Genomic DNA, 72089 nt, shown 5'->3' with positions numbered 1-72089 from the left:
TGTCGTCCCCTTCTCCTCCTGCCCCCAATCCCTCCCAGCCATCAGAGTCTTTTCCAATGAGTCAACGCTTCGCGTGAGGTGGCCAAAGTACTGGAGTTTCAGCTTTATCATCATTCCTTCCAAAGAAATCCCAGGGCTGATCTCCTTCAGAATGGACTGGTTGGATCTCCTTGCAGTCCAAGGGACTCTCAAGAGTCTTCTCCAACACCACAGTTCAAAAGCATCAATTCTTTGGCACTCAGCCTTCTTCCACAGTCCAACTCTCACATCCATACATGACCACAGAAAAACCATAGCCTTGACTAGACGAACCTTTGTTGGCAAAGTAATGTCTCTGCTTTTGAATATGCTATCTAGGTTGGTCATAACTTTCCTTCCAAGGAGTAAGCGTCTTTTAATTTCATGGCTGCAGTCACCATCTGCAGTGATTTTGGAGCCCCCAAAAAATAAAGTCTGACACTCTTTCCACTGTTTCCCCATCTATTTCCCATGAAGTGATGGGATCGGATGCCATGATCTTAATTTTCTGAATGTTGAGCTTGAAGCCAACTTTTTCACTCTCCTCTTTCACTTTCATCAAGAGGCATTTTAGTTCCTCTTCACTTTCTGCCATAAGGGTGGTGTCATCTGCATATCTGAGGTGATTGATATTTCTCCTGGCAATCTTGATTCCAGCTTGTGTTTCTTCCAGTCCAGCGTTTCTCATGATGTACTCTGCATATAAGTTAAATAAGCAGGGTGATAATATACAGCCTTGACATACTCCTTTTCCTATTTGGAACCAGTCTGTTGTTCCATGTCCAGTTCTAACTGTTGCTTCCTGACCTGCATACAGATTTCTCAAGAGGCAGGTCAGGTGGTCTGGTATTCCCATCTCTTTCAGAATTGTCCTCAGTTTATTGTGATCCACACAGTCAAAGGCTTTGGCATAGTCAATAAAGCAGAAATAGATGTTTTTCTGGAACCCTCTTGCTTTTTTGATGATCCAGCGGATGTTGGCAATTTGATCTCTAGTTCTTCTGCCTTTTCTAAAACCAGCTTGAACATCAGGAAGTTCACGGTTCACATATTGCTGAAGCCTGGCTTGGAAAATTTTGAGCATTACTTTACTAGCGTGTGAGATGAGTGCAGTTGTGCGGTAGTTTGAGCATTCTTTGGCATTGCCTTTCTTTGGGATTGGAATGAAACTGACCTTTTCCAGTCCTGTGGCCACTGCTGAGCTTTACAAATTTGCTGGCATATTGAGTGCAGCACTTTCGCAGCATCATCTTTCAGGATTTGAAATATATATATATATAGGTTTCTCAGGTGAGCTAGTGGTAAAGAACACACCTGCCAATACAGGCGACATAAGGGACATGGGTTAGATCCTTGGATCAGGAAGATTCCCTGGAGGAGGGCATGACAATCTGCTCCAGTATTCTTGCCTGGAGAATCCCATGGAGGGAGGAGCCTGGTGGGCTACAGTTCATAGCATTGCAAAGAGTCAGACAAGCCTGAAGTGACAACACACACACAGCTGGGTTGGGTCTTAGTTGCGGCTCATGAGATCTTCGTTGTGGCCTGCAGGCTCTGTAGTTGAGGTGTGCAGGCTTGGTGGTTGTGGCTTAGTTGCTCCTTAGCATAGGAGATCTTAGTTCTCCAACCAGGGATAAAACCTGTGTCTCCTGCATTGGAAGATGGATTCTTAACCACTGGAGCACCAGGGAAGTCCCATAAATGTGTACTTTAAAGTTCACGTTTTCTAGAATTGACAGCTATTGATCAAGTTCTTTCATGAAATGATGAAAGATGGCTGCTGATCTGACATCATACTGGTTTGCTTCCTGATTATCCTAAAGCCTTTTCTTGGGTTTCTCCTTCCTTCCCTAACCTTTGAAATGTGGGCTGACCCCAGGGCTATGTCTTCTGCTGCCTCCATACAAGGATGTTCCTCTGAATCCACTCTCTCAGCTTCCACTTCTCAGAGAGGTCGTGGTAGTGCCTTCCCAGTGGCTTGTGCACCTCAGGCCCTGTGGCTAGAAGGAAAGAATTACACCGCCCCAAAGTTCATTCTAGTCTTGGTCACGCGGTCACTTTTAGTGGCCTCATCACTCAGGCTTGAAACTGGGTGGTGGCAGGAAGAGCCAGTGTCCTGAGTCCTGATGTTAACCATTCCATTTAAGTCTTTTCATCCTCAAGATGTTCTAGGAGCACGCAATCTGGAAACTGACAAGTCAGCAAGACGATTTTATGAACATGTTTTCGACTTTCTGTGATAATGACTATTTCTTTCTCACTCTCCTCTCGTCCGCATCCAACAGATGCAAGATGTGGTTGTTGCCACCTCCTGGCTCTCCCTCCCAAGGCTGCTGCCCTGGGCTGAACCCTCATTAACTAGGTCTGAGATCTCGAGATTACTCTGCTGAAGACACAGTACAAGACAGAACTCCACTTGCCTAAATCAGCAGTGCGTCCTCAGGGCTTCCTTAAGGAAGCCCACGGTCTTCACCTGGCTTTCAGAGCCCCTTTACAACGTGACCCAGCATGTCCCACACTCTTCATATCACACACAGCAGACTCTCCAGGTAAATGGAAGGGAGTGCGTTTTCCTCTTGCTAGCCTAGCCTGTAACATTTCCTTTAGCAGGAATGTCCTTCCACTATCAATTTCACCTAAATCTAAGTGCTTCCACATGTTTAAGGCTCAGTTCAAGGTCACTTCCCCCAGCAAGTCCTGCTCCCCCAGCCAGTACTTATCTTCCCTCCTCCCCAGCTCTGGGCCACTTTTTCCTCCCCCTTATGGCACACCACAGGTCTTAGTCTGTTCAGGTTGTCATAATAACATATCACAGACTTCGGTGACTTAAACAACAGAAATGTATTTTCTCCCAGTTTGAGTGGCTAGAAGCCCAAGATCAAGGTTCTGGCCAGCGTGGTTTCTCAGGAGGGCCTGCCTTCTGCTTTACAGCTGCTGCGTTCTCATCTGTCCTCGTGTGGCCTTTCCTTGTGGCGTGCGTTAAGAGACAGTGAGGACGAGAGCTCTGTGCCTCCCTTCTTATAAGGACACAAGTCCAGGAGGATCAGAGCCCCTGTCATGACCTCCTTCTAAGTGACTTTGTTAGAGACCCCATCTCTAGATACACCCATGCTGGGGTTAACACTGCAATTTATGAATTTTGAGAGGACACGAACTTTCAGTCCATCAGAGGTAACTCATCTTGGTTATTTGTGTGCGTATCTTATTTCCCTTCCTAAGCCCTACTCTGAGCTTTCCAAGGACAGTCTGTGTCTTGTGTATAAATGGTACTTAATGATGCCATCCATGTATTAGTCGCTTAGCAAATATTTGGTGGATGGATTTGCAAATAAGGTCTCCATCACTTTTCAAGTCAGAACCCAACAGAACCTGGGTGACTCTGGGGCTTTTTATTTCAGTGCCTTTGTCCACATGTTGCCCTCTACCTAGATCTGCCCCCATTTCCTTCCACCTGGGATGCAGGGGCTAGCTCATCCATCACTTCTTTTAGAAACTCTACCTGACTCCACCAAGTACAGGGAAGGTTTCTCATTGACCAGAGGAGTCCTTCCATCTCTGCCTCTATTGCGCAGTGATGGACATTTCCTGGGGCTTCCCAGGTGGCTCAGCGGCAAAGAATCCACCCGCCAATGCAGGAGACACAGGTTCAATCCCTGTGTTGGGAAGATGCCCTGGAGTAGGAAGTGGCAACCCACTCCAGTATTCTTGCCTGGAAGATTCCATAGATAGAAGAGGCTGGCAGGCTAGAGCCCATGGGGTCACAAAGAGTCTGACAGGACTGAGCGACTGAGCATGCACACATGAACATTTCTTATATGCCCGTCTCCCTTGGTGAAATCCTTATGGGCTGGGACTAGGGCTCTTCAGTCTGTGTATCCAGCATCTAGCATGTTGCTTGACTACTAATAATTGCACAATTAAATATCTGTTGAAAGAAGGAATGCATAAAAACAGGAACATTAAGAAAAAATTCCCTATCATTCCTTTCTGAATTTGCCTTTTAAAAACAAATTTATTATAATGTTTCAGACAATTGTTTTACATGACTGTTCACGGGTAGTGTCATTTCAGATCCCATGACAACGAAAAGGAAAAAAAGATTAGTATACAGAGAAAGTAAAAAGGGGAAGTTAGAAATCTATATTACATTTGAGAAGAAAATTCCTCAACAACAGTAGCTCTTTGCCATTCATAGAAACATATTATGAACCATCACAGTCAGTTTCACGTTTTCCAGGACAGCATGCAGTTGCTGTCCAGGAAAAGGGAGGTAAAATGAATGTGAATCCATCAAATCCATGACTGTTATAACAGCAGTAATAATAAATGATAATATTAACACTTGCAGAACCACGTGCTCTGCTAGACTCTCTTAATGCATCCCCATTTAACTATCACAACAGTCATAATAGATCAGAATTACTATTTGCATGTTACAGTTAAAGAAACTGAGGTTCAAAGAGATCAAGTGATTTGCCCAAGGACACAAAATCTATAAGAAGCTGGGGTGCCCAGGATGGGGGCTTTTCAGTGCTAAACTGGGGAGGTCCCAGGCAAACCAGGATGAGTGGATCAGCCTGTAAGTGACAGACATAGGGTTGAAAGCCACTCTCTGATGCCAGAACTTGAGCTACCAAACACATTCAACACTTGCTTGGTAAAGAGTTCAGATACCTTGTTTACACGCCGAGAAGCCATTTTTGCAGCAGTGAGTTCAAGAGAGTTATCAGGCATCACGGATATGCGAGTTTACGTTCCCAGACTGGAGGCTCTCTGAGGGCAGGGGCTCTATTTTCTTTCTCTTCCTTCATCCCAAGGTCCCAAGAGGAGACCTGCACACAGCACGTGTTCAGGAAAAGCTTGTTCCGTGTGCAGCTCTTTTCCCACCACTGAAAGACAAAACATCCCAACTTGATTTGATCCTTGGCTCCTCAAATGCCATCCCCAACTCCAGTCATCCCTTGCTCTTATTTCCTTTTTCTGTCAGTGCAGACTCTCAAATGGCTGCCTGTTTCCTCATTAAGGTCCTGAGCTCCAGGAGAGAACATGTGCCCGGAACATGAGTTTTCACTTGCTTTCCCTTTCTAACATCATCCTATGACTCTCTCTGAAATCCTACAACTTCCCTGTTTGCGTTCCTGGAATGTTTCTACTGGAGAATTATGTCCACCTAGAAAAGTGTGCCCTCCCTGGAGACCAGAAGCCACAACTACCCATTGCAATGTCTCTACTTTCCCCCTAATTTATGGCTTTGTAAAGGGTTGGCCAATGTGGCAGATGAAGTGAACGTGTTAGTCACTCAGTCATGTCTGACTCTTTTCAACTCCATGGACTGTAGCCCACTGGGCTCCTCTGTCCATGGGATTCTCTAGGCAAGAATCCTGGAGTGGGTTGCCATTCCATTCTCCAGGAGATCTACTGGACCAGGGATTGAACCCGGGTCTCCTGCGTTGCAGGCAGATTCTTTACCATCTGAGCCACCAGGGAGGCCCCAAGTGGCAGATATTGTCACCCCATATCCATGTCCCCTTCTCCCATATGAATGAGTGTTTAAGAGGGTGGCTTGCATGGCTGCCCTGAACCAGGATGACACCTCCCAGCCTCTGTTGCACAGCCATGTGGCCAAGTCCTGACCAATGGGACAGCAGCAGCAATGTTGTGTGATAACTTCCAGGATCTTTGCTAAGGAGGAGAGCCAGTGTGCATACTTCATCCCTTCTTCTCCATCATTTTCTCTGTCCTGGAACATAAATGCCACCTTGGACTATCAGGGCAAGGGCCACACTGCAAGGATGGCAAGGTGGAGATCTAGAAGGTTCTTGGGTCTCTGACACAGTGGGGTGCTATATTGGCATGACCTACTTTCACATAAAAAATAAATAAGCTTCTATCTTGTGTAAGTCACTGTTATGCTTTACTTTTTTTTTTTTCAGTTGCAGTTTTAATCCTAAATAAGATAGTTGCCATGAATGAGGTTGTTGCTTGAGATGAAGTATGTATTAACGCTCAATGACACAGACGAAGCGCAGAGACACCGCTCAGCTTTGGTGCTCACTCTACGGAGACAGAAGACAAAAGACCTCACGCAGCCATGGCATTGTCTGCTTCTCATCTTGCTTTGACGTTGTTTTCTCTTCTCTCTACCACTCGCTGTCCTGGAGTCCCTGTTGCTCCATATTGGAGTGGTCGTGGCCAGGCTTTGATTCCAAATGCAGAGGACGTCTTCATTGGTGATCATATACGGTTTACACTTGAGGTGGAAATTCTCCACCAGCTTGGCATCTCTCACTCTGCCTGTCCTCAACCCTCCCGTCAGCATGCTGGCCATCAGATGCTGGGGCAAGTTCCACTGAGCATCCAAGGCGTGACTTCTTTCTCTGAGCACCAATCTGCTTTGCCATTCTCACCATTCCCACTCTATCACAGCTCTGAGCTACATCACAGCAGAAGAAAAGATTTTGGAAACCCCTGATTTCTAATGTTTTAAACGAAGCAACTTCCAGAGTAAATAATGACATGAAAAGGTCTCCCTAAGGTGTTGCAATAAAAAAAAGAAGAAAAAGCACATTCCCCATCACCCAAATCAGGATGGACTGGAAGCTTCCATGCCAAGTTCATGTGTAAGCTCCAGAGGATGCCTGGCCTAGAGCAGCACAGGGAACTCAGCGAAGTGAGCTGATCTGTGTCATGGCTTGGATCCCAAGTGTTATATCTTCTCTCATTTCATCTCTCTTGAGCACATGTTGTCCCTTACCCTTTATAATATAAAGCTTATATTAGCTTTAACCAGTAGTTTGTTATGTAAAATGTTCCACATGACAGCTCAGCTTTGCCCTAATTCTCCCATTTCCTGTAACCTCTTAAAGATCTTTCTTAATGTCCTTGCTCTGTAATCCATTAATTTCTATTTTATGAGTAGAGACTTCCCTTGATATTTCTTTGCTACTAACCTTTTTTTTTTTTTCCTCTTTTTTCTCTGTCTTGTTTCCCTCCTCTTGATATCCTCTCTGGTCAAGCTCTTCTCCACATTTGACACAAACCTTTCCTGTTTTAAGTTGTCTGTTGCCCAATATTTCATCCTCTGCTCAGAGGAAAGACAAATGGCCAAGATGGCCTTTTCAGAAACAAAAGCAAGAAATGTTTTCTCTGTGTATTATAGTTCAGGGCATGACCTAGTTCAAAATGCCCACTCCACCTTCTTGTATCTTTTTTCCTATGAATTCCATTATCTTCTTTGTTCCTCTCTGCAGCACTGATAACGCTTACCTAATATTACAAGCACTCATTTCCACTCCCCTCCTAAGCTCTGAGCACTCAGAAACTAGGGATCATGTTTTTCACCCTTACCCATGGGGCCAAACACTTCTTGGCACATGGTAGGCGCCACATAAATGATTGGATCTTGTAAACCACTCAGCTGTCCTTGTTTGTTTATTTTTGGCCTCACCATGCAGAATGTGAGATCTTAATTCCCTGACCAGGGATCGAACCCTCACTCCCTGAATTGGAAGGATGGATTCTTGACCATTGAACTGCCAGAAAAGTTCCAACTTTCCTTGTTTTAAATGAATAATTTTATGATTATGAAACAAGTTGATAAGCCAGATCTCATCAAAATTAAAAATGTCTGCTTTTCGAAAAGCACTGTCAATAGAATGAAAAGTAAGCCACAGACTGAGAGTATGTAAAGCTTGTGTAGCTGGATATTTAAATAATTTCAGAAATCAGTAATAAGAAAACAACTCAATAAAAAGTGGGCAAAATATCTGAATAGATGCTTTATGAAAGGAGATATATGGATGGAAAATAAGCACATGGCAAGGTGCTCATCTTTGTAAGCCTTGTTGTTATTTAATCACTAAATCGTGTCTGACTCTCTGTGATCCCATGGACTGTAGGCTGCCAGTCTCCTCTGTACATGGGATTTACCAGAAAAGAAGACTGGAATGGGTTGCCATTTCCTTCTCCAGGGGATCTTCCTGACTCAGGGATTGAACCCCGGCAGGCAGAGTCTTTACCACTGAGCCACCAGGGAAGCCTTCAGTTCAGTTCAGTTCAGTCGCTCAGCTGTGTCTGACAGTTTGCAACCCCATGAATCACAGCACACCAGGCCTCCCTGTCCATCACCATCTCCCGGAGTTCACTCAGACTAATGTCCATTAGGTCGGTGATGCCATCTAAGCATCTCATCTTCTGTCGTCCCCTTCTCCTCCTGCCCCTAATCCTTCCCAGCATCAGAGTCTTTTCCAATGAATCAACTCTTTGCATGAGGTGGCCAAAGTATTGGAGTTTCAGCTTTAGCATCAGTCCTTCCAAAGAAATCCCAGGGCTGATCTCCTTCAGAATGGACTGGTTGGATCTCCTTGCAGTCCAAGGGACTCTCAAGAGTCTTCTCCAATACCACAGTTCAAAAGCATCAATTTTTCGGCGCTCAGCTTTTTTCACAGTCCAACTCTCACATCCATACATGACCACAGGAAAAACCATAGCCCTGACTAGACAGACCTTTGTTGGCAAAGTAATGTCTCTGCTTTTCAATATGCTATCTAGGTTGGTCATAACTTTTCTTCCAAGGAGTAAGTGTCTTTTAATTTCATGGCTGAAGTCACCATCTGCAGTGATTTGGGAGCCCCCCAAAATAAAGTCTGACACTGTTTCCACTGTTTCCCCATCTATTTCAAGGAGTGCATTTTCCTTTCCTTTTTCCCCAGTCCTTCTATTGCTAAAACGACCTCCCTGACAGCAGGCCCAGCTCTCAGGGAATGGGTGTGGAAAAAGGTAATAAGAGTGTCCAAGGGGATAACCGTGAGGGGGCCAGACCCAGCCCAGCTAAGGCCTGAGCCCAACAGGAGGCATCCTCCTTCCCCCATCACCTGTTTGGTTTTATTTTCCTCTGGCTCTTTGAATGACTTGCAAATGTATAGACATTTTCCTCACTCTCTTGTAGCTTCCTCTTTCCTGCAGACTTCTACATGGCCTCTGTGCTGATGCTGCCTGTCTCAGAATGATGCTCCCAGGAGCTACGTGTCATGCCCATGGCAGTGTGTATCTGTGCAGGCAAGCACTTAGCTGGGTCCCAGAGACATACGGTCAATCAGAGCCAATCAGACTGGCATGGGGAGGAGGCATAGGAGGGACCACATGAGCCAAGGCCTTTTTCTGTCCCTCCACATGCTTATCTGATCATCCTCTCTCATCCCTATTTTTCTGGAGTATGTGGAAAGTTAATGACATATGGCAATAGTTTCCAACCAGGAGGGGTATTTGGGATAAACGTCTGGAGATGTTTTGGGCTGTCATGATTTGGAGTTAACTACGGGGATCTAGTGGGTAGAGGCCAGAGATGATGCTAAACATCATACCATGCACAGAGCAGTGCCCACAACAAGAAATTCTCCAGCCTTGAATGGCAGCAGTACTAAGGCTGAGAAACCCTGACATACAATGAGGCTCCATTTACCAGAAAGTGAGAAACAGCTGTGATAAAGCCCATTTGTGTGACCTCAGAGAAGAGAAGAGATGCTTCTTCCTTCAGGGAGCCTCAGACACATAATTATTGTGAAATAACAAAAGATAAGAGCCCTGAGGATTTAGCTGAAGTGACAGCTGAGAGCAAAAAAAAAAAAAAAAAAAAAAGGCTGTTTGTAAACAGGACTGAGAAGGAATTAATTGTGGCCAGTGTCTAAGAATAGAATATCTTCTAGAAATAACTAATATGTGTACAGTACTTACTAGTTTTTATGAAGTGCTTAAAATCTTATCAGAAACACTTTTAAACCAAAATAGCAACACCAACAAGACCCACAGGCTCTGGCAGGTAAAAGTTTAGTTAAATTTAGCTGGAACATAACTCAGACAAAGGAGTTGGTGCCAAATATATTTTGGAGGTTTCTGAATCTTTAGGTGATAGAAATGACTATATAAAAATTGTGTTTACCTGAAGATCTTTTATTCGTTTATTGCTTTTTTAGCATATAATCTTTGGTACAAGATTTTCATTGGCACCAGATCTTAATGGCAATATTATATAGTCTGTGCCAGTAAAAGGAAGGCAAACAACATGTAATTCCAATATCTAGTATGCTGTTAACCCTTTAGTTCAGTTCATTTCAGTCACTAAATCGTGTCCAACTCTTGGCGACCCCATGGACTGCAGCATACCAGGCTTCCCTGTCCATCATCAACTCCCGGAGCTTGCTCAAACTCATGTCCATCAAATCGGTGATGCCATCCAACCATCTCATCCTCTGTCATCCCCTTCTCCTCCTGCCTTCAATCTTTCCCAGCATCAGGGTCTTTTCCAGTGAGTCAGTTCTTCACATCAGATGGCCAAAGTAACTGGAGCTTCAGCTTCAGGATCAGTCCTTCCAATGAATATTCAGGACTGATTTCCTTAGGAGGGACTAGTTGGATCTCCTTGCAGTCCAAGGGACTCTCAAGAGTCTTTTCCAACACCACAGTTCAAAAGCATCAATTCTTCAGCACTCAGCTTTCTTTCTGGTTCAACTCTCACATCCATACATGACCACTGGAAAAACTATAGCTTTGATATTACAGACCTTTGTTGGTAAAGTAATGTCTCTGCTTTTTAATATGCTGTCTAGGTTTGTCATAGCTTTTCTTCCAAGGAGCAAGCGTCTTTTAATTTCATGGCTGCAGTCACTCTCTGCAGTGATTTTGGAGCCCAATAACATAGTCTCTCACTCTTTCCATTGCCCCATCTAGTTGCCATGAAGTGATGGGACCAGATGCCATGATCTTAGTTTTTTGAATGTTGAGTTTTAAGCCAGCTTTTTCACTCTTGTCTTTCACTTTAATCAAGAGGCCCTTTAGTTCATCTTCAGTTTCACCATAAGGGTGGCATCATTTGCATATCTGGACCTTACCGAATACAACCTATATCTTTACTATAAATCATTATTACATTATACAAACTACATTATAACTTTTGAAAAATGTGTATATTATGAACATCTTCCCAGTGAAGTATTCATATACAGGACATCAGTTTTGATGGCTGGATGGCTGTGCTACATTTTGTAACCATTTTCATTTTTCAGTCCTGCTGTGAGTCAGGCATTGTTTTTAGTTCATATAAATGTGAGAAACCCCCTGAGGTTTGAGGAACAATTTTTTTCCTTAAAAAAAAAAAATCCCAGCCAAGTAGGACTGCATCCCAAGTCCCTCTTGCATTCTATGTGCCCTGTCCTTGGATGGGAGGCTAGCTGGATGGGATGGTTAGTTTTATGTGTCAACTTGGCTTTATGTGTACCACATAACTTGGTACCCAGTTATGTGGCCAAACATTATTCTGGATGTTTCGGTTGAGGGTGTTTTTGGGTGAGATGTACATTGAAAAAGGCAGACATTGAGTACAGTAGATTCCCCTCATCATGTGGATGGGCCTTGTCCAATCAGGGGAAGGCCTCAATAGAACTAAAAATCCGTCTCCTCTATGTAAGAAGGAATTCTCCGGTGGGCTGCCTTTGGACTTCATCTGCAATACTAGCTCTTCCTAGTTCTTCAAAAGACTGCCTTTGGATCCAAACTACAACTCTCTCCTATGTCGGCAAGCCTCCCCCATCAGATTTTGGACTTGCCAATTCCCTACAATCATATGGGCCAACTCCTTATAATAAATCTATCTTTATTAACATCTATCTACATATCTATCTATCTACTTATCTTCTATCTAAGTTTCCCTGGTGGCTCAGTGATAAAAACTCTGCCTGCTAATATAAGAGACCAAGGTCCAATCTCTGGGTTGGGAAGATCCTCTGGAGGAGGAAATGTTAACCCACTCCAGCACTCTTGCCTAGAAAATCCCATGGACAGAGAGTTCTGGAGGGCTACAGTCCATGGAGTCACAAAAGAGTCATACATAACTTAGCAACTAAACAAAAATCTTTATCTATCTACTTGTCTATCTAATCTTCTCTCTATCTATATCTGTTTTTATATACATCTGTCTCCTATTGGTTCTGTTTCTCTGGAGAACCCTGACTATGACACTTGGCAAAGGCCCTTCCTGTGGATCTTGGCTCACTCAATTGTATCTATCTACAGGATGAATCACAGCTAACCCTTAGAAGGAGCAGATATCAAGACTGATTCCTCCCAGTCCAAGGATGGCCCTTCTTTGTCAATAGCAGTGATGGAACACTGGTATCAATGCACTAGCATTGAGGGTCACAGTGAGGGTCTACACTCAGCCCCATGTCAGTAATCTCACTGGATTTACACGTTTATGCCTCTTACAGCACCCGGACCATCCCATGTTCCAGGAGAGTGGACAGGCCTAAGAGAACAGATGTTGTAAGAGATAGCGTAAGCATCAATCTAGCTGGTCCACTTCTTTGTCTAAGGCTCTAGCTGCCACACCATTCTTGGTTATTGGACCAAGTCTCTTGGACACCAGAGGTTATTTCCTCTTGAAACATCTGTAGAAGGGAACCCAGGGTGTGACAGGCCAGAAAGCTGGCTGTACAAGGACTGTGCAGACAGTACAGAGGGGGACTGGGGCCATTTGCCTTGAAGAAGAGAGTACAGGAGGGCTGTGGTTTGTGTCTTCACCGATGAGCTCGTTATGGAAGCAGGACTTGATTTATGTGATTGTAGGAGCCAGAGTGGGGATCAGTGGGTGGAGGCCGCAGGGAGGCAATATCAAATCGTTGTAAGCTGTTTGGGGCAGGTAATGAACTTCCTTTGATTGGAGGACTGTAAGAGAGATAGGCTGTAGACAAAATATTCAGCCTATATTGTATGGAATGATCTTTCACATCCTTTCCAGCCCTGAATTTTGTAACATCTAACAAGACTCAGCCCAGGCATGAAAAGAGGCCACTGCCCCAGTATCACCCCCTAAGCTGGATAGTGGATAACAAAACAGCCACCACAAAAGAGGCATGAAGTCAAGATGTGTTTCTAGGGCAGGCAGGCCTGCTTCAGCCAGGGCAGTCACTCAGGTTCCTTGCTTTACCAGACCCCTGGAACAGGGCCTTGGACGCGCCCAGGACACTGAAAATCATTTTCTGTAAACAAGGCTGTGCTCCAATTGTGGTCCCAATGGTCTGTGCTCTGCAACGCACCAACCTCCAGGCGCCCAGGGTCTGCACGTGCTCACAGTGCTGCCAGACTCCAGCCAAGTGCCCGAGTACTTGATGATGAAGTCGTGGGTGTCAGAGATTGCACTGAAAAATCTTTGTGAAATTGGTTCCAGCTCATCTCAGCCTACCTCCCTGGCTCCAGCGGGTCCTAAGAGGGTGCTTATCCACCAGTCCAGGGGTGGAGAGACTCTGAGATGAACTGGGTGTTACTGACCTGAGAGAGCCTGGTCTGCCTCCCATTTCTCAGGAACGAGGGGCTCCTAAGAATGAGGGGCTCAGTTTTCACTGCCCGCTGCAGGCCCAGCTTACAAGACTTCCCTGCTTCTGAAAACTCAGGCAGCAAGCACAGTAAAAAGAGCATTGATACCTTTCTTTCAAATGCCTTGAAACACTTGAAAATCCACGGTTTCAGGAGGGTAGGGGCCTGGCGTGGCCCTGTACATGTGAAAATGGCTTGGGCTTGTCCATGGCTGGGTGGGGCTGGGGCCACATCCGTGTCTGTGGCTGCCACTTCTCTCACTTCAGGAACATCAGCAATGTCAGGAGGAGGGCGGTGATGGCCCTGGGCTTCTCTACTTTGATCACAGCTGCCAGTGTGTGTGTTGCTCTGAGCACATGGAGCAAGGGAGGAAGACAGAGCTGCCCCAGGTCAGTGAAGCTGCAGGAATGACAGAAGGCTGGCTGGAATGTTGAACGGGGGCAAGAAGCAGCAGGAGGCAGTGGGGCTAGGAAGTTAAACAAGAAGAAGCAGACTGAGGAGGACGTGAGAGTACAGTTCACACCTCTGAGCAGCTGTTGGGAAGAAAGAAGATGGATCTATCCTGTGTGGTCCTGAGCGTCAACAGGTGGAAGTTAAAAGAGGGACTCTGACTCATGATAGAGACATTCAGCATATTTCTAAGTGTGACACGGGCTGCCACAGGATAGACCGAGTCCCCCGTCCTCACTAGTGTGTAAAATGCAAGAGATGAGAGGTCACATGTTGGATTGGGGATGGTGGGTGAAGTATTGGCAAGATCACCACCAACCCATCCAGAGATGAGGTCTGTTTCTTTCTGAGAGTCTGCTTCAGTTAACTGTGGCCACAATAAATGCAGAGTAACACACAGTCAGAGGGTCTCAGCAGCTGATAACAAAATTCTGATTCAGCTCCTGGGTCTGCAGAGTAGCTGGAAGCAGGTGATCCAGGAGGGGTTGGTTGGGAGGAGCTTATTGTCACTGGATCCTCATCATCTCCTGGGGCCAGTGGGCCACTTGGGCTTATTTGTCTCACTGAGATGGCAGAGGGACCAAAATGCAAGCAGAAGAATGCAAGGCCTCTGGAAGCCCAGGTCCAGCTGCCATCACTCTGCCGCCCAAAGCAAGTCAATGAAGATGATGAGTATGAGTATATCCTGTCTGTGGAAACAGGGAGCAGAGAAGAATTGGGGCCCATAGTGCAGCCTACTGCAGAGGGCATTGTGTTGGTTTGGGTGGAGACAAAGTAGGTGTGCAGATATTAAGTAAATCAGTGAGAGGCTTCCTAGCTTGAAGAGTTGTTCCAAAAGCAGATTCACAAGGAAATCGGTGCTCTAGGCAGAATGCAAAACTTCTTGGTCATGCAAAGCCTTGTGGGCAGAGAGTCAGGCCTTTGGCTTTGATGCTGCACTTAAAAATCTATGACCTGCAATGGAAGGAGACCCAGGAATCATCTAGCCCAAACATCTTACTTCTCAGACCGGAAATCCCAGAGCCAGAAAGGGGAAGTGACTTGCCTAACTCGTCCCACTCAGAGCCAGCTCTGGGTGTAGCTTTCCTCCTCTTCCCCTGCTTTGCCAGGGCTCGGGTGAACTTGCTGTGCTCTGAAGAGGAGCTGCAGGGGCCCAAATGTGAGCACAAATCCAGTGCGGACCCACCACTACAACTGCTCAGAGAATTCAATCAGATGGTAATATTAATCAATAATGTGCCTTAGGCATTCGGAGGCAGGAGGGGAGGCTTGCCAGGGAGACTGAAGTTAGAAAGGCTTTTTCCAGGAGCTGAGATGTGGGCACGCAGTTTCTTCTGACCTCTTTCAGACTCGCCCAAGTTGGATGCACTGGCCAGAACAACATGGTGCTGGAGAAAAGGAGGCAGATCCTTTCCAGGTGCAAGGACTGCCAGCTGAGTGTTGCTAGGTTGCTTGACAGAGAGACCTGCTGGCAAGGAAGGCCCTCTCCATGGCCCTGCTCACCGCTGCTCCCTCCCTAGAGAAGCTAAACCCCCAGGGGCCACATCTGGAGAAGTGGCTGCTGCAAAACCACTTGCTTGCTCACTTCATGTTTCCCAAGCTTTTCCAGTGGTTCCCCAGCACATCTCATGTCCTTAGAATTACACAAGCTGCCATGGGGATAGAGAGGTAGAGATGCCGAGTGACAGAGAGAAAACTGCCAGCAATGAAGTCAAACCAATGCCCACTGGGCTGTGAAGACACAGAAAATGGGCCCATTGATTCCCTCTCCCTGTTTCCTAAGTTCTGTCCTAGCAGGGACCCTGTCTTTCTCTAGTACCTAGAAGACTGTCCGGCATCCAGATGGTGCTAAATAAGTGCTGATGGAATGAATGAGTGTCAGATTAGTCTGAGAGGTTATTAAAGTCTTATTGGTGGAGATGAATGGGAACTGGGCCCTGAAGGATGGATTGGATTAGAATCTATGATAATCAGTTACTCTGAATAGGATTTGCCTCCCCTGCCTACATTGCCTCTGCCAAAATTCCCCTTCAACGACTTACAGAAGGCCTTGTCCTCCATCATGGCATTCTACAGAGTTGTTTCCAGCAAGAAACTCACCTCCAGGCCAAGTGAAGTGCAGCAGAGGGCCTGTGCTCTCGGAATTCACTGGTCTCGTGGTATTCCTCATCTATCTGAAAGCTGCTGCCTTGAAAGAGCTGCAGAATAGTTTGGAAACAATATCTTGCAGGGTGGGGCAGTGCCCTCTGGGTGCTGTCTCTGTTCTAAATCAGCATCCAATAGGCAGTGCTGTTTATCTCACTGCTGGGATTCTAGTCCAGCAGTTGAGGCAAGGAATGGGAAGGGGACCACTCACTACCACAGCTAGTGATTTTCTAGCAAAAATTTTGCTTCCTGATGCCGTGGTATTATCTCCATTGACTTAGAGGTCTTATTTTCAAAAGGAAGAATACTTCCATCAAAAGACAAAATAATAGGGCTTCCCTGGTGGTCCAGAGGATAAGAATCTGCCTGTCAATGCAGGGCACGTGGGTTTGATCCCTTGTCTGGGAAGATCCCACATGTCTTGAAGAAACTAACCCCGAGTGCCACAACTAGTGAAGCCTGAGCGCCCTGGAACCTGTGCTTTGCAACCAGAGAAGCCACTGCAATGAGAAGCCCATAGACTGCAATGAAGAGTAGCCTCTACTCGCACTAGAGAAAGCCCATGCCCAGCAACAAAGACTCAGCACAGCCCCAAATAAATAATAATAAATCTTTAAAAATAAAAGAAAGAGACACAGCAATGATTACATTGAACTGGGAGTGAAGATGGCGAGATCCCAGCCATTTTGGGTTCCTCATGCCTCTGAATCAGCGGGCAAAGAAGGAGTGTATACCCATGCGTGCATGCTAAGTTACTTCAGTAATGTCCGACTCTTTGCAACCCTACGGACTGTAGCCCGCCAGGCTCCTCTGTTCATGGGGATTCTCCAGGCAAGAATACTGGAGTGGGTTGCCATGCCCTCCTCCAGGGGATCTTCCCGACCCAGGGACAGAACCTGTCTTGTGTCTCCTGCATTGGAGGTGGGGTCTTTAGCACTAGAGCCACCTGGGAAGCTCTGGGTAGACCCACATCCGCCACTAATTCTCCGAGTGACCTTTGACTGATGATGTCCCCTCTCTTCATTTCAAAACCTATAAAATGTGGTGGTCACACAAACATCTCTTGGTTTAACTCTGTGTCCAGTTCTAATATCAGAGTCTAGAGTGTGTCAAGCATACATGCTAGGTAGTGTAATATTCCCAATCAGAATTCCTTTCCAACAGCAGGTCACAAAGTTTGGTCTCACTTCAAATGCTCAAGGCATTGGTAGGGGCTGCCTAGGGCTTCTTTGAGAAAGAAACTTAGATTGTACCCAAGTTTAGCAAGAAAGCGTTCCATGGTTGACACCATGGAAGTTAGGAAGTGATGACTTAATGATTTGCCACTGCTGAGGTACCTGCTCCAACCCAGGAGAGGTGTATACAGTGGTATGTAACAAAGATGCTTATGGGCTGCCTGTTTGACAGGTAGGCCTGTGGAATCAGAGCAGAAGCTGTTGGATGTTCCTGGCACTGAGAGCTTTCTGCCAGGCTGCACCAGTGTGTATGCTGCCCAGGAGCAGATCCTCTGATACTTTGAAGCAAAAAGAATGTGCTTCCTTGAGCTTCTTGAAGACATGGAGGAAACAGGCTGTGTACAGGGCTCACATCTGGTCTCCTGTGGCTGCCCACAGAGCCCCCCTGCTACCATTGACTGCTGTGCCTTCCTGAGCCCTGTTACCATGATGTAACGTGGGTGCATGGGCTTCCCAGGTGGCACTAGTGGTAAAGAACCCTCCTGCCAATGCAGGAGACGTGAGAGACATGGATTCAATCCATGGGTTGGGAAGATCCCTGCGGGAGGGCATGGCAACCCACTCCAGTATCCTTGCCTGGAAAACCATAGACAGAGGAGCCTGGCGGGTGTGGGATTGCAGAGTCGGATGTGACTGAAGTGACTTAGCATAAACACACACACACACACACACACACACACACACACACAAGGGCATGGGAGGCATGCACAGCCCTGTCATGGGAGACACCAAGACCCAGCTCCATCCACAGCTCCCTGTGTGGTCTCGTGAGAATTGTCAGGCCTCAAAGTCTCAGGATGCTCATCTCTAGATTGCAATTGTGCAACAGAGGTAAGAGCCAGGAGGGTGCACTTGGACTCCAGGACCCCTTACAGCCTCTATAGATAGATAGGTAGGTAGATACTCAGTTTCTATAGAAAAGGGAGAAGTTTTAGGAGACTGGAAGGTTTGAGTCTAGAGTCTTTGAATAATAAGTGACCAAAAAAACCTAAGCCAAGCTAGGTTACGGGAAAAAGGCATTTTGCTCAAATAACTAAAAGCACAGGGGTAGGATTTGATTGTAGGCTTGGTTGGGTTCAAGGTTCTTGCACCACCATCTAATACTAACACATCCAACACTCCCTGAATGTCTTAAGCCTGTTGTTTCCTATAATGGCTCCACTTCAGGCGGGATTCCTCCATGTGGTAGCTGTTGTCCATTCAGAATCCCTCATCCCTTAGAAACAAAAGATCAGCACAGAAACACAGCTGTTTCCCCTTTCTTCCTTCTAGCAGAAGTTCTAGGATTGTATTTCATTAGCTGGCTCAGGTCCTGGGTCCATCCTTGACTCAATCACTGTGACCGGGGATGGGGCCCCAGTCCTAAACCAGGTTGACCCCCACTTCTAAGTACATGGCAAGATAATGGGAAAGGTTATGAAAAGAGGGGAAATGGATGCTGGACAGACAAAAGCAATAGGTATGCATCATGCCATAGATCAAGGTCTCTGTGTTTATAGTTGACAACTGACCCAGCCAGGACACATTCCTGAGGCTAGGAAAACCAATCAGCAAAAACAAAACAAAACAAAAACAATCCCGTAACTCACTAGCGGGTAGAAAAACACCAGCATACATGTGGGTGACTGTGGGCTCAGCACCATGCTAGGAAACTTTTACAGCAAAAAGGGGTAGATTGTGTGATCCAGGCATTAGAGACATGCAATGTAGACAAAATTTAACATAGAACAGTAAATGAAGGTCTCGGGTATTTGATGTACACAGTCCTCTGGGAAATGAGAGTGTGAGGGAGGGGGTGCGAGTCACCGTGACCAGACAGTGAGGACAAGGGCCCCTGTGGAGAGAGAGCGGATGGATGACTGCAGGAGAAAGACGGGTATTCTGGGTAGGATGGCTTGGGAACCCCGCAGAGGCAGAGTGGACAAGATTGACAGGAAAAGGCAGGATAGGACCCAGACATCAGATAGGGGATGAGATTTACTCTGGTGGCAGCAGGGAGCCATAGGCAGCTTTAGAGCAGGGGCAGGGCTTGCTCTTACCACCAGCTCTGCAAATCTACCTGGCATCGCAAGAGTTCCTGTAGCAAGTCCCCGGGGATGCAAGAATGCTTGTATGAAAAGTGCATATCTTAAAGTGTGTCAATTATAAAGGAAAAAAAATACAACACTGTATATATGGTATGATCCCAATTTGGTGGACCTGTATATATATATATGTATATATATATATATATATATATACAGGCATCATGCTGCCAACTACCAAGAAGTGAATATCTGTACTTACTGAGCACTCCCTGGCTTGGGCAACAGAGCCCTCTCGGTTCATCAGGCCTCATCCTGTGATGTAGGTATTATCTTCCCCTTTCCACAGCTCAAGAAGTAAGTTCCACACAGACTGAGGAAGAGAGTGGCAGACTCGGGGCGTGACACCAGGCATGTCTAAATCCACACCAGCTCCCGTGTTGAAATGTTAACCATGATTATGACTCTGTGGGCAGATTACGAGGGATTTCCATTTTTCTTTTTATACTTTTCTATAGTTTGCAAATTGTCCATGGTGAATGCTGCTAAGTCACTTCCGTCGTGTCCGACTTTGTGCGACCCCATAGACAGCAGCCCACCAGGCTCTGCTGTCCCTGGGATTCTCTAGGCAAGAACACTGGTGAATAGATGTTCCTTTTGTCAGTAGAAAACAAATACATACTTTCAAAAAGTCATCTAGTTCTCATGCCAGGGAACCTCAGCCTTCCAGAGAAATTACTACCAAAACTACCACTTAATTTCCCCGTGCCTCAGTGGTAAGAAAGGCTGCTCACAAGCCAGCAGGGAGAGGTTTTACTTGCAGACTTGCTGTCCCTCATATTGCCACAGAACCCATTTTATTTTTTGTAGCTCCTTCATTTTAAAATTAATTTTCATTATGTAAATGATATCAGACTCCTTGTTCCTTGTAGGAAATTAAAAATATGATAGAGAAGATTAAAATAGCACTTGACATCACCCCTCCTATGCAATGAGAGGTCACTGAGTTTCTTCCTTTTTTCCCTCCTTTCTTTCTGGCTGCCTCAGGTCTTAGTTGTAGGATGTTTGTTGTGTTGTGCAAGTTTATTTGCACCCCCCATCCCATCCCCACCCCCTCATGTGAGATCTTACTTCCCCGACCAGGGATCTAACCCACATCCCCTGCATTGGAAGGCAGATTCTTAACCACTGGACCATCAGGGAAGTTATTATTGGTGGGGTGTGTCCTTCTAGGCTTTTCCTTATGTCTTCCCATATGGAACCAGAAAAAATGTAGTGTGATTGCATGTGTATTTAATATCACATTCTAATTTGTGTACTCCTTGCTACTTGCTTTTCTCACTCATTGGTGGAATAGGGAACTTGGTAAGAGTCAGCCACAGCTGTCTTCCGGAATTGTGAAGAACTGAGGACCATCATTCAAGCAGTGCAAGTGGGTGGGTGCTTAGAGGGAGGAGGCTGTCCACTGTGGACTCCCTTGCCAGTCCTGAGCTCTGGCACTGCCTCTGTAGGAGGAATAGTGTCCGCGCAGGGTCAGCAGCTAGTGTGCACTGAGTTGGGGGAAGTCATTATCCTGGGCCATCATCAGTGATGTGATGTCTTCAGTGACCAAGGAGGGAATCATGTCACCTTCATGAAAACCATAGGCTGTATTCTTCCTTGCTAACCAGGGGCCCAGTTTCAGGGACCTGGCCTAGGAATACAGAATCAGAGATGGAAGGGAAGGCCCTAGGATATCTGTTTCACCGGAAGTCAGGAAACGGAGGGTGTGTGGGGAGGGGGCTGCCAGCAGGTCTAGCCTTTCTGAGAGGACTATGTGGGTGTGGTAGCATCCATCACAGAGATAACAATAAACTCACATGGCCCAGGAGCTGAAACTGTGCCTGTCTATTTTTATTTGCATGGGTGTGAGGATCTAACAGGAATCAGCAGACTGGGGAAAGGCCTCTACCGAATAGAAGACACCAGACTTCTCAACGGCCCCGTGAGGGAGTGCAGACTCCACCTGGATTCATGTGATGGAGAAAAAAAACAGACACACTGTCCTGTGTCCTCAGTGTCATGGCCACGCCCATAATCCCTTTTCACATCCCAGGGAAAGGGTCCAGAAAACCTGAGAAGGTAAAGCGTGAGCAGAGGGAGGCCTGGAGCTGATCCCCAGGCCGAGGCAGTGGAGCCTGAGGGCACCCCATGACACAACCCCCACTCTGAGGGATGCCCCTGCTGGAGAAGACTCGAGAATCCCTTGGACTGCCAGGAGATCCAACCAGTCAATCCTAGAGGAAATCAATCCTGAATATTCATTGGAAGGACTGATGCTAAAGCTGAAGCTCTCATACTTTGGCCACCTGATGCGAAGAGCTGACTCACTGGAAAAGACCCTGATGCTGGGAAAGATGGCAGGAGGAGAAGGAGATGATAGAGGATGAGACGATGCTTGGATGGCACCACCGTCTCAATGGACATGAGTTTGAGCAAAGAGATAGTGAAGGACAGGGAGGCCTGGATTGCTGCAGTCTATGGGGGACACGACTGAGCAACCGAACAACAACCCATGCTTGCATGACCCCCTGGGGGAGGGTCTCCTTCAGGTCTGCACCCTCAGGCCACCACCCCTGCCTCACCTCTGACCAAACTCATGAGTGACATCAGGACATGTACATCCATGGAAGGAAGCCTAGCTGAAGGTTCAAACACACCCAGGCTCAATTTCCAACTCTGGTTCCTCCCAGCTGGTGGCATCAGGGGCCTCTCCTCCCTGAGCTTCAGCTTCCTCTTCTACAGATGGACAGTAATAAATCCAACTCCAGTGCACTGACAAACAGGCCTGACATACGTGCTCCAGGAACAGTTTCCCTTTCACTAAGGTCCCCATTCCCACTTTCCAGTAACAAGAGACCATCAACAGCCCATGCCTGAGGTCCCGAAAGGAGGCACAGGGTCTAGGGGGTTTGAACCAGCCCCCAGGAGCTCTCAGTCTGCCATCTCAGTCCTGGCTGCCGCCCCCACCCCACCCCCAGCCCACTCCCTGCAGTCCTGGACCAGAGACCTCAGGGGGACCAACAGGAGGTGAAAGCTGCTTCCCAAAGGAAGGAAGGAAGGAATCCAAGCATCATCTCATCCTCTATCGTCTCCTTCTCCTCCTGCCATCTCTCTTCGGAACAGCCTTCTTTCCTGCCAATCCGCCCCCACCCTGTCCCCCCCAGCCTGGGCGTGGTTATTTATGGTGCCACTGCATTGAGATGGGGGGTCTGGAGGAGTCACGTAGGGGGCTTCTGTTTACTTGCTCGGTGGATGCTGTTACTGAGCCATGCACCCAGAGGACTGCAGCGCTTTCCCGAGCTACTGGTTGGGGCCATTCTCCCTAGAGGTGGGAGACGTCGCTCAAAGGGACACGTGCCCCTCTGTGGGCCTGCTAGGTTCCCAGAATAACTACTCACACGCAGTCACTCCACCTGAATGTTTATACAGCTGGGGAAGATGAGAGCGTCAGAAAGGAAGATCAGAAACCACAACTGTTGAGAGACTCTCTTGGGAAAGTAGACGGGAAACTCCATTAAACCAAGTACGGGGAATGCGGGATGTGTCTATTACCGACCTCGCTGGGCTGGTGAGAGACACCCATCATTTGGTAGGACACCTTTTCTGAAACCCTTTCCATCACCTCAGAGGGGCCTGTTCCCACAAGGTCCTGGGCTCACTTGGTGGGCATTATCATCCTTGTATCTTACTTTAGTTTTTGGAATACTTCTCCTAGGACACCAGCTTTTAGGGCCTGTAATTAGGTCCACATCTGATTCACATCTTTACCTCGGGTGCCAAGCACAGGGCCTGAAACAGAGTCTATGGTCAGTAACAGGTTGTTGAATTAAAAAAAAAAAAAAAAGTCAGAGAGCCCTGAATAGAATGTTCAACCTGCAGGGCAGCTCACCCAGCTTTGTGTGGACATCAGCAGGGCAACCAGGGGCCAGAGCCATGGTGCCCAGGGACCTGCAGCTTGCTCCCTGCTTCTGCTGAGTTCAGTCCCCTGCTGTCCACCCCATCCCATGGTTACCATTCCTGTGCCATCAGTGTCAATCCAGATCAGAAACACTGACACTCCTTTGACCTCTAAGTAAACATGCTCTCTCACAAGGCGTGCATGTGTGTGTAGCAGTGTCTGCAGAGCATGGGGTGTGTCAACCTCAGATGCTGGTACTACTGGGGCAATGCCCCTCCAGTTGCCCTATCAGAGGCTCCTCCCAGGCCCAGGACCACGGTCCCCTCTCTTGAACTACAAAGGCTCCACATTTCATCTCCTCTCAGATCACCAGACTACATATTCTTATAGCCCTCCCTCTTCAAACTCAAAAAAGCCTCCTCCAGGGACTGGAAAATTCCACCATCATGCTCTAAAACATCAAAAAAAAAAAAAAAAAAAAGAAGAAGAAAAAGAATCCCCTAAGGACAAAGAATGCCAGACTTTGAGGAACACCCTGCTGCTGTTTCCGCCTAGATGAGAACAGAGAAAAGAAGACTCCCTAGCAAGACTGTAATCACCACCAACAAAAAGGAGACACCAAGTATTATACCTTCCTAGTACACTGCTCTGCAAGGAATGTTCAAACACCATTTTTAATAGTACATCAGAGCCAAGCCCTGGTGCAGGAGTTGACCTTTGGATGGTGGTCAGTGGGGGAAGTGCCTGGGGCTCACCTGATCCGGTCAGGGATTGCAAGCTTGTGTGTCACCAAGGAATCAGGAATCCCTTCTGATGCCCACTTACTATCACGATTATTTGTAGAACTTTCTAGGTCTATTACTCGAATAACTTTGTGTTACGGTAACAGCCTTCTTGGCTTGAAGTTGATTAAGGATGATTCTTTGGGAAGAAGTGAGAGAGAAGTCACCGGGTATATTTGGCTGTGGCGGATAGACACTGCAGCTACTTTCAGCCTGGTTAGCTCAGAAAAAGAAGACCCTCCTGTTTCCTCTCCTGGGCACATAGGAAGCCTGCCGGCTCTGCTGTAGAGACTGTGCTCTGCGTGGACCAGAAGCAGCTGCCGGGTACTTCCAGCCAAGGGCAGGCCTGCCCCCTGCTGCCTCTGCAGGCCTGGCGGGGTGGGTGCGATCGGGCGTGCCCTGGCCTCCTCCCTGCACCCTCTGTGCCAAGGGGTGGTGGGAGGGAACAGGGAAGCACGGGTGTTTCCCTCGGACACTTGGGCGTGGGTTGTGTCTTGGCTCCACCAGAAGAGAACCAGAGAGAAGTACGTATCCAAGTTTATGACTTGGTGACAACACAACCCTTGGCCAAGAGTCCAGAGCTTCAGGACTGCAGATGCTGAATGAGATGGACAGGGAGAGTTGGGCCAGACTGGACAGGAGTACTTCAGAGGGCCCAGGACACGTGGCACATGGAGGGCGGAGGGGGAACGGGCAGGAAGAGAAAGGCGTGACACCGTGGGGCATGCGGACCCTGCCCTGAGACTTCACCATGCCCCAGGGAGAAAGGCCAGGGCACCGTGCCATGCTGGACAGAAAACAAGATGGGCTGTTAGGGCTATTTGCCCTGGGATCTTTGGTAAGTCTCCTGTCTTTTCTGAGCCTCAGTTTCCCCATCTATGATATGCTCTTAGGAATCTTTAGGAGGCCTTCTGGAGGAAGGAAGGAAGCAGAGCAGGGAAGCGAGTTGTGAGAAGCTGAGAGCCCCACACCAGCACACCTTGCCTCCTTCTCTAACCTTTGATCCAGGCTGGCAGATGACTGGAAGGCCCCTGCAGGGGTCCCATCACCAGAGCCACCACAGAGCCCCAGGCTTGCAGAGCTGTGAACACTGGGGATGAACGGTCAGGCAGAAGGGTGAGGAGCAGGCTGGCAAACAGATGACCTCCCGAGATGAGCAGCTCAAGTTGATGGTTGTCAGCCCCCAGCCCACAGCTCCCCCCAGGGAAACTCAGGTCCTGCTTGATGACCTGGGGAGTGGGGTTCTGAGCCTGTTCCTGGCTAACCTGGTTATAGCAGCCCCTCTTCTAGAGCATTTAGAGCCCCTTTCTCCTGAGCAGCAGCGCCCCATGGCCTGCAGAGTCATGAGAGCCAGAGTCAGGGGCATTCCTGTAGAGCCCAGCTTCAGCCCCTCATTCAGCCTGCCCGTGGCAGGGTCGCTGCCCAGTACCTCAAGAGTTTGGAGGATGAAGGCCTGATGAAGGCAGACAACAGTATTAAAACACAGCAAAGAATCATTCACCCTTTGACCAAGAAGCTCAGCTTTCTAAATAGGGTCTCCTTCCCAGCCTCTTTCTAGTTAGGGAGGAGGGTGTGATATGGGAATGCACCCACAGGGGGTCTTTAGGATGCTGCCTTGCTGACTCGGAGCTACTCTCATATCAGCTTGAATTTACCACTCCTTTTGGTGATGGACAGGGAGGCCTGGCGTGCTGAGATTCATGGGGTCGCAAAGAGTCGGACGTGACTGAGCGACTGACCTGATCTGATCTGATTCCTCAATATTTAAGTCCTATTCATCCTTTAGGTCAATGTTGCACCTCCTCCAGGAAGCCTTCCTTGTCTACACTAACTCACAGGAGTGTCCCTGACACTCATCATACTCCTGTTACCAAATCTTGCACTTAATTTTTCTCTCATCATCTTACACTTGTTCTGATTTTCTCTGCACCTCACATGGGCTATAACCCAACACTAATTATAGTCCACTATCAATGGGGTTGGTTGAAAGCCACCAACATTTAAGAAGAATCCTGTTTTCCCCATGTTAGCAAAGGCTCACCATTGTCCAACAGCCTCATTTTACAGTTGGAGACACTGAGGCTCAAAGAGAGATGGTGCTCTACCTGAGGTTGCATAGTGAGTCAGTGGTGGGGCTGGCCTTGGAACCCTATCCCTGAAAGTTCAATCTCACAGCCATTTCTGAGTCTTTTCTGGAACCTCCTTGACAGATGGTCTTCCTCTGCATGGATGCCTCTAGTTCCTGGGAGCTCAGCCCTGCATTTCTTCTACCCGGAAAAAATCTGTTTCACTGTAACCTCCTCCCATTGATCCACCTTTGCCACTCATTCATTTGTTTGATCTCTCATCCATTCATTCAAACACTTCCTGATCACTTGTCTTATGCCAGGTGAATTAAACAAGTATGACTTGCCCACCAGAACAGGGGACAGCTGCAGAGAGCATTAAATGCTTGGTATAAAACGCTGAGTTCCAGGAGGGCGGGACAACTATGTGTTCTCTCCCTGGATCTCTGGGGCCAATCACAGTGAGAAGCACTGCAAGGGGTCAATAAGCATTTATGGAATAGAAAAGAAAGGGCGGATGACACTGATATGAAACAGGAAAAGGTCTGTTCAGGGTATGATGGTAACAGAGAGAATCCAGTTCTGCTTGTGTTGGGGGAAGGAACCGTCAAGGTGGGCTTGGCATGAGGCCAGAGAAAGGATGGCACTTCAGCAGACAGGGGACGTGGGGAGGGGCCAGCAGGAACATCTCTGTAGAGTACTGCAAAGAACAGGCTATATCTAGTCCTGTTAAACCTTCTCATGGAGCCATCATAGGGCAGGAATGGGGAGTCGGAAGAACTGGGGCAAATATGGACAGCTGGACCTTGAAGGACCTTGAACCCTAAGTGAAGGGACCTGGACTTGGCCCTGAGGTGAAAGGGAGGCAGCGGTGGTTTCTCCGAGGTGAGGGCCAGCATAGAACCAGTGCTTTGGAAATATCACGCCAGTGACTGACTTCAGGGGACACATCCCCTGGCTCACATGAGGACCCATCGGGAAGCCAGTGCAGTTGTCCAGGTGAGAGATCATTACAGAGCAGCCAAAAGACCCATCAGTTCCCAGCTGAATGGTAATTGGGCATTCCAAACACAATCCCAGGGGTGTCAGTGTCCCCCACCATAATTTCCGCCCCGCGAGGCTGGCTTGCCCTGCGTGAGTAGCTTAAGCAGCTTACAGCTAATCCTCTGTTGGCCCGGCCCTTCCTCACCGCACCACCACAGTCAGCCCCTGGGTGGGCAGAGCTGTGCTTCTGCTTGAGGACTCTCATACATCCTTTCTTTTCTCTTTTCAGGGCCACCATCAGGCTCCCGAGCTTTCTCAACACCAAGATGGCCTCCGCAGCTCTCAGGCCCAAATTGATTAATCATCACTTTATTTCAGCTATCAGCTCTGCGGCAATTGGCATATTTATTCCTAATCAGCTCTTAAAAATGGCATCATTCAAAGGTGCTTAACCACATTACTTAATTCTCAGCCCGTATTGCTATTGATTTCAAATATTCTCTTCAAGATATGGCTCATCATTCAATGCAGAAGTCTGTTTATATAATAATCTTATCTGGTTACTAAAATCTGTGAAATCTCTTCAATTGCCTCTAATGCAAGATCGGAGGCTGGTTGCTAAATGAGTCAATTTTACTTTAATTTGGTTTATTTACAGTACATGTTTTAGTGCTCCGCATTCCCGTCTTTTGCAGCGACGCTGCAAATAAAGGCAAATATAGGCAGAGAGAGAGGTCTGTGCTTTTCGCAGTCTGCGGGAGTCGAGGCAGCCAGACTGAGCACCCTGAGACGGAGCTCTCCGTCTCTGCTTGCCCACGGAGAACCTGCGGTGGTGCTCAAGTGCCAACAGCGGCCGGGCACTGCGAGGCGCTCAACTTGGACTGGATTCAAGCCCCTGCTTTTGATCACTAAAGATCAGCAGGTTGCCTGACATCAGGAAGCGTCAGTTTCCCATCTCTGAAATGGGGATAATGCAACATGTCTCCAGGTGCCCTGGAAGAACCATCAGAAGTTTTTGATGGTTAAATTAAAATTCACACGGGAGGTATTACATGCAGAAGATTTCCCCGTGCGCTCCAGCACCAGTCTCCCATCCCCGTGCATCAGCTCCCTCCCTGTGTTGCTTTGCTCCTGAACCAAATAGTTGCCTTAAGTCTCTATGTCGCAGCTCTTCTCCCTTTCCCTTTGCTTTGTACCCACTACTGGATGACAAGCACTTTCTGGGTCTCTCTGATGAAATGCCAAGGGAGAAAATGCGATTGAGCACTTGCGTCACTAGCTGCTGGCAGCCTGGTCCTGTGGCCGGAGAGCAACAGCTAGGATCGGTGGCAGAGGACCTGGCCATGCCCCCTCTGCAGAGCCTGGAATATGCCAGATGCTTGACTGTGCAGCCCTGGGCCTCCCCACCTTGCTTTAGAGACACAGGCTGAGCAAATGCAGGTGACACAGCACTGCAAGCTGACGCTGTTGGGCTGCAGGGGGAGGCGTGGGATGTTCAACGAACCCAATGCTCTTTTCTATGTTTTTGTTTGCTAAGGATGTGAGAGGAATGGGTGCCCGGGGCCATCCCAGGGCCTCTCCTTCTCCAGGGCAGAGCTCAGGGACCCTCCTGCTTGTAGCAGGTGGTTCCCATTTTGCCCTAGGACGTGGCAGCTCTCTCTTGGTCAGGTGTGAAAGCTGCCATTTCACGCTCATCTTGCCCAATTAACAACAGCTGGTCCCCTATAAAACCAACTGGTGAGGTGGTTTGTTATTGGAAGACAATGCAACATCATTAGGCATTAATGGCTCCAGCCTCGGTTCCTGGCCCAAGTTCACAGGGTTAATGTGGCGAGATGTTGGGACTCACCTGGCAGAGCTACTCACTCCAGTTTGTAGGCATCTTGTTCAAGCTTCCTTTTCAGAATCAGGAACTGGGAGGTGAAGGGCAGGTGGAGGGGCTATATTTTCTGGAAGGGGCACTTTGCAGGAAGTGGTGGATCTGCCACTTACAGGAAAAAGACCCTCAGTGCTCCTGGCTTGAGAATTGAGGGGACTCATGGACTGTGTTCAGACAAGAGCCCTTTCACTGGAAATTTAAAGGCTTGTCTGGGAGAGATGATGTTGGGCAGGCTGGGACTTAGAAATCATGCATCGTGAATAACTTCACTACATGTAATTCAAACCAGCCTCCTATTGTGGAAATGTCATCATGGGCTTGTATATTTCCTGTGACTTAAAACCAAAGCCTTGGTCTACATATCCCCCTCAATCTTACTAATAGTGGCCAACACCGTTTCACAAGGAAATCTCCCTTTCAGTAAGCAAATCACAAATTTCCACAATATTCATTTATTCAATCATTCATTTACTCGACAAATATTAAGTGATCATTTATTTTGTCTATTGATTTTCCAGACTGTGCTGACAAAAACATCTGCCTCTCCCAACAAATGTAGTTTGACCAGATGCATCTCATGGATTTTTGTTAAAAGGAACAATTTTTATTTATCCTTCACTCCTTCCTTCCTTCCACAAAAAATGTCCCAGTTATACTTAACACATACTTAAGATACAGTTTCTATGCTGAAGGACCAAGGAACTTATATGCTCATAGTGACAACATGGGACCCCTACCAAGAGATGACCCAAAGCCCAGTCAAGGAGCCCTTGGTCCTGCCAGCAGCTGGCTATTCCAGCATGAGATTTGGACAGAGCCTTGGGGGTGACCCAACAGCGGTGGGTCGGAGCCTCGGGCTGAGTTCACACATCCCACTCAGTTTATATTTGCCCCTGCGTGTGTCCTCCCCCTTGATGTTCAAACAAATGGATCCTGTCTCAACTCTGCTAAGGGAACCCAGCACGTAGACACGGACTCCATCACCAGACAGAGCTTAATTTGGAGAGCAGCATCCCAATCCAGTATTCTTGCCTGGAGAATTCCATGGACACAGGAGCCTGGTGGGTTACAATCCATAGAGTTGGACACGACTGAAGTGACTTAGCATGCATGTAGCCTTAGGGCCAGCCTAGTGTAGCAACATCACCCCACCCCAAACAGAAGAGAAAACTTGGGGAACCACACCATGGCTATTGGATCCATCTCCTGGAAAGTGCCTGGTGTGAACTCTCAGTCCATCACGATGTTCGGTTAACGAAGGAAAACCGTCTGTGCTCACACACACCCTGGATAAGCAGTAGATTAAAAGGACTCACTGTCTGTTCCATTCCTATGGCACTGAATCACCCAGTGCCCTGATACTCACTTGCCTTTCCTTCTCGTGTCGTTCTCAAACTTTTCTTAGGAAGAAGTTTTAGCCTCTACATACCTGCTGCCAGGGGAAAGATATAGAGACTTATCTATACTCACTTTGTTTTGAAACCAAAATTAGGGCACAAGTTCTGGCAAATGATTATTGCACCCCTTCTGGGAATTTCCTTGCTGGGAAACAATCTGAAAAATTCAGTAGTCTAAATGCCAAAATTTGGGGTATTTAGGAAAGTTGAGTGACTTAATGGTGACTGAGGACATGTTTATCCAGTTTTACTACTTAAGAGCCTACTGTGTGACCATGGGCCAGTCTCCACCCATCTCTGGTCATCGAGTCCAGTCTGTTACGGAGACTAGAAGGCAGATGGTTGCCGGAGTCATAATTCGCTGACCCTTTCCACCTCCAACATCTCACACACAAGGCCAAGCCCAGTAGGCAGCTGGGCACCCAGAGTGCCTCAGCAAGGTGGTCCTGAGTGAACGAAAAACATTTTACGAATGGCAGATGTGCTCTAAACGGGCCACCCCCGGGTTCTCTGCAGTACGACTTATGGAAAAATCTCTCTAGATGCGGCTTTATCTGGATGTTGATTTCCTGCAAACCAGCTGACCTGTATTTGCAGTATCCACGTTTGTTTTGGGAAATATCCAAATGTCCACTTAACTGGGCTGGAGGCCAGCATAATCTGCGTATATTGTTGTAACCACAAGATTAATGGCGGGCCTTGCTCTGAACCTTCTGGTTACATCATTCACCTGGGGCTGTCTCTTCGGTGCAGATAACAATCATGGATTGTTCTTCACTGTGGTCGTCCTCTTGCTGTTTTAGGAGCCTCAGCCTTGCCGGGAGGCAGAATGGGCATCCCTTTGGAGATAGACTGGCATGAGTGCCAAGATGAGCTCTAAACCCTCAATCCCTATCTATCTGTCATGTACCAGCTGCATCCCCTAACCTCTCTGAAACCTTAGTCTCCTCATACCTAAAGGGCATATCGTCTACTTCACACTATTACGGTGAGGGCTAAGCAAAAGAAGTGTTTTCATAAATGTTGGTGTTCTGTCCACCGATACTCACATTCACTCACACAAATTTCTGCTTCCAATGGAAAGACAATTCAGCAGTTCATTTGATGTTGAAATAGAACATAAATTAGAACTCAACAACAGAGTTGAGTTCTAAACAAACCCATTACAGGATAGGCAAAGGAATTGAATAGACATTTCTCCAAAGAAGATGTACATACAAATGGAGAATAAGTATATTAAAAAACCAAACACTTGCCATCACTACTCTTTAGGGAAATGCAAATCAAAAGCACAGTGGGATACCACTTCATACCCATTAGGATGGTGATAATGAAAAACCAAACAGAATAGAAATAATAAGTGTGGGTGAGGATGTGAAGAGATGGGAACCCTAATGGACTGCTTATGGGAATGTAATATGGTGCAGCTGCTTTGAATATGTTGGTTCTTCAAAAAAAAAAAAATATTAACAGAATTACCCTATGATCCAGCAAGTCCATTTATGGGTATTGTTGTTGCTCCGTCACCAAGTCATGCCCAACTATTTGCGACCCCATGAATGGCCTCCCCATCCTTCACTATCTCTGGGAGTTTGCTCAGATTCATGTCCATTGAATCAGTGATACTATGTAACCATCTCATCCTCTGCCACCCCCTTCTCCTTTCACCTTCAATCTTTCTCAGGATCAGGGGCTTTTCCAATGAGCTGGTTCTTCACATCGGTTAGCCAAAGTATTGGAGTTACAGTTTCAGGACTCGTCCTTCCAATGAATATTCTGGGTTGATTTTCTTTAGAATTGCCTGGTTTGGTCTCTTTGCTGTCGATGGGCCTCTCAATAATCTTCTCCAGTACCACAGTTCAAAAGCACCAGTTCTTTGGACTTAGCCTTCTTTATGGTCCAACTTTCAAATCCATACATGATCACTGGAAAAACCGCAGCTTTGACTATGCAGACCTATACACCCAAAATAAGTAAAAGCAGAGATTCTAATTGCTATTCATACACCTATGTTCAAAGCAGCATTATGAAAAATAGCTAAAAGGTAGAAGTAATCCAAGTGTTCATTGACAGATGAATGGATTAAAAAAAATGCAGTACACACATATACTGGCATATCATTCAGGTTTTATAAAAAAGAAAATCCTGAGACATGCCAGCACAGGGATACAACCTAAAGACATTGTGTTCAGTGAAACAAACCGGTAAGAAAAGGATGCTGCATGATCCCGCTTATAGGAAGTACTCAGAGAAGTCAACTTCATAAAGCTGGAAAGTACAGTAGCGATTGTCAGAGGTCAGGGGAAGGGAGAAATACAGCATTAGTGTTTAATTGGGACAGAGTTTCAGTTTGGGAAGATGAAAAAGTTCGGAAAGTGGATGGTAGTGATGGGTGCATGACAGTATGAATGTGCTTAATGCCGGAACTGAACTGCACTCTTAAAAATCATTAAAATGCTAAGTTTTAGGTTAGAAATATTCTACCATGATAGAAAAGTTCTAAAACAAATAGGACATGGGTTATGATGTTATTTCTAGCACAGAAATTAACTTCCTCGGGGGTTTTAATTTCCAACGAGACTCCAACATTCTCTGAATTATCTTCATTATCTGTGATGAATGGTGATGATATTAACCATAACAATTTTTAGTTTTTTTTTGAACCATTAGATCCAACCTCATTTCTTGCTCACAATGGAAACACCCTTATTTTTAATGGATCAGGAACTCAAGCCTTGGAAAGGGCTCACTCCAGAATTAGGACCTCAGGGTCACCCAGCTGGTGGCTTGGCAGAGCCAGAACCATGAGCCCCGCTGGAGGGATGCAGGCTAATAGCCATGTACGTGGGCAGAGCATTCCAGTCCCCTATAATGAAAAGGACATCTTTTTTGGGTGTTAGTTCTAAAAGGTCTTGTAAGTCTTCATAGAACCGTTCAACTTCAGCTTCTTCAGCATTACTGGTTGAGGCATAGACTTGGATTACTGTGATACTGAATGGTTTGCCTTGGAAATGAACAGAGATCATTCTGTCGTTTTTGAGATTGCATCCAAGTACTGCATTTCGGACTCTTTTGTTCACCGTGATGGCTACTGCATTTCTTCTGAGGGATTCCTGCCCGCAGTAGTAGATATAATGGTCATTTGAGTTAAATTCACCCATTCCAGCCCATTTCAGTTCGCTGATTCCTAGAATATCTACATTCACTCTTGCCATCTCTTGTTTGACCACTTCCAATTTGCCTTGATTCATGGACCTGACATTCCAGGTTTCTATGCAATATTGCTCTTTACAGCATCAGATCTTGTTTCTATCACCATCCACAGCTGGGTATTCTTTTTGCTTTGGCTCCATCCCTTCATTCTTTCTGGAGTTATTTCTCCACTGATCTCCAGTAGCATATTGGGCACCTATTGACCTGGGGAGTTTCTCTTTCAGTATCCTATCATTTTGCCTTTTCATACTGTTCATGGGGTTCTCACGGCAAGAATACTGAAGTGGTTTGCCATTCCCTTCTCCAGTGGACCACATTCTGTCAGATCTCTCCACCATGACCCGCCCATCTTGGGTTGCCCCACGGGCATGGCTTAGTTTCATTGAGTTAGACAAGGCTGTGGTCCTAGTGTGATTAGATTGACTAGTTTTCTGTGAGTATGGTTTCAGTGTGTTTGCCCTCTGATGCCCTCTTGCAACACCTACCGTCTTACTTGGGTTTCTCTTACCTTGGCCGTGGGGTATCTCTTCACGGCTGCTCCAGCAAAGCGCAGCCATTGCTCCTTACCTTGGAGGAGGGGTATCTCCTCACCGCCGCCCTTCCTGACCTTCACCGTGGGATAGCTCCTCTAGGCCTCCTGCGCCCGCGCAGCCACGGCTCCTTGGATGTGGGCTTGGTCCTCCCGGCCACCGCCCCTGGCCTTGGATGCGGGGTAGCTCCTCTCTGCCGTTCCTGCGCCGTCCCAGTCTAGTACTCTCAGCCACTGCCCCTGACCTCGGACGTGGGGCAACACCTCTTGGCCGCCGCCCTTTGGGCATGAGGTCCTCCCAGCTTCTGCCCCTGACCTCGGACGTGGGGTGGCTCCTCTCGGCCGCCCTTAGCACGCCCGTCGCAGCCGCAAGCACTTTAGCTCGCCCGTCGCAAGTGGGAAGTCAAGAAACACCTGGAGTAACAGGCAAATTTGGCCTTGGAATACGAAATGAAGCAGGGCAAAGACTAATAGAGTTTTGCCAAGAAAATGCACTGGTCATAGCAAACACCCTCTTCCAACAACACAAGAGAAGACTCTATACATGGACATCACCAGATGGTCAACACTGAAATCAGATTGATTATATTCTTTGCAGCCAAAGATGGAGAAGCTCTATACAGTCAGCAAAAACAAGACCAGGAGCTGACTGTGGCTCAGACCATGAACTGCTTATTGCCAAATCCAGATTTAAATTGAAGAAAGTAGGGAAAACCACTAGACCATTCAGGTATGACCTAAATCAAATCCCTTATGATTCACAGTGGAAGTGAGAAATAGATTTAAGGGCCTAGATCTGATAGGTAGAGTGCCTGATGAACTATGGAATGAGGTTCATGACATTGTACAGGAGATAGGGATCAAGACCATCCCCATAGAAAAGAAATGCAAAAAGGCAAAATGGCTGCCTGGGGAGGCCTTACAAATAGCTGTGAAAAGAAGAGAAGTGAAAAGCAAAGGAGAAAAGGAAAGATATAAACATCTGAATGTAGAGTTCCAAAGAATAGCAAGAAGAGATAAGAAAGCCTTCTTCAGAGATCTATGCAAAGAAAGAGAGGAAAACAACAGAATGGGAAAGACTAGGGATCTCTTCAAGAAAATCAGAGATACCAAAGAAACATTTCAGGCAAAGATGGGCTCAATAAAGGACAGAAATGGTATGGACCTAACAGAAGCAGAAGATATTAAGAAGAGATGGCAAGAATACACAGAAGAACTGTACAAAAAAGATCTTCATGACCCAGATAATCACGATGGTGTGATCACTGACCTAGAGCCAGACATCCTGGAATGTGAAGTCAAGTTGGCCTTAGAAAGCATCACTATGAACAAAGCTAGTGGAGGTGATGGAATTCCAGTTGAGCTATTCCAAATCCTGAAAGATGATGCTGTGAAAGTGCTGCACTCAATATGCCAGCAAATTTGGAAAACTCAGCAGTGGCCACAGGACTGGAAAAGGTCAGTTTCCATTCCAATCCCAAAGAAAGGCAATGCCAAAGAATGCTCAAACTAAGGCACAATTGCACTCATCTCACACGCTAGTAAAGTAATGCTCAAAATTCTCCAAGCCAGGCTTCAGCAATATGTGAACTGTGAACTTCCAGACGTTCAAGCTGGTTTTAGAAAAGGCAGAGGAACCAGAGATCAAATTGCCAACATCCACTGGATCATCAAAAAAGCAAGAGAGTTCCAGAAAAGCATCTATGTCTGCTTTATTGAGTATGCCAAAGCCTTTGGCTGTGTGGATCACAATAAACTGTGGAAAATTCTGAAAGAGATGGGAATACCAGACCACCTGATCTGCCTCTTGAGAAATTTGTATACAGGCCAGGAAGCAACAGTTAGAACTGGACATGAAACACAGACTGATTCCAAATAGGAAAAGGAGTTCATCAAGGCTGTATATTGTCACCCTGTTTATTTAACTTATATGCAGAGTACATCATGAGAAACGCTGGACTGGAAGAAACACAAGCTGGAATCAAGATTGCCAGGAGAAATATCAATCACCTCAGATATGCAGATGACACCACCCTTATGGCAGAAAGTGAAGAGGAACTCAAAAGCCTCTTGATGAAAGTGAAAGTGGAGAGTGAAAAAGTTGGCTTAAAGCTCAACATTCAGAAAACGAAGATCATGCCATCCGGTCCCATCACTTCATTGGAGATAGATGGGGAAACAGTGGAAACAGTGTCAGACTTTATTTTTGGGGGGGCTCCCAAATCACTGCAGATGGTGACTGCAGCCATGCAATAAAAAGACGCTTACTCCTTAGAAGGAAAGTTATGACCAACCTAGATAGCATATTCAAAAGCAGAGACATTACTTTGCCAACAAAAGTTCGTCTAGTCAAGGCTATGGTTTTTCCTGTGGTCATGTATGGATGTGAGAGTTGGACTGTGAAGAAGGCTGAGCACCGAAGAATTGATGCTTTTGAACTGTGGTGTTGGAGAAGACTCTTGAGAGTCCCTTGGACTGCAAGGAGATCCAACCAGTCCATTCTGAAGGAGATCAGCCCTGGGATTTCTTTGGAGGGAATGATGCTAAAGCTGAAACTCCAGTACTTTGGCCACATCATGCGAAGAGCTGACTTATTGGAAAAGACTCTAATGCTGGGAGGGATTGGGGTAAGAGGAGAAGGGGACGACATAAGGATGAGATGGCTGGATGGCATCACTGACTCGGTGGACGTGAGTCTGAGTGAACTCCGGGAGTTGGTGATGGACAGGGAGGCCTGGCGTGCTGTGATTCATGGGGTCGCAAAGAGTCGGACACGACTGAGCAACTGATCTGATCTGATCTGATCTGGGCAGAGCAGGGGAGCAGGAAGAGTCTTGTCCACTCAAGGCAATCTCCTTTATGGAGGGATTGTGCAGGCTCTGCATGAGGCCTGAAGTCAGACGGCTTCTAGTAGACTGGAGGAGCTCCAACCAGAAACACTTGACCTCTGCCAGCCCAGTCCTCTATCAGACATGAGCCAAGGAGGGGTGTGGAGGGGGTGCAGTTTCCCTCAAGGGAGTCATCAGTTCTTTACAGAGGATTGTTCCTAAGTGAACTAGGGAATCTGGGAAATAGCAGTGGCCTGGGCGCCCCAGACCTGGGTTTCGGTCTTATCTCCATCTATATCTTTCTGTGTGACCTGGGATAGAGCATTAACTTCTCTGGGCCACCAGCTTCTCTCTGCACTTGTACCTCTCAGGAGGTTGTTCTCGAAGACTGGGAGTGGATGAAAAGGGCTGTGTGAGCGACTAAGCCTGTGAATGTGAGGGGTGCCGCCCCACTTACCGAAGGAAGGAAGGGTCCAAAGTTGGACAGTGTCATGAGCACAATTAAAAATTCACATTCAACTAGCATTTATGGAACACATGCCTGGCTACCTGGCAAATATGTTTATAAGGGATATTCTGCTTACTTCTCACCCAGCGTGGTAAGAGGGCGCATGGCTGGCCCTGTTATCCAGGTAAACCTTGGAGGGGTTAAGAAATGAGCTCAGGTCACAGAGGTACAGAACCATAGAACCAAGATGCTAAGGCAGGTTGGCCTCCTTCAGAGTCACTGAGTCACATGCTCTTCCTCGAGACGGCTTCAGGCCAGTAATGGATGCTGGGTGCTGCATGCGCAGATGAAGAAGATACGGTCCTGCATTCGGGGGAGTGAGTCTGATCAGTAAATAATGCCAGTGTACTTCGGTGAGTGCTGAGCATTTGGGTGCCCAGAGCAAGGAGTGTGTACCTGAATTTAGAGGTTAGAGGAGGGATTTCTGGAAGACTTGTATACGAGCTAGGCTGTGAAGTGTGCCTGAGAGTTGGCCAGGGGAGGAAGGGGGGCATTCCAGACAGAGGTCCACGCATGAGCAACCACATGGAAGGGTGGAACAGCATGCCATGTTTAGAGAAATAGAAAATGACTGGTCCATCTAAAGCTTGGCGCTCAAGGAGGGACAGAAAATAGAGGAAGAAACAGGCAGAGCCTTGGGTATGGCCCAAGGGCTTGGCTGTCTCCTGTGGGTGTTAGGGAGCCGTGGAAAGGTCAAAAAAAGCCAGGCGATCCAGGGTCAGGTTTGCACCCGCACTCTTGCACATGCTCAGACTGGGAGAAGACGCCAACTCCAGCACTGAGGATGGGGTAGTGATGGGCAGCCATACAGGAATAGAGTCTGGAACCCTTGTGGAATAGTCTTGGCAAGAGCTCAGCTGGTTGAGGGCTCAGCCTGCTGTGAGCCTGCATCCCAGGTTCCCAGCACAGGACCAGGCAGCCTTGATAGATGGTCCAGACAGGAGGGTGGGTTCCTGAGTTGGGCTGCCTTATCCCGGCTCCAATAACCACCAGCTGTGCAGCCCGGGGCACTTATTTCACCTTTCTCTGCCTTAGATTCTTCTTCTGGCTAACAGATAACACTAGCATCGCCTGGGATTGCAGTGAGGACCAGGGAGCAGTGAGCAGTGGAAAGGGTGGAGCACAGAGCCTGGCGGGGCTTGCCCATGGGAAAGGAGACCCTCTTCCCACCACTGGGAAGGCTCCACCGCCCCCTTACTCGGTGCCCCCTCCCCAACCAAGCCTCAAAGGAGGGGCAGGCAGTTTAGTATTAAATGGCCTGGATGAAATGCATTCTGCTGGCAATTGCCTTCACTGCCTGCCGTAAAAATACATCTATATTTAAATATGCTGGGATAATTCTTAAGTTTTATTAGTACTTAAATATTTTGGCATGTTTATTTCTCCTGGAACAATTATGGAGGTTTCATTGTTTTACTCACCAAAAAAAAAAAAAGAGAGAGAGACTAAATCTCCTTTGACAATAAACCCCCGACAGGTGAATATGGCGCTGTCTCCAGTGTGGATCCCGTTATAGTCTAGTCAGCTCTCGGGATGTGGAGGCAGAGTCGAGGAGGAGCGGACCAACCTCAGAGAGGCCCCACACATCTCCCGTTTGGCCCTCCCCTCTGCACTGAGGCTGCCTGGAGGGACCACGTGTTCTCTGGCTCCCCAGTGAGTTCAGCCAGTGGGCAGCTACACCCAGCAGGAGACCCCAGGGAGGGAAAAAAGACAAGTTGGAGTGCTGGACATTTGGTTTCCTCCCTTTGGGGTCTGAGGGACTCCTGTCCGGGCTCTCGCAGCCTCCTGATTACCATAACTGCTCCCTCCTCCTGGTGGTCAGAGCTGGCGTGCTTAGAGCACTCCTGGTCCTGCGAGCTGCGGTGCGCTGTGCTGTGTGCTGAGCTGTGTCCATGCTTCTCCTCCATTCTGGCCCCGCTGAGCTGTGTCCACGCTTCTCCTCCATTCTGGCCCCACTCTTGTCAACAGCCCCTTATCAACTCCTTCTCAGTCGCCCGTCAGAGTGAGCCACCTGTCTCCTACGGGGACCCTGGTGGACACCAAGCTCTAGGTAGGCCTTTGCCATTGGGGCAAAGATTGGAAGTGATATCTTTCACTTGATATCTTTCTGATGAAGATATCAAGGCCCAGAGAGGTTGCCCACCCTTCCCAAAGTCACACAGCTTGCAAGCAAAGGAAGCAGGGCCAATGACTGAGACCACTGAACACAAGCTCCAGATTCTTCCCACTCCTTCACAGCTGCCAGTGCTGGATGGTTAGATGGAGTGATGGAGAAAAACAGAGGCTGATCCTTCTTCCACTTTGGACAGACACTGCTCTCACTTGCTATCTGAACTGCCTGCAGTCCCCTTCCTAGGACAGGTTGGGGTACCGGAGGAGGGAAGTGCAGCTCAGCAACAAGGGGGAGACTGAGAACTGCCCCAGTCTTTCTTTTAGCTGTGTGACCTTCAGCAAGTTACTTAAAATCTCTGAGCTTCCATTTCTCGTTTGCATCAGAGAGATAATACTTACTGGATAGTAAGGCTCAGAGCCAAAATGACCTCTTTAGCCTTAGAAGGGTTACTGAGCAAGCACTGTATGACTTGGAATGTTCTAAGCACTTTATGAGTAATGTCCAATTGAGGCAGCTACAGCTATTTTTATCCCCATTTGACAGATGTGAATACCAAGGCACAGAAAAGTTAGGTGGACCATTTCTACTCCCTACCCCCATCCCATAGCTGCCATCTGAACACAGGCAATCAGGCCCCAGGGCCCACTTCCAATCCTTGCCAAGGAGGAGCTGGAGGGGCCTTAGGCTGCACCCAGCCCAGGTGACCTGACAGCTGGGGAGGTCAGGTTGGGCAGAGCAAGCACCCTGGCCAGTATCACGCAGTGATGGGGAGCAGGGCCTTTTGGCCCCAAATCCATGGTTTGTCCCTGTGGGTTTAACAGAATACCACTGACTAAAGATTAGCATTTGCAAACAAGTGGTTGGTCTCTCCTTCACTCCTCTTCTGTGTGAAAGGAGGGAGCACTGATGTGGCATTCGGGGAGGCCCTGCACCCTCCTGCCCACCCGCGCTGATGCAGGTATCTGTCCTCCAAGTGCCACGGTCCAGGAGGAGCGTTTTTCTCTTGAATAGATGGGCTGAGCTGCCTGGAGGTCAGCACTGCAGGTGAATTGGCCTCACCCCCACCCCCTGCAGACACAGACCCCAGGCCTGTCCAGAGTGGAGATGCCTTGACCTAGGAAAGGGAGGGAGCTGGGCTTTGAAGCTGAACAGTGTACTGGTTGGGCTGTGTGTGCCACAAACACTCCAGGCTTCAATGCCCAGCTCTGCCGAGGCCTATTTCTGTGGCTTTGGGTAATTTATTTCTCCCCTTTGAGCCTCGGTTTCCTCATCTGTAAAATGGGCATCTGTAACAGCACAAGACTTATGGCCAGTATGGTATTATAATATCTAACAAGGAGTACACAGGGGCACTAATCAATCAGACCTGGGGCCAGTCATGAATACCAACACTGTTACCCTGCAGTCGCCTGAACTGATTATCAACAATCAGAGAGAAATGCTCGCAAGGGGTCCCAGAGCAGATGCTCCATAAACAGAAGCCATGGTTTTACTTGTAAATTTCAAGTACTCTGGTCTCCTTCGGGTTGTGACGTTTTTGACACTCCAATCCTTTACAGCACATGACGGAAATTTCATGACCACAGCTCCAGGTGCAGGGAGAATGCCAAGCACTCGCAGAGAGGTTTCGTCCAGTCCTTCACATGTTGATGGAGTAGGCCCTCTGCATGGCTCTGGGCGGGAGCAGGAAAGAACACAGCAGCCTCTGTTCACAGGGGGACTCAGAGCACGGGGAGAGTCACAGAAACAAGCTGGGACAGAAAGTCAGGAAGAAAGAAAGGCTGAGTGCAAGGCAGGAGGCTGACCAGGCCGGTGAGATGGAACACAGGCTCTGAGTGCAGACCCTTTAATTTCCCAGCTGAGATCTTGGGCACGTCAGTGAACCCACCCACCCTGCCCATATCCACACAGTTCCTGATCTGTTGCATGGGGATGCTAATATTTATTCCAAAGCCTTGCTGTGGGGACTGACAGGTCCTGTCCTGTTGAAGCAGTTGCACAGGTCTCAGCACTGTAGTCTCCCCCTTCCCAACACACAGCTGGGCTTACAGAGGGAGGGAACCCTCACTCTGGTCAGAGTGGTCTGGAAAAGCTTCATAGAGGAGGCAGTGGGGAGCTGTCTTGATGGGTAAGAGGGGCTTTGAGAGGTGGAGAAGGCTGAGGGAACAGAGGCAGGAGGAAGGGAGGGTGAATGGGGCCCCAGAAAGAAACGCCAGGCAGCAGGGATGGGCAATGTGACAGCCAGTTGCTCCAGGGTTTTGCTGATCATCCTCCAGAATCATCGCAATTTGGAGTGAGAGTAATTGCTTCTATCTAAAGAGGCCAGATTCGTATCATCTGACTCAAGAAGCAAACCCCAGTGGAAGCTACCAGAAGGTTTCTAGCCATGAAGCACCAAGGTTGGGAGCTCTGAGTGGAGCTGAGAGAGTGGGGGAAAGGTGAGGCCCTGGGTGGGCTGACCACAGGATGATACATGGACTAGATGGCCATCCTGTCTTGGGCAGCCCACTCAGGCACACCAGCCCCCTGGGCAAAGGCCCCTTTCCCTTAGCCTAGAAGTTACTAGGAGAAGAAACGGGGGCAGAGGGTGGGGTAGAGAGGGAAGGAACCCCAGACTTGGGGGTGAAACCTCCTTGTTCTTGCTCAGATGTAGCAGCGGGTGCCCCAAGCTCTCCAGACCAGGTACAGGGCATCTGCCCCAGGCCTGGCCAAGTGGGACTGAGCCAGGTCAGAGCTTGTCTAGGCTTCAGTTCCTCCTCTTGAAAATTTGGTTGTGACCCTCTCCCAGCTTTCTGTCAAGCCCACCTAAAAAAGGGGCCGGAAAGGAAGCCAGTAGCGGGGCCTCCATGGCCAAGGGAAACCCCAGCTCTCATTATCCAGCCGGTTTAGACAGAGCTGGGGGAAGAGACAGAGGGGGTCTGAATACTTCTTGTCTCCAGGTAGGAGAGCCGTTTCAGTCTCCACCCAACTAGTGAGTCTTCTGTTAGAAAGAATCTGGATTTAATGCTAGAGAAAAAGTGGTTCTGAAGGCCTATGAGTTGCCCCCACCCCACCCCAGCTTCCACACTACTTGCTTCTCAGCTCAGCCAGTAGGAGAGCAGCCTCAACACCCCACAGCTGCTCTTAGAGGGTGTGCTTGTGATAACCAAATCCTAGGATAGAATCCACAAAGGATTCCTCTTCCATGTCATCCATTTTACAGATGGCAAGACTGAGGCCATCCAAGGCAGCAAAGGTACAGCCAGACGGAGCAGAGCCTGGATGAGAGGTAGGACCCAGGACTCCTCCTGCCCTTTCTTTCTGCCATGGATGGCTTTGTTATTGGGGTCCCAGAGCTCAGACGTGTACTTTAAGGAGTCCATCCCCCTTTCTTGCACCAGATGCAGAAAGTCAGATGTCTGTGCATTTTTCTGAAGAGAGGACATCCACAGCATTTGTTGGATTTCTAGATAGTTTGTATCTTCTTGCCCCAAAATATTTTAAGAAAAACAAACTAACAGCAGGCACTCATTGCTGGGTTCAGCTTGTTTCCATCCCTCCACCTGGAGGCAGGGAGCCCCTGCAGCCCCTTCCCCACTGGGAGGCAGGCCCCATCTTTAGTCTGGAAGTCTGCTGTCTCCATAGAGAAGGTAGGTCCCCCTCCATGTCTCTGACACGTTTTCCTATGCCCCGAGCAGGGGTGCTAACTCATGCTTACTCACATCTCCTCGAAGCTCATCCCACACAACCACCCTGATCCCAAGAATCCTGGGAACTTGGGGTGGAACTGCCAAGAGAAAATACTAGGATGCCACTGCCATTTCCGCCTCCCTCCTCATTGCTGCCTGAAATGCTGGGAAAGCTTTGGGATCATCTTGGGCAGCCTTCTCATTTCATAGAGGGGAAGATGAGCCCAGTAAAGGGAAGGACCATTCTCACATTCACACCTGTTCTAAAGGTAGGGCCACTGGATTCAGCAGAGGTCCCTCCTCCACCTGGAGGCCCCACATGGTTTAACTGTGAGGTTGAACATTTTGAGGGAGGAGCCTGTGTGCAGCAACGAGCCACTGGCTTGAGCATCTCCTGTGGGCCTCAGGCTATGAGCTCTCATCATCATGGGTACAGCTGACCCTGAGAACCATGAGAACCACACACAGATAGGCTCAGTAAACCAGGACTTTATAAAGAACATAAAAGGCCCAGTTCACTCACTGTTCATTCATGCATTCAACCAATTTGTATTAAGTTGTTATATACCAGGTACTAATGAAGAAACCAAATCCCTTACAATTATACAGTGGAAGTGACAAATAGATTCAAGGGATTAGATTTGATAGAGTGCCTGAAGAACTATGGACAGAGGACAGAGGTTCGTGACATTGTACAGGAGGCAGTGATTAAGACTATCCCCAAGAAAAATAAATGTAAAAAGGCAAAATGGTTGCCTGAGAAAAGAAGAAAAGTGAAAGGTAAAGGAGAAAAAGAAAGATATGCCCATCTGAATGCAGAATTCCAAAGAACAGCAAGGAGAGATAAGAAAGCCTTCCTCAGTGATCAATGCAAAGAAATAGAGGAAAACAATAGAATGAGAAAGACTAGAGATCTCTTCAAGAAAATTAGAGACACCAAAGGAACATTTCATGCAAAGATGAGCTCAATAAAGGACAGAAATGGTATGGGCCTAACAGAAGCAGAAGATACTAAGAAGAAGTGGCAAGAATACACAGAAGAACTGTACAAAAAAGATCTTCACGACCCAGATAACCACAATGCTGTGATCACTCACCTAAAACCAGACATCCTGGAGTACGAAGTCAAATGGGCCTTAGGAAGCATCACTATGAACAAAGCTAGTGGAGGTGATGGAATTCCAGTTGAGCTATTTGAAATCCTAAAAGATGATGCTGTGAAAGTGCTGCACTCAATATGCCAGAAAATTTGGAAAACTCAGCAGTGTACACAGGACTGGAAAAGGTCAGTTTTCATTCCAATCCCAAAGAAAGGCAAGGCCAAAGAATGCTCAACTACCACACAATTACGTTCATCTCACATGCTATCAAAGTAATGCTCAAAATTCTCCAAGCCAGGCTTCAACAGTACATGAACTGAGAACTTCCAGATGTTCAAGCTGGATTTAGAAAAGGCAGAGGAACCAGAGGTCAAACTGCCAACATCTGTTGGATCATCAAAAAAGCAAGAGAATTCCAGAAAAACATCTACTTCTGCTTTATTGACTATGCCAAAGCCTTTGGCTGTGTGGATCACAACAAACTGTGGAAAATTCTGAAAGAGATGGGAACACCAGATCACTTTACCTGCCTCCTGAGAAATCTGTATGCAGGTCAAGAAGCAACAGTTAGAACCAGATATGGAACAACAGACTGGTTCCAAATTGGGAAAGGAGTACATCAAAGCTGTATATTATCACCCTGCTTATTTAACTTATATGCAGAGTACATCATGCGAAATGCCAGACTGGATGAAGCACAAGCTGGAATCAAGATTGTCGGGAGAAATATCAATAACCTCAGATATGCAGATGACACCACCCTTATTGCAGGAAGTGAAGAAGAATTACAGAGCTTCTTCTCTTGATGAAAGTAAAAGAGGAAAGTGAAAAAGTTGACTTAAAACTCAACATTTAGAAAACTAAGATCATGACATCCAGTCTCATCACTTCATAGCAAATAATGGGGAAACAATGGAAACAGTGACAGACTTTATTTTGGGGGGGCTCCAAAATTACTGCAGATGGTGACTGTAGCCATGAAATTAAGAGATGCTTACTCCTTGGAAGAATAGCTATGCCCAACCTAGACAGCATATTAAAAAGCAGAGACATTACTTTGCCAACAAAGGTCTGTCTAGTCAAGTCTATGGTTTTTCCAGGAGTCATGTATGGATGTGAGAGTTGGACCATAAAAAAAGCTGAATACTGAAGAATTGATGTTTTTAAACTGTGGTATTGGAAAAGACTCTTGAGAATCCCTTGGACTGCAAGGAGATCCAGTCAATCTGAAAGGATGTCAGTCCTGAGTGTTCATTGGAAGGACTGATGCTGAAGCTGAAGCTCCAATACTTTGGCTACCTGATGCGAAGAGCTGACTCATTAGAAAAGACCCTGATTCTGGGAAAGATTGAAAGCAGGAGGAGAAGGGCATGACAGAGGATGAGATGGTTGGATGGCATCACCAATTCAATGAAGATGAGCCTGAGCAAGCTCCAGGAGTTGGTGATGGACAGGGAAGCCTAGCATGCTGCAGTCCATGGGGTTACAAAGAGTCAGACAACCGAGTGACTGAACTGAACTGAGTGAAACAATAATAACCAAGAAAGACTGTGATATCTTGAGACTCACACTCTGGCAGAATAACAGCATGACCAAGCTTCCACTATAGGAGGAGAACTATGTGTGATTCCTTATGGAGTTTACAGCAGCATAATTATATCCAGCATCCTTGAGACGATGTACAGTGAGGCCTCCTATTAACTCCCAATTTCTTCTCTTCTTTCAGTTCTTGGTGAAATCCTTAGCCCCAAGTAGCTGATGAAACCCTTCTTCCCTCCCATCTGTCCCTCCTTCCTTTAGGGCTTAATATGTACCATACGCTAGAGGAGATGCTGGGAATGCAGACAGGGTTCTAGGAAGGAAGCAGACTGGACATCAGATCATTATAAGGCAATGTGACTGTATTTTGGTGATGTGCAAGCCTGGGGTATCATGGGAGCTCAGAAGAGGGGGCCCTAGCTCACACTGGGGCATCTTTAGTATATACATATTTTTTTCAAACTTCAAATTTTTAATTTTGTATTGGGTTACAGCCGATCAACAATGTTGTGGTTGTTTCAGATGAACAGAGAAGGGACTCGGCCATCCATACACATTATCCGTTCTCCCCTGAGGCGCCGCTCCCCTCCAGGCTGGCGCATCAGATTGAGCAGAGTTAAATGTGCTCCACAGTAGGTCCTTGTTGGCATTCTGGAGCATCTTAGTCAGCTTCTGCAGGAAGTGAAGCCGGAGCACCTTCTTTCACTTTGCTGAGCATCTGCTGAGTTCTAGACACTGTGCTGGGGGCTGGGCCCAGAGTAGTGAGGCCAGGCCAGACCCTTCCCATGTGCACCTCTCCTCCTAGGGGGCCAGCCTTCATCACCCAGTCCCAGTGGATATTTCTGCTTGTGCTGTATAGCTTCTGGGCCCTCTTCCCTACACCCACGGTTTGCCTGCTGGCCTATTTGATCTGCGATGGACTGTCTCATTTACCTTCAAAAAGCCTCCTCACTCATGGAAGAGGATGCTCATTTTCTGCCCTCAGAACTACTTAGAGTCTGGTCTTCACCTACCAGATTTCCGGTGTCCCCTACCTCCTCGAGCACAGAGCTGAGGGCTGTCTGCCTGCCACTGCACATACCCTGCAGAGGGTCTGGCCCACTCACCCCTGCACAAGGAATCCTAGAGAGCCCACCCTGTCCCACTCAGAGCTACCTCTGTTGCTTATATTGCAAGGGCAGGAGGAGACCATGTGTAAACACAAGAAGAGTGACTTCTAGATCGAATCCAAAGGAAGCAGTTCCTCCACTGTACAGATACATGTTTCCTATGCCTCCCTGTGTCAGCTCTGTGCCCTGAGCTGGTGGTGCTGGGGTCTTAAATCTTGTGGCCCCTACATGCTATTGTGTGCATGTGTGTTCAGTCGCTCAGTCTTAACCAGCTTTTGTGACCCCATGGACTGTAGCCCAGCAGGCTCCTCTGTCCATGGGATTTTCCAGGCAAGGATGGTGGAGTGGGTTGCCACTTCCTCCCCCAGGAGATCTTCTCCACCCAGGGATCAAACCCGAGTCTCCGGTGTCTCCTGCCTTAGCTGGTGGATTCGTCACCACTGAGTCGCCCATTAGTGCAATTCAAAAGTAAAATTAATTGAAACTGTTAAATGTAATTCAGGTACACGGAGGTTTAAATAGCATAAGCAATATAGCCACTGTACTTAGCAAAAAGTATTTGATATTTTTTATATAAGCCTTTTTATTCCAAACCAAATTTCAATGAAAAAAAAAAAAAGATCAATTTCTCACTCTTGGGTTTCCCTATTGTTCAAGTCGAGCAACAGAATCAAAATTAAAATTTGGGTTTGTACCCACAGAGAAAGTGTCTGGTGGTCGAAGTACAAACACTATTCGCTGTAAATCTGCTGTGCAACCCTGAGCAAGTCATTTCAACTCTCTGTTTTAATCTCCCCATCTATAAAATCAAGATAATACCTGACTTGTGGGACTAGCAAGTGAAAAAAGGAAAGTGAGGGTGCTTTTACATGGTTATCATTTGACCACTTGTTTGTTTTTTTTTTATTGGTTGCCTTCTTTGAATCACTCGGTATTGGAGCCTGGGATTAAAAAGCAGAATACTGCCCACATGAGAGGGGTCCCTTCTCATTGTCTTAATCTCATAGGGACACCTAGTTTCCAAGAACTGAGGAACGGTGTCCCTATAGGGGGCTCACTGGGAGGTAAAGTGTCTACACGTCAGGCTTAAGGTGTCTACACTTCAGTAGAAATACACTTTTCAAGGGCCCCGGAGTTTGTTCCTAGGTTTGGGATGAAAGGAACAATAGGCAGGTTTACCTTCAAAAGGCAGTGCTCACTTCTGTAGCTTTCTCACTCCATCCGGAGCCACCGCTTTGAATTATACATGAGGCGCTTGCAGGAGCTGTGATGATTTTTCAAATATTTCTCTAATTGATGAGAAGGGCTTTGATAAATTGCTGTAGAACCAGGAGCATCTGATCACAAGGAATTCTGTCTTGTTCCTCCTTGACAGATGTTTACTTGACTTAAAGGGAGAGCAGGGTCCAAAGGAACTACTTTTCTCTCCTGGAACTTTTATTCTATTGAGGGAAAATAATTCTATGAAATGCTATGGTTTTGTTTTTAAATCCAAACATGAGGAGTTCTCCAAGATCTGCGGTCTTGTGCCTGCCACGTTCAGATGAAGGACTTGAGAGCTCAGAGTGGAAGGGCAAGATCCCTGGGCAGCATGAATTCTTGCTTCCCCATCACGTCCTCATGGCTGCTGAAGGTGGAGAGACAAAATACCAAAGAATCACCTTTCTGCACTACCCAGAAAATGGTCCATATGACATAGTTCTGGATTCTCGCTGGAACTTAAAAGGAAACTTTCACAATATCCAGAGCCCTCAGTGTCCTGCAAATGAAGGAGAAGGAGTTCCTCAAACTCCTTGCATCAGGAACCCAGTGAGGTAGCACCAACCTTGACTTCCAGGTGGAGTAGTACATCTACAAAAGGAAGAAGGATGGTGCCTCCATCATAAATCTGAAGGAGACCTGGCCGAAGCTTATGCACATGGCTTATGCCACTGATAACTCAACTGAGAGTTGAGTTATCAAGATGCGACTGAAAACTCAACTGATGACCCCGTGTCATATCCTCTGGGAATACTGGCCAACAAATTTGCTGCTGCCCCTCGAGCCCCTCCTACTGCTGGCTGCTTCACTCCTGGAACTTTCACTAACCTGATCAGGGCAGCCTTCTGGTGGTTACTGATCCCTGGGCTGACCACCAGAGTCTCACAGAAGCCCCTTACACTAACCTGCCAACCACTGCTCTGTATAATACAAACACTCCTCTGTGCTCTGTGGCTGCCGCCATCCCGTGCAACGATAAGAGAGCTCACTCAGTGGATCTGATGTGGTGGCTGTTTGCCCAGGAAGTTCTGCATATGCATGGCATCTCCAGTGAATCCCCATGGAAGGTCATGCCTCATCTCTGCTTCTGCAGAGATTCTGAAAAGACTGCAAAGGAAGAGCAGGCAGTAACTGACAAGACTGTGACCAAGGAGGAATTTTCACTGCTCCAGCTCTGCAACCTGAGTTGGGGGTCTGAAGGCATGCAGGTGCCCTCTGAGACTATTCGACTCCCCTGTGAAGACTGGAGTGCTCAGCCTGCTGCTGAAAACTGCTCAGACCACCGAATGGGTAGGAACAACCACTGAGTGGTCTTAAACTGTTCTTCCTCAAACTCTCAAAATGGAAATGGGTTTATGGCAAATAGTTTTTTTTTGAAAAAAATCACCTAAGAGCCAGGATACATGGGCACCAACCCCCAAGAACATCGGGATAGACCTGAGCCACAGACCAAAGCAGTGGCCTGCAGAGCCAGGCATTAATTTCTGCTTGCTGGCTTGTGATGGGGTCCAAGGGCCCCAGGGGAGGGCATCAGAGAGGTGGAGTTGGGGGAAGAGTGAGGGAAGATGGGCACTAACCTGGGGCCTTGAGCAATGACTTTTGCTAATGCTTTGGAGATATTTCACTACTTTCCAAGATGTGTCTCCCCTAGCACTGTTCTTAATGAACACCTCCCTAGCTCCTCTCCCTAAAAGAGTACCCCTGACTCTTAGCATGACATTTCAAACCCTTTTCCATCCCATTCCAACCCACTTCTCCCACGTTATCCCCCTCACTCCTCCCCATTCACCATCCCCCTGAGTTCTAGCCCCTTCCCGTCCATTACTTACGTAAGTCACACTCCTTCCATGAAGTCTGGCCTGACTCTACTCTCATTCTGGACTCTACACTTGGTCATCACTTCCTCCATATTGTCACAACACTGTCACAAAGGTCTGATCTAAAATTTAGTGTATCCCATTGTGATTTTTGTAACCTGTGTTAGACATGAACCTGCATATGACATTAGTCTAACCAGGGAGATTTATTTGGCTCTTGTTCTCACCAGCTATTGTGGGACATGAGGTCACCTCCCCTCCCCAACTTCTCCAGTTATTTCCACTGTGATTAGAGTACAGTTATTGTGAGTTATTGAAGGGGAATCTCCTTCCCCCTAGCTCTTGCTTCAGTGCTGAGCAACCTCTACTAGCCTAACACTCTACACCCACCTTGTCTGGCGAGTGTGTGAGAAGGAAATGGACATGCAGGGCATCTTAGTCCATTCAGGCTGCTATAACAAAGACACCTGAAACTGGCTGGCTTAACATCAAACATTATTTATCACAGTTCTGAAGCCTGGAAAGCCCAAGATCAAGCTACCAGCAGATTCAGAGCCTGGTGAGAACCTGCTTCCCAGTTCATAGAAGGCCATCTTCTTACTGTGTCCTCACATGGTAGAAAGGGGTCTCCTTTACAAGGGCACTAATCCCCATTCATGATGACTCCATCCTCATGACCCAATCACCTCTCAAAGGCCTCACTTCCGAACAACATCACATTGGGAATTAGGTTTCAACAAGTGCATTTCGGGGAGACACAAACATTCAGTCTCTAGCAACAGGGACTTCTTTTCTTCTTGCTACTTTGAAATCTATCATCTGCAGAGAGCACATCCCTACAAGCCACAGGTTTTGCAGAGGCTGGCTAGTGTAACAGAGCCTGTGTTTTTCAAAACTACTATGATTAGATGGTTGAGTACCATACCAGGTGTGTTAGCGAGCCTCCCATCTAAAGCAAATTAATGTTCACCAAGTTGGCTTTGTCAGGATCAACGGCTACTGCCTGATCCCTTCCTGAGCAATGGGGGAAGACAGGGGGTGTTATTTTTAAGTCCCCTCAAACTTCCAAAGTCATAGATCCCATAGATACTGAAAGGGTAAAAAGAGAACACTATAAATGAGTTTATGCACATAAATTCAATAACTTAAAAGAAATGGACTTATTACTTGAAAGCAATAAATGACTAAAAGTCACCTAGGAAGAAATAGATAATGAGAATAGTCCTATATTTATTAAATAAGAAGAGTTTGTCATTCAAACTCCAGGCCAAGATAATTTTATTGCCATATTCTGCCAGATATTTAAAGAAAAATTATACTGACTGTATATAATAATTTCCAAAAAATAGAAGGAATAACCTCTTGACTCATTTGATAAGGCCGTCACTACCCCAAAGTCAAAATCATGCAAAAACAGCACTAGAAGAAAAAGCTATACACCAGTACCCCACATGAACATGCAAATATATTCAAGGAAATATTAGCAAAATATATTAAAAAATAATACATGACCACAGAATTGGATTTATTTCAGGAATGGAGATTAGTTAAATGTTTTAAAACTAATGAACACAAGCTATAATATTAATAGGTTAAATAATAAAAGCCACACAATCATATCAATCGGTGCAGAAAAAATTTAACAAAATTCAACATACATTTGTGACAAAAGTTTCAGCAAACAATGATTAGAGGAGAACTTCCTTAACTTGATTTAGAGTATCTACAAAAATTTCATGGCTAACATAAAATTCAATAATGAAGGATTGAATGCTTGCCTTCCCAAAACAGAGAACAAGGCAAAGTTGTTCATTCTCGCAGCTGCTACGCAGTATCATACTGGAAGCCCTAGCGCAATAAGGCAAGAAAAACAGATAAAAGGCATACAGATTTTAAAGGAAGAACTAAAACTATCCCTATTCACAGGCAACATGACCAAAGGAAAAAAAAATCACAAAGAATCTACAAAAAAACAAAACAAAAATACTTATTATTGAGTTTAGCAAGGTTGCACGATATAAGGTCAACATGAAAAAATCTATCATATTTTTATATGCTGGTAATAAGCAATTGGAAGCCAGAATTTTAAAAATCGATACCATGTACAACATTTAATTACTTATGTACAAAGTTCCCCCAAATTAAATAAATCTAAGAAAACATCTTCAGGACTTGCATGATAAACACTACAAAATGCTTATTAAAGGAATAACATCTAAATAAGTGGAGAGACATACTGTGTTTCTGGATTGAAAGCCTCAATATGGTTAAGAAGTCAGTTTTCCCTCAAATTGTTCTATAGATTTAAGGCACTCCCAATCAAAATCCCAGCAGAATGTTTTGTAGATATGGACAAGCTGATTCTAAAATTTATAGAAAAAGGAACTAGAATAGCCATAACAAATTTGAAAAAAAAAAAAAGATTTAGAGAAGTGACACTACCCCATTTTAAAGCTCCAGTAATCAAGTGAAGACTCTTTAAAGTCCCTTGGACTTCAGGGAGATTAAAGCAGTTAATCCTAAAGGAAATTAACCTTGAATATTCATTGGAGGGACTGATGCCAAAGATGAAGCTCAATACCATGGCCACCGGATGCAAAGACCTGACTCACTGGAAAAGACCCTGATGCTGGGAAAGATTGAGGGCAGGAAGGGAAGCGGGTGACAGGATGAGATGGTTAGATAGCATCGCTGACTCAATGGACATGAGTTTGAGCAAACTCTGGGACATAGTGAAGCACAGGGAAGTCTGGTGTCCAAGGGGTCACAGAGAGTCGAACACGACTTAGAGACTGAACAACAACAAAATCAAGACTGCTGGGCCTTGGTAACAAGTAAATTGATAAAACATAATAAATAACCCAGAAGTAGATACAAATATGACCAACTGATTTTTGATAAATTCAATAGAGATGAGATTATCTCTGTAAGAAGTAGCAATGGAACAATTCAATATCCATTGCAAAATACAAAATGAAACAAAAAAAAAACAAGTTCACACATTCTTTACACAAAACGGATTATAGATCTAAATTAAAATGATTAAACCTTTAGAAGAAAACATCAGGGAACATCTTCATGACCTTGAGTCAGGCAGAGTTCTTAGAAGTGACATTAAAAGCATCATTCATTAAAGAAACGAGTTGATGAATGGGCCTTCATTAAAGCTTTTTTCCCATGAAAGACACTGTTAAGAAAATGAAAAGATGAACTACAGACTGAGAGACAATATTTGTAAACCACATACCTGACAAAGGACTTGTATCCAGAATACACAAATAACTCTCAAAGCTCAACAGAAGGAACATAAATGACCCAATAAAAAAATTGGGCAAGCAATTGAGACATTTCCCCAAAGAAGACACACAGATGGCCAATAAGTTCATGAAATTCAAAATAAAATAAACATCCAAGATACCATCAGAATCTATCAGAATGGCAAAAACAAAAAACAAACAAAATCCCACAAATGCTGGTGAGTATATGGAGCAACTGGAACGCTATATATTGCTGGAGAGAATGCAAAAATGAACAGCCATTCTGGAAAACAGTTCAGTACTTTCTTTTAAAGTTAAACATACACATACCACATGACCTAGTGATTCATTACTGGGCATTTACTCAAGAGAAATAAAAATGTGTTCATGCAAATAGCACTCCATTTATAATTGCCCCAAATGGAAACAGCCTAAATGTCCTTCCGTGGGTGAATGGATAAACACACTGTGATCCATTTAAACACTGGAATACTAAGTACTCAGCAATAACAAAGAAGGGGTTTTAATGCACGTCGCAACATGAGCTCATCTCAAAGGCATTAGGCCGAGCAAAAAGCTACCTCATAAGTTTACATGTGGTCTGATTGCACTTCTATGACATTCTGGAAAAGGCAAACTATGGAGAAGGAGAGTAGATCAGTGGTTGCATGGGATACAGGTACGGGGTGACAAAAAGCAGCACACAAGGAATTCTGTGGGGGGATGAGTGATGGAACTGCTCTCTATCTTAATTGTGATGGTGATTACATAAATCTATACTCGTATAACTATATTCACACACGCACATACGATCCCAGCAGTATTCCCCACCAGCCTGTGATGGTCACGTTAGCTCCATTTTTATCCAGCCCTCCCAAGAAGGGCTGCTTCCAGTGGACTCCTTGTTCCAAAGGTTCCATGAAGACCTCTCAGCACAGCCACTGCTCCCAAGGCCCACCTAGCAAAGCTTCCCAGGAGGTGGTCTTCCTAGGCTGGCCCAGAGTCTGGCACTACCTCCGGCCCTCAGCACTGCCACCAGCACCGCCAAGCACCCAGCCATCAGGCAAGTCTGCCAGTGCTGAGGTGCTGCACTGGGAGATGCCCCTTCTAAGCCCCTGGGCAGCAGGAGAAACTATACTTTGCACTAAAGGGAAAAAGAGATCTGTCCCATTTTCTGCATCACACCTTCACAAAGACGTTGCAAAGTGCTCCCAACTTATGAACATTTTTGTAGAAACAGCTCATTCATTTTTACTTCCAGTAACAGCTGAGCCCTTACCCCCATTTTTTTCATTCTCTGCCCCAAGACGCTGGGCTGAGATGAGTGGAAGATGCCAAATTGTAACTCAGGCTCAGATCTCCCTCCAACCCCTGAGGCTTCCTCTTCCTTTAGGATCACTGGGGTCCCAGGAAACAGAGGATCTCCCAAAGGCATGCATACCCTAATCACTGGAACCTTAGAATGGGTTATGTTACATGGCAAAAATGACTTCAGTTCAGTTCAGTCGCTCAGTTGTGTCTGACTCTTTGTGACTTAGCAGGCATAATTAAGGTTATGGGCTTAAAACATGGAGAGTATCTGAATTAGTTGGGTGGGCCTGCTCTAATCGTGTGAGCTTAAAAAGCAGAGAACTTTCTCAAGTGGAGACAGAAGAACTGAGGCAGAAGAAGCCGAAGAGATCGGATCATGAAAAGAATTTGCTGTGTCATTGCTGGCTTTGAAGACAGAGCAGGCAATGGGGTGAGGAAAGTAGGGGGTCTTACCAGGCTGACGGAGATCTCCCACAACACCCAGGAGGGAACAGGAGCTCAGTGGGGAAATCACAAAGGACAGAACTGGGTGAGGCTGGGACCAGAGTCTCCCCCAGCACCTCCAGAGAAGAGTCCTGGCCCACCCACTGACCTTGGCTTTGTGAGACCTGGATTGGAGAAACCTGCCCAGCTCACCCAGACTTCTGACACACAGAACTATGAACTGATAAACTCAAGTTGTTTTTGAGCCCCTAAGCTTGCAATTGTTTTTATGACAGCGATAGAAAACAGCTGCAGTCATCATGCAAATAAACTCCCAGCGGGCCCTTCCAACACACCCAGACATGACTGAACCCCCACTCTGGAGTCAACCTGGGGCCCCTCTGGAATGTCTGCTGTCTCTTCTGTATGTTTCATCTCCTGGTTCAGCAGCCTTGTCCCCGGCAAAAGGGCAGGGGCAGCAGGAGCTGGCAGACGCGTCCCATAATCAGCCACAAAGGAACCCTCACAGAGCCCAAGAATTATTTAATTTGAGCAAATGCATTCTAACTCCTCCTTCACAAGCCCACCCCAGATGGTTCATGGCTTCAAATTGAGGCAACCATACAAGCTCCCTATTAGCCTCCTGTAAGTCCCTTCTAGAATGCAGGCAGATTGTAAACAGTGACCAAGGAGAAATGGGGCAGGCTTAACCTACCTCCTCTGGGACCCAGAGCCAGCCCTGTGTCCCTTCCTTGGTTCAGTTTTCCTCTGCTGGAACATGACGGGGAAGCCCAGATGGGCCCCAAATTCCTTCCAGCCTTAGGGATCTAGAAATAGAAGATGCCCCAACCCCCACCATCACCACCACCAGGCTGTGTTGGCTCCTGAAAAGGAAACACTGGCTCCGCCGGGAAGTGGCAAGGAGCCCACTCCAGCAGGAGCCCTTCCGAAACAGAAGTCAGGAATGGAACATCCCAGGACGTGTTTGAGTATCTATTCAGTGTTACAGCAGAATCACGTCCCCCAAAAGATGTAATGGAGAACCAACTCCTAGAATCTGTCAATGTGATCTTATTTGGAAAAAGGGTCTTTGCAGAGGGAATCAAGTTAAGGTTATTGCAGTGGGCCCAAGTCCAGTGTGGTTGGTGTCCTTATAAGAAAGGAAAGACAGAGACACAGGAGGGAGATGACCACTTGAGGGCAGAGGTGGAAACTGAAGTGATGCACCTATGATCCAAGGAACTCCAAGGATTGACGGCCACCATCCCTGGAAGTTAGCAAGAAGCAAGGAAGGATTCTCCCCTGCAGGTGTCAGAAGGAGCACGGTCCTGTCGGCATCTGGATTTCAGATGTCTCCCCTCCAGAACTGTCAGAGTGACTTCTTATGATTTCAAAGCCAGCGAGTTTGTTGTCTTTTGTTATTAAGCATCCTTAATAAACTACTGAATCCAGTTGGCCAGTAAATATTTATTGAACGACGTGTCAGGCAGTGGCCGGGGCACTGCAGATAGAGGAGGAACCCAAACAGATGAAAGTTTCCATCCCCGGGACATTTTCATTGAACTATTGTTCCGAGGGAACAAGGAATTTGTTGAAAGGTATGGTTAGGAGTTAGAGAGCGTCCATAGCGTCCTTGATTTATTTGGAATGAGATGTCTTGTGCTATTTTTCTGGTCATTTTCCAAATAGAAGCACAGAATTTTAGAGCTGGAAAGGACCTTTGCTATTTCTCTAGGCAAAAGTCATGATGTCTCTAGTCTGGGAACTAAAGTTTAGAGAGAGGAGGTGCTGGGACCAAGCCAACGCTCCAAGCGGGGATCACGCATGCCCAGGGCTCCAGTCTGTGTGGATCTTGGGCTGGGAATGAGGTCCATGTGGACCACGGAGTGGTGGGGCTCAGGGAATGGGGTTTTCTGGGACCCAGTGTTGGGGACTCCCAGGGTGCTGTGAGTTCGGGGCTTGCTGAGACAACCAGGAGGCTCTTCAGTGGTGAAGTATCCATACATACTTCTCTTAACATGATAATATTAATCTGTATCCCATCTGTATGGATAACCGGAACTCCTCTTAAACAGTTGTTTTTTCTTATCTGCCTGTCCCTGTTCCCTACCCCTCATCCACCAAAGCTGTCCGAAGGACCTTCCTAAATACAGGTCTGTGGAGCGCGCTCAGCTTCACACTATCTGGTGGCTTTGCATTCCTTTTACGAGGAAGAACCAGCCCTAGCCCGCCCTACGGTGTCCCCCATCCCCTCCATGCTCTGAGCGCTCGTCCCCCCACTCTGAGCTTCAGTGACCTGGGTCTTCTTCGGCCTGCCCACTGTGCTATGCTTCTCCCTGCCACAGCGCCTTTGGACAAGCCACATCCTCTGCCAAAGGCATTTCTTCCTCTGTCTCCTCTTCTCCTATTTATCTCTCATCCTCTAGGGCTTGGTTCAGAGTTCACTTTCTCATGGCGTCCTCTTCTCCAGGTTAGTTCAGTTTTGTTTCTTCACATTTGTCTCACATCAGCCTGTATTGTCCTTTCTAGTATTTTCTCATCTTATTCTTATATAGTCACGTATGTAGATGTCTGCCTACTAATCAGGCTTTAAGAGTTGGGAGAGCAAGGATGTTTCTCCTTTGCTCATCATTTATTCCAGCCCCTAGCACAGACTGGAACATGGCAGGAACTCAGTGAAGATGTTACTGAATGAATGAATGACTCCCTTCCCCACTCCCTGCCAGAGAAGGCAGCTTTTCCTGTATGCTACCAGTGCTCCTGGGTAACTACCAAAATACCTCTGGTTATTATCCCCAACTAGTTTCAAGATATCACATTTGTACTCAGGCTCATACACACACACATCCCTTAGAAGCAGCCATTGCTCACAATGCTTTTGATTGACCTTTTCATCATAGGCTCACATGATGCCCAGGGTGAGTCTCTGAGCTGCCCAAGGTGGTGGGAAGAAATCAGTGGAGAAAGAGATTGGAAATGTGCCTGGGGGGGTCCCAGTGCTTTATCCTAGTGCTAGAGGAGTCTTGCTGGTATTTAGCAGGAGAATTCTATGCTTTGAGGACTCCCCAAATGCTCAGACATGCAAGCACATGAAGCTCTTTCTGGAGGTCAATGTTCCTATTTGAACTGAGTCCCTGAATGAGGACTGGGGTGGACAAGGAAGGGGCCTGGAGTGGGGATGGGTTGGCTGGGAAAGACCCACCAGCACTTAAGTGGCAGAGCTGAGGCCGAGCTCTCAGTGTTTTAGTGAGATGCCTCTTTCAATCATCAGCTAACTTGTCTCCCCTGGGACTTCTTAAACCACTTCTCTCTTTATGGCATGTAAAGAAGAGAGAGTGAGGATCGACCATATATCACTGGAAAGACAGGGAGGAATGGTTCAGGGAGCTTTGACACACAGCTGCAAGATGAGGACCCACAGGCAAGGTCGGGCGGGGGAACTGCACAGGCGTGGGAGCGAATGGCCCCAGGCACAGACCCACCCCTGTTCTCCTGTGGATCAGCTTCTTTGGGGCCCTGGAGGGCAGGGCACAGGCTTCCTGCTGTCCACAGACTGCCCCAGCTGTGCCTTGGAGAGGACTCAACTTCCAAAGTGCTTATAGAGGGCGTGTGGGCCCTTAGAGAGCCAACTTGGCTGTGATATCGAACAGTCCTTCCCCAGTACTTGGCTTCAGTTCTCCCATCCCCTAGAGAAGACATTGGAACTCAACAACCACACCCAAGCCTCCCAGCACTGAGTTCCTAGGGCTGAAGACATGGCTCCTGGGCCCCTCCCCTGGCTCTGTGTTTACAGAATAGAAAGCCAGATCACTTCTCTCCAATGGCCACCGGAGTAGGGGAGCACTGGTGGATACTGATACCATGCCCTGAGTTCAACATCCATCTGTGCCCCTTCCAAGTCACCTGACCCTGACCAAGTCACTTAAGTACAGCTTCTGTCTCTGAAATAGCGAAACTAGCATCTTCGTCCTGTGGTTATTTGAGGGTGAGCAAGGCAGTGCATGTCACATGATGTGCCAAACCCAAAGGACCACACAGAGGGTGCTTCCCTTTCTGGATAGGAAGCGTTGCCCATTCTACAGGCTTTGGGTTTCTGTGGGCTTTGTGGCTAGCCTGGGCGTGCTTCACCCAGGTAGCAACGCTGCAAGCAGGCAGAACCCTGCAGAAATGCCTGGTGCGGGCGCTGCCCTCAGGCAGTACAGAGAATCACTTACTATCGGGTGGCTAGTGAGGAATAACAATGCTCACAGTTCAGGTGCTCTGATCCAAGTTCATAGCTCCATGGACCAGAGGAGCCACAGGAAACTTATCTGAACCCCACCTAGAGGGCACACAGGCCCAGCTACAAAAGGAAGGGCTGAAAGAGAAAACTCGTTCCAAGGGTTTGCCAACAAATCTGTTCATGAAAGCTTTACCCAGGAACCAGTGTCTAGAAAATTAGTTGGAGCTTTTCCCTGGCAAATGTGTGGCTCTCTTTGCCTGGCACTGTCCAGGACCAGAAAAAGTTCTCAGATCAGCAACCAGATGGATCCCAAACTGGCAAAGTGACCCGGGCTAGTAACCAGCTTTGCTGACCCCTGTTTCTCCATCTGAGATGGGTGCGATCCCGGTTCTGGGGATCTCCCAGGGCCATCATGAGAGCCAAGTCGTCATGTCATGAACCTTCATTTCAAACGGGCAGAATGAGAGAATTGGGGGAACAACCAGAAGATTCAGGTCCTAAGGGGCTGACTCAGGGACTAGACAGCAGGTGACAAGACCTGGGTGCGCACCTCAGCCTGGCCGCCTCCCAGCTGCACCACACTAGGCAACACGCTGAATCGCCCACGGTTTGGGTTTCCTGATTTTCAAAAGAACAAACAAGGGTGTGTTAATATCCATCCAAGAGACATCCTGAGATTAACTCCCAACCAGCTGGTGAAAGTGCAACTGGCCAGAAGGCTTTGGGAAATGCCACCTGGACAAATGGTGGGCGTCCGGAGGTGGGAGGCACACGGGCTGTGTCTGTTTATTTTCTCCGAGGAGGCACGTCTTTGACCAAAATGGCTGCCAGGAGCATCGCACAGGGACACGGCTGCTTTTGCGAAATCAGACACCCGCTCCCCATCCCTCGGGCCAGGCGTGATTTAATGAAATCCTGTTTACCTCTGGCTGGAGCTGCTGTTTTCAAGATTTCCTTGAAAACACATCCCAGATGGCCCCGGGCGGCTCACTTCCCGTACCAGGAACACAAGGCACGTCCCTCTTGGGTGGGCTGGTCCCTGTGGCAGGGACGTGCCTTAATTGACAGTAAGCTCGCGTCTCTGGGATCTTCTCCCCCTCCTCTCTGCCGTCTTGGCCATGCCATCAGCCTCTGGTCCTGCAGTGACCACGATGGACCCTGGCAGCTAGAGAGAGGAGTGGAGCAGTGGAGTGCAGTCTTTAGGTTTAGGGAGGTCAGCCGTGGGGACCCTGCCGCAGACCCCAGACCCACACAAGCAGCTCTGCTTCTAGAATCACAGGGCCAGTACACACCCCAGGCAGATGTTGCAGACTGGGCTCTGTGCAGCTGCCCAGCAGATGGAGTTCCTGTGGACTGAGCCTTGCCCGCAACAAACACCTCAGGTCTGCAGGCTGCTCTCACCTCTGTGTCCTTCACGTACATCACCCTGTGTTCCCAGGGCAGCCCACCTAGGTGCTGAGGTAGGATTACTTGGCATTCACCTCTGACTTTATGAATGGGCAACGTGAAACCGAGAGAAAATGAAAATAACTTAGCCATGATGCTATAGCCAGAGAGAAAGAAAGAAAACTCAAGAACAACTGTATAGGACTCGGAAATCAGGGGTCTCTCTCCTAAAGCACAAATCCTTTAGGGAATCAAAGAAACAGTGCAGTCCTTAATTCTACAGATGGGAAAACTGAGGTCCAGAGATGGGAAGAAGCTGCTAGGGGCAGGAGGAGGTCAGAGAAAAGGCTTTTCCAGGCCCAAAAAGCATCTTCTTGCTCGTCACATAGCAGGGACTGAAGGGGGAGGCAGCGGGGCAGTGAATGGGGCTGTGGGCTTAGTGGCTGGGTCAGGTGGCCCTTTCTGAGCCCTTCAGCTGAGTCTCCAACGTAGTGTTGAGGCTCATCTTCCCCCCTGGGGCTGCACTGCGAGTGCCTGGGAGAGTGAGTCAGGCTGGTCATTGGGGGAAGGGCTGGTCACTGGGGTCTCTGAGTCCAGCAATGGCACCTCACTACACTGCACCCCTCGAAACATCTTAAGGGTAGCATGCTGTGACTCGTACTTTCAACAGAAATTGTGTGCGTGTGAATTCCCCTGGGTACTGAAGTAATCCAGGTGCTGGCATGGCTTGAGTCAGACAGAGAGACCAGAAGCCTTCAGATGTCTTCACAGCTGGGCATCGCCTTGCCCTCGCCTTGTTCTGTCAGCTTAGGCGGCCAGTGATCAGGCCTTATTCACCCTTGTGTCCCCAGGCCTGTGGCTTAACCACCAAGGTCACCTTGGACAAGATAATCCCTCTCAGAAGTTCTGTTTTCTTCTTCTCATTCATTCATTCATTCATGCACTCGATATGGATTGATTACTTACTATGTGTCTAAGAGAGGAGCTACAGCAGTGACCAAAAGGGACAAAAATTCCTGATCACATGGAGCTTAAACTCCAGTTGGGAGTGGGGGAGGGATGGAAAAACGTCTTAGAAACATTGATGGTATTTAGATGGTGATAATATGGGGAAAAAGCGAGGCAGGAGAGGATGCCAAAGAGAACCATGAGTGGGGGGAGGAGGAGGAGTTTCTGCTTTAAATAGGCTGGGCTGGGCATCCCTGGGAAGGTAGTGACAAAGTAAGACAGGACTGAGGCAAGGGAGACAGCCACAGGGCTGGCTGAGCTAAGAATGGTCCAGGTGGATGGGAACGCAGGGCTCAGGTCAGAACGTCATTCAGAAGAGCTGCATGCCAGGATGTTCTCAACAGCTACACGAGTGACTGGCTCCATAAGGGTGTGATTCAGGGTAGGTGTTCACAAACTGTCACATTTCCTTCCACTTTTCTTCTCAAATTTGTTAGCAAAATGAAGCTTTATTTTATTTAAAGCCTTTAAAAAAAAAAACAAGCTGTTTTCAAAGGCAGTTAAAGAAATGTAATCAATCGTACGGTGTCAAGTGACAGATGGAAAAGGAAACCAAGAAAGAACAGACATTGGAAACGTTCACAGGAAAATGTCACCACTGGAAGGAAGATAAACAATCACCTTCTCCAAAGCTTCTAGTCATTAAAAGGAAACTGAAGTCCAGGGAAGGGAAGGGACTTGACCGAGGTCAGTCCAAGAATAAGTATTACGGTAAACTTCCTCTCATTTGGAAAGAAACAGGTGTTCTGACGGTAAAGGGCACACAGACCTGCTGCCAAAGGGCAGGGAAGAGCTCCAGGCAGATGTGTTCTGGAATGGAACAGACTCGGGTTTGAATCCTGGGAATATCAAGTGTTTGTGAGAGGCAGTGCAACTGGGACTCTCATATAAAACGGTCCAGCCAGCTCGGAAAAAAGATCTGGCAGTTTCTTATAAAACCAAACACACCCCTGTCCCATAACCCAGTATTTCCACTCTTAGACGTTTACCTAAGAGAAATAAAAACATGTTTGTACAAATCTTTGTACAAGGATGTTCAAAGCAGTTTTATTCATCATTGTCCTCAAACTGGAAAAACCCAGGGCCCATCAGCCTAGAAAAAACAAACAAAAACCCCCAAACAAACCCCAAAACAATTACGGTATATTCATATAATGAAATTATGCTCACCAATAAAAATTAATCCACAGATACATACAAAATATGGATGAATTTAAGAAACCCATCATTTGAGTAAATGAAACCAAAAGGAAGAGATGAAAGCAGCAAAACTGAGAAATAAAGGTGACTGAAAAGTTCTAACAGCTACTTGTTGTGTTTTCTAGCCGCTCAGAAGCTTCTGAATACCCTTGCTATGTCTCATAAGTATACTGCGTTATGAGTTCTGTCTTCTCAAGGGAGAAGTCAGAATACTCGCTTGTGTGTGTGTGCTAGGCTGCTTTAGTCGTGTCCTACTCTATGCGGTCCTCTGGACTGTAGCCTGCCAGGCTCCTCTGTCCATGGGATTCTCCAGGCAAGAATATTGGAGTGGGTGGCCATGCCCTCCTCTAGGGGATCTTCCCAACCCAGGGACTGAACCTGCATTCCCTGCAGCCCCTGCATTGTAGGCGGATTCTTTACTGCTGAGCCACAGGGGAAACCCCTGAATACTTGTTTACCCAGCCTCTTTAGCAGCTAGCACAACTGTCTGACCCCTCCAATCAGAGACACCTGCTGGAGAGTTGGATTTAGAGGTGAGCAACTGGAGGAAAGGAACTCAGCACAGAATCTGTGTTTGCTGGTGAGGGTGGAGGCTAAGAGGTCTCAGCAGCACTGACTACACAGTTGCACTTGGATAAGGAAGTGGCATGGAGCTGATAGCAACTGTGATAGGAAACAGCAAATAGCAAGTAGCAAATAGGAAATCCTGTCATAGCTAGGATATAGTGATGATGCGGCAGCAGTGGCATGGCAGGTCCCTCCCTCATCAGACCATTTCTGGAGTCAGGTTTCAGACAGTGTTTATAGAAGCTTAACCTCTCGAGACAGGTCCTCAAGTCCTTACAATAAGTCCATTAGCTCCCCAGTATGCTAAGAGATAGGCTACCTGGAGAAAGGAGAGGCTACCCACTGCAGTATTCTTGGGCTTCCCTGGTGGCTCAGATGGTAAAGAATCTGCCTGCAATGCGGGAGACCTGAGTTCGATCCCTGGGTTGGGAAGATGCCCTGGAAAAGAGAATGGCAACGCACTATAGTATTCTTGCCTGGAGAATCCCCATGGACAGAGGAGCCTGGTGGGCTACAGAAGTCAGACATGACTGAGCCACAGAGCACACAGCACACCACCCCCCGCTCCTCTTCACCCCACCTTTTGCGTGCCTTGTTCTCCACCTCATTTAATGGCGACTCTGTCCTTTGAGTTGTTCAGGTCAACAAGCTGACTCCTTTTACTCCTCTCAGATGTAACGCTCAGTCTAGCAGAACATCCTATGTAAAGGTCTGACCTCTAAAACAGACCCAGCACCCAACCTCCTGGACTCCTGAGGTGTTGCCACCTTCTCCAAACCATCATTTCGTATTCAGATTCGAAAAAACAATAGGCTAGTTAACTTTCTCCCTGCTTCCATCCTTGTGCGTTATCCTTAAGTTTCAAAACTGCAGACAGAATGACCCTTCTAAAAACATTAATCAGATATTGTCATTCCTCCACTGAAAAACCTATGGTGATTCTTCATCTCACTCAGAGTAAACACCAAAACCTGCACAGTGGTCCAAATGGATGCAAAACTCCTAAATATGTTTTTAGGAAACTGAATGTAATGGTATATGGATTAAAAAATACATTATGATTAAGTAAGTGGCTTACCAGACATCAAGACTCACTACAACGTCACGGTAGTTAAAATAGTTGCTACTGATATAAAAAGAAAAAAAAGACAAATACACTAGTTTTATAAGTACAGAGTTCCAAATGCATGAGAACCTGGTATTGTTGAGAACTGTTAAAAAAGTCTGAGGTTTTAGGCTACTTGCAAGTTCACAGTTAGCCTTCCACAACTGCAGAGTTGCTGGCAGAACTTGAGATCCCTAGGTCAAAGATAAAGGACACTTTATTGCTCATACTGATAGCAATAGCCTGATAATCTGCATCTGTGCTGGTTTCCTGGGTCCCAATTCCTATAGGCTGACATGTAGAAATCTGGGTTATGCCTGCACACACACAGTGAGTTAAGTGACAAGAGAGGAACTCCTAGCTTAAGAAACCCAGATCTTCATAATGGTCAATAAGCCTACTGTCCTTTGCCCCAGAGGGAGATGTCTTTATTATACTGGGTAGTATATATATATATATGGGCTTCCCTGGTGGCTCAGATGGTAAAGAATCTGCCTGCAATGTGGGAGACTTGGGTTCGATCCCCCGGTTGGGAAGAACCCCTACAGGAAGGCATGGCAACCCACTCTAGTATTCTTGCCTGGAGAATCCCCATGGAGAGAGGAGCCTGGTGGGCTACAGTCCATGGGGTAGAAAAGAGTCAGACATGACTGAGTGACTAAGCAAACACACACACACACGTGTGTGTGTGTGTGTATAAAACAAATCTATTCTTTGCTCTGCATTGAGTTACTATCTTGATTTCTGATGAATGCTATTCAGATATCCTCAAAAAGATAATTGCAAACAAAATCATCATAGCCTCTGATAACAAGATATGAAGAACCGCAAGAGCCACATGAAGAACTATCTACCAACAGTTTATGGTAGTCAGGATTACAAATTATTGGAGAACAGGACAAATTATTTAGCAAATTATGTTAGGAATAGTAACTTCCTGTGCAAAAAAAAAAAAAATAGAGTTCTTACTTCATCTTTCTGTAAAAATAAATTCCAGTGGTTTAAAGACCTAAGTGTGAAAATTCAGGCTAAAAACTAATAGAAAGAAAGGTAGGTTTTTGTTTTCATTTTTGTTTTACTTTGGCATCATAAATTATTTCTTAAGTAAGACCCCAGAAGCCCAAACCATAAGGGGAGAAACAAATGGATTTATATCAGGATTGTGTTCATCAAAGTGTACCATTAGGATCCTTAGCAGATGCATAACAATTTGGGGCGAAAGACTTTGGCAAAATCTAAAACCAGCAAATGATTAATAAGTAGATTGTTCAAGTAATTCCTGTAAATTAGCCAGAAAAAGAAAGGAAAATAAACTAGAAAATGAGCAAAGGCTATGAATAGGGGATTCACCAGAGAAACCCAAAAGGCTAATGAATTTATGGAGAGATGCTGAAAATGCCAAGAAAGCACAGAAATGTCCACTGGAGTGAGGTACCACTTTATACCGGGCAAACACGAGAAAGTTGGAAAACATGAGAAAGTTCTGTGCAAATGTAGAAGAACGGATACCCTTGTGCACAGCTGTAGGAATTTTGCTGTTTGGAGAGTAATATAGATATACTGAGCAAAATTCAGGTATTTACACCCTGTGATCCTGTGATCCTGCTAAGCCACATACATGTCCACAAAGAAACATGTCCTGCAACGTCACATGTCACCCCTCCCTGCTTGCCTTCCTCTCACTAATTGTAAGATGCAGCTCAAGCCTGATCCCCTCAAAGCTTTCTCCACTACCATGATGGCTCCTGCTCCCTTCCCCCATGATTCCACCCCACTCTTGGCTGCTTTCTGTCTACATGCTCACCACACTGTATATTTGCAATGTGGGCTTCCCTGGTGGCTCAGATGGCAAACAATTTCCCACTGGGAGACCTGGGTTTGATCCCTGGGTTGGGAAGATCCCCTGGAAAAAAGAATGGCAACCCACTCCAGTATTCTTGCCTGGAGAATTCCATGGACAGAGGAACCTGGCAAGCTATAGTCCTGGGGTTGAAAAGAGTCAGACACAGGTGCCATCTGCATCTTCCATTAGGCTGGGAGTTCCCTCAACAGTACCAACTGTATTTTATTCACCCTGTGTCTACAGCACCTAGCACTATTCCTGGCACAGAGTAAGCATTCAGCTGGGTGGAATGAGGAAATTCATAAAACACAGGGCCTGGATCTGGTTCCTGGTATTTGTAAGGCAGAACTCCATCCTGGTGTTCAGATTCCACCCTGAGTACAGTTATCTCGGCTCTTCTGATAAGGGTGGGGAGGACTGCTTCAATCCGGGGATTCCTGGATATCGGCAGGAACTTCACGTGCCACTCCGGGTGTATCCTTCTGGGGGCAAGTCTGCTAATGGCCTGTGTCGTTTTGAAGGAGAAGACGTCTGCCAGGATGTGATATGTACTCAGCACAGCTGGTGTTTGTCAGCCACAGGCCTCTTGGTCTCACTCAACTTCAACCCTCCCCTCTCCCCTCCTCCCCACTCCATGCTCAAGAATGTGAGGCCTAGCTCCCTCTGGGCTTCAAAAATGCCTCAGGCTGGGTCCTGTGAAATCTTAACCTTTCCTCCCACCTCTATTCCCTCAGCATCACCACCTTCATCGTAAAATAATTTATGCAAGTAGAAAGGGGAAAAAAAAAATCCGGTGCAGAAATACCACATGTAGAACAACATCACGAAAGCTCTGTAATGCCCTGAACGCTGTGCTGGGGCCATTTGGAAGATACATTAGCTAGATAAGTATTAACAGAAGGGCCAATCACAGAAACGCTACCCAAACCACCACCTTTTATTAAGCCTCCAGGAGAACTTAAAACCAGTCCATTACTCTGGCGTCTGGGACGGGTCTGGTTGGTATTTTTCCCCAGCCAAAGCGAGAAAAAGGACACCGATTAACCATAGCTACAAGTGAGGGCCATCACCTTCATGTCAGAACCTGGGGTGCAGGGGAGCTTGACTGCCAGCTGATACTCAGTCGAGCCTGTGTCAGGCACCTTCTAGGGATCCAGAAGGGAGAGAAGACTGTTTAACATTACCTTCGCCCACATCTTGTCTTTCTTCAGCAACCAGGACACTCAAGAGACAACAAGACTTGAATTTTAACCCTGCTCCTAATTTGCTGAGGGACCTTAGTGGGTCATTAAAACTCTTTGGATCTCAGGCTTTTCATCTACAAAAAGGGAAGTGTGCCCGGATCCCTGAAAAGTCTTTTGGGAAAGATGGTCCAGATCACCAAGTGTGAGCTTCAGGGAGGCAGACTGCCAGGTCCATAGGTCTCCCGGCTCCTAGCTGGGTGGTTTGGGGGAATTAGGGCTCAGTTTTTTCATCTGTAAGATGGGGTGCATAGAACGAACCTGCTGAGTTGTCTGTAGATCAAATAAGACTTTGATGGAAAGGATGCAAGACAGTCCCCAGAGCACAATAAAAGCTCAAAAAATATTAGTAGTTATTATTATTTTTAGCATTTACTTTTTTGGCCATGCCAAGTGGCTTGCAGGGATCTTAGTTCCCCAACCAGGGATTAAACCAGCGCCCCTGCACAAAGTCCTAAGCACTGGGCCACCAGGGAAATCCCATAGTAGTTGTATTTATTCTCACTTAGCTTCTGTGGTAGGGAGCCTCTAAAACGGACCCCAGTGATTCTCACCTCTTGGTGTTCACACCCTTATGTAATGCTAGCCCCTTGAGTATGGGCTGGATTTCACAAAGTTTTCTTAATGGAGAGAAGACAGCAGAAGTAAAGGGATGTCACACCCAAGACAAGGTTATAAAGACTACATTTTCCATCTCACACATCTTTTCTTGCTCTCTCACTCACTTCCTCTGAAGGGCCTCTCTGTGGCGAAGCCCATGCAGCAAGACGTTGAGGGCAGCCTTGAGCCCAGGGCCAGTGAAGATACTGAGCCCTCCCACCCAACAATCCCCAAGGAGATGGACCTTGCCAACAACCACTGGAGTGTTTCCAGTGGGGCCTCCTCAATCAAGCCTTGAGATGGTGGAGACCCTAGCCTCCGGTGAGGAGCCCTGAGTAGAGGACACGGTGAAGCCATGTCTGGATTCCAAATCCACAGAAGCTGTGGGACAGCCTAGTTTATTGTTTTAAGCCACTCAATTTGGGATAATTTATGACACAGCAGTGGGTACCTAAGTGCAAGCTCCTTACAGCTCTGACACAAAGGCTGTCTGAAGCAAGTCTAAAACTGAGCTTATTTCTAAGACATCTGTGGACACCCCGTGAGAACTGTGGCCGATCAGTAAGGAAGCGCCCACAGAGCTCCCACTGTGTGCAAAGGCAGGGCGCCTGAAAGGCAAGGGTATGTCTTCACCCTTATGTCTGTAAGGCAGAAATACTGTGTAACTCTACAACATTTACTGTATCTATATGGTGGGAAAACATGATTGTTCAGCACCTATTTTATCTATAGGGCAGAAATGTTATATAACGCTATAACATCTGTTGATTCTGTACAGTAGAAAGACTGTCTAACTCTGCTTTCACAATAACCTGAAATCAGCTATGGTTAGAGGATGACACCATTGCCTTCTCCGACAGAAATCAGCAAATGCTACAAATCAAGACATTGCTGGTGGGGCGGGAGGGATTGTTTGTTTGACTGCTGTTTTTTTCTTTTTTTCTTTTGAAAGCAATGTTAAACATATACCAGCACACCACTGAAGTCAACCCTTTGAGCTTATCGTTCTAAGAATTCCAAGGGAACTCAAAATAATCTTTCCAACTTGATGAAGACAGCTTGGGACATGGGCTGCAGGCAACGAGGTCTCTCTAAGTTCCTTCTACCTCTATATTCCACAGTGCTACAGAAATTTCAGAACTTGGATGCAAGTGAGAAACCTGTCTTTGGATTAACATAGATCTGGGTTCAAATTCTGCTCTGACTCTCCCTAGCTGATGGCTGGGTCTGGGGCATCTCTTAGACCTCAGATTCTGGTCACATTTCAGACGACTTGAGAGCAACGAGGCCTGTCTCAAATGCAGCAGGCCAGAGAGAATTTTCAGGCTGGTTTTTAAATTCTTTATTTAGGTTTCATTTGGAAGCACCGTGACGGTTGCAGGAATGACCCCGTACAAAACGGAGTTGGGGGCACATGGGGCAGTGGGGCGAGGAATCTTTCAAAGTTGAAAACCTGCTGGTCCTTGTTAAAAAGAACAGAACAGCATTCTCCCTTCCCCCAGGGCCCTGTGGGTTTGACCCTCCTCCTCCAGAATCCCTGGTTTTATTTTATAATCTAACTCGGCTGCAAACTCTTTAGCTATGAGGCTGACTTTTTACAGCCACGACTGGGGAATGACTTCATCTCGATGAATTTATGGGTCACAGCAGAGGATGGAGCAGAAGTATGTGAAGGGGGAAATCTCAGCCAAACCTGTCCCCCCCGACCCCATCGTGATGGTTTTTCCAGCCGTGGCCTTACAAAGCCCGATCGTGCCCTGCTCCAGTACAAGCAGTAGTGCTGGGCAGGAACCTCTGCCACCTCCTGGCATGTTCCACGGAATCTCAGCAGGAGAACAAGGTGCATGGCTGACTGAACTTGTTTAAAAAACTAGAGGAGATGAGCACAGGCCCTCCAAGGCCGCTTCTCACTCTGAAGGACGGAGCCCGACTGAGGTGAGGGTGACGGTTTTGAAAATAGCTGGTGCTTGAGACGTGACTTGCTGGCACCGTCTGCCCTTAGCCAGAGCCCTCCATCCGGGACATCCAGCCTCGTGGCTTCAGAGGTACCAACTGTGTCCTCTGGATGCAATGCCGATGCGTGGGCCTGGCCACACTGCAGATGCCAGGCTACCTTCTGATCTGTTTCCAGCCATCTCACCAGAACCGGGCTCCCAGAACAGCCCTTGCAGTCTGGCTGTTGTGCCTTCCCATCTAGGAAGCTAGTTCCTGTGTCAGGAGCCCCCTCCCTCCTCCCGACCGACCTCCCCATCAGGAGCAGACTTCATGTCCGTTTCTCTGCAGCTCCCTCCTCCCCTCTGCCTCCAGTGCCTGGCACAGAGCTGGCGCTCAGAGAGCCTCATTGCACAAATCAGCAAACCCACAGCCAATCCTGAAATCTGATACAGCTGACGGGAGTCCCGGGCAGGGCAGAGAGCAGGGGGAGGTGAGCAAGGTGCCTGCAGAGGGCACAAAACTTAGGGAGTCTCTCATCTTTGGGGATCAGTGCAGTACCCGAGAATAAGTGCCTGATTAAATTTTGAGCCTCTCCCACCTCCCTCTAGTCCCGGGTCTGTTGTCTAAGACAAAGCTTGAAATTTCTACCCTCTAGTCCATGAACTTGGACTCACTCCTAAGAGCTGCAGGACTGTGGGAGAGTCTGGGTTCAGGAAGACCAAGCTCAAAACTGCTGGAACTCTGGGGTTTGGACAGAATGATTATCCTTCTGAGCTTGGCTCTCTCTCTGTTCAATGGCATATAAACTTATCTTCCCTTCCCAGGGAGGACAAGTGAGTGAACACACCCTATGTGAGAGGGGGACTTAGAAAGGTTTTACTGTGGCATATGACCTTTGACAGGAGCCAGGAGCTGTGACCGGCCTTGGTGGGCCAAATATTAGGAAGCCAGAGTCTTCATCCTCCAAGGGGTCCACAAGAAGGGCAGGCAGGTGGGCAGAACGTCGCTCTCACCCTACGTAATGGGGGCTTCAAGATGTGTACGTAGCCGGCAGAGAGGGAGAGGGTGGGGTCCTGCTGGAAAAGGGGGTGAATTGTCATAAGAAGGCTTGATTGAGGCCATTCCCCCGCCGAATGACTGCTGAGCTGGAGGTTGAACTTTAAGGGGGAGGTTTTCAGATAAGGAGAAACAGTCGCAGGTAGGGACCAACACACGCCAAAGGGTGTGGACATGAAAGCTTTGTGTCGACCTGGAGGAACAGAGAGGAGGCAGGCTTCACTGAAAGATGGGCTGTTTAGGGGAGGAGGTGAAGATAGATGAAGGAGGAGCTGATGAATTAGATAAAGGACTGTTCGATGTCCTCCTTTAAAATTTACACTCGGCAGTGGCTGTGTATACGTGGGGGTATCTGAGCACACGGTGGGGAGGTTGCTGGGGCAGTAAAGAGAGTCTGACTGTCTGAAGAACTAGGTGGGGTACTGTGTGGAAAGGGAGCAGTGGGCTGCACAGAGGAGTCCAGGGGGTTCTTCTGCCGGTGTGGCTTGGGTGAAAATTCGTTCAATGGGACCAAGAGTCCAAAGTCCTCAGGCTCACTCTCAAGGGGATTAGGGTAAGAATTTCCCCCAGGTCTGAGATCGCCAGAGGCCTGGGCCAGCTACAAGGCAGGGCCTGAGGGTTCTCTTGGGGTGGGATTGAGTCACCACTAATTCAAGTTCAGAGCTCCATTCCCCCCTGCAGGTCAGCGCCTTTGGGGGCTCAATGAGCCTCAAAGGTCAGGCTCTGGGTACTTTGCTACATTCCCCCACATCCTTCACCCACTTCCTATCAGCCTGACATCTCCTGTCAGCAGCTCCCACAGAGAACCTCACCCCTGCAGACAGACAGCCCCTCTGCTTAGCCTGGAAACCGCTTTCCAGTTCCCTTGCCTGCTCACCCTGGGAACCTGCTTCTCCCTCTCAAAATACCTCGCACGCCTTTTCTGCCTTCCCCATCCCTTCAGAATAATCATTTTAAGAAAACCAC

General features: G+C 47.2%; 1 pseudogene; it reads left to right on the top strand.

Annotated features, from left to right (window-relative positions):
* The first annotated feature begins 14401 nt into the window (after positions 1-14401).
* Positions 14402-49469, top strand: LOC112444751 (small ribosomal subunit protein uS2-like; annotated as a pseudogene).
* Positions 49470-72089: the final 22620 nt, after the last annotated feature.

Source organism: Bos taurus, chromosome 28 (assembly GCF_002263795.3).
Source record: "Bos taurus isolate L1 Dominette 01449 registration number 42190680 breed Hereford chromosome 28, ARS-UCD2.0, whole genome shotgun sequence".
In the NCBI taxonomy this organism is placed as follows: Eukaryota; Metazoa; Chordata; class Mammalia; order Artiodactyla; family Bovidae; genus Bos; species Bos taurus.
Note: the sequence above shows the minus strand (reverse complement) of the source record. Positions and strands in the feature narration are given on the sequence as shown.